This window comes from Magnolia sinica, chromosome 14 (genome assembly GCF_029962835.1).
Source record: "Magnolia sinica isolate HGM2019 chromosome 14, MsV1, whole genome shotgun sequence".
Lineage (NCBI taxonomy): Eukaryota > Viridiplantae > Streptophyta > Magnoliopsida > Magnoliales > Magnoliaceae > Magnolia > Magnolia sinica.
The window spans coordinates 38915765-38987853 of NC_080586.1; the positions used below are offsets into that span (position 1 = coordinate 38915765).

The 72089-nt window shown below is 41.0% G+C and overlaps 1 protein-coding gene across 1 annotated transcript; it reads right to left on the minus strand.

Annotated features, from left to right (window-relative positions):
• Positions 1-8956: 8956 nt before the first annotated feature.
• On the minus strand, positions 8957-51796 carry LOC131224861 (uncharacterized). The gene is made up of 6 exons (XM_058220291.1): positions 51252-51796; positions 50488-50603; positions 44462-44506; positions 32686-32711; positions 9991-10126; positions 8957-9450 (listed from the first exon to the last, which is right to left on the minus strand). The coding sequence occupies exons 1-6, from the start codon at positions 51779-51781 to the stop codon at positions 9329-9331; spliced, it is 975 nt and encodes a 324-aa protein (XP_058076274.1). The 5' UTR covers positions 51782-51796; the 3' UTR covers positions 8957-9328.
• Between the last annotated feature and the right edge of the window lie 20293 nt (positions 51797-72089).

Sequence of the window (72089 nt, forward strand, 5' to 3'; positions counted from 1 at the left end):
GAGCCCTGAGCAAAATGTGTAAGAAACACGAATATCTTTAGAAAAGGAACTCGAATTTAAGTAAATTAGACCATTTACTTGCGGGCAAAATTGAAGACTTTAGACCGTCAGATTCTGACCAAATTATACTCTTGGATCAAGAAAATTTTCCTACACATGTCAGTATACTTATGACCCTGATCGAGTGACGATGGCCATTGAATTGAAACAGGTCCTCCATGGTCGATCTACAAATCCGATTGGACCAAAACCTTAACCTAGCTTAGATCCATGGTCAGGAAACTTACTCCATACCATATGCGGGTAATGGACCTCCAAATGAGTCCTGTTTGCCCAAAACAGACATCTTTTGGCTATAACTTAAGTATACCATGGCCTTGGGGCCATTGACATCAGTTCTGGGCCTATATAATGCCCTTAACCCACCCCTCTCTCATTCCATACGAATTTTCTCTAACCCTAGGAGAGAGAATAGAGAAAAGAGGAGAAAAGAGTGGAGATCGAAGGGAAACCTTTGGGGTTTGATGCAGTACTCCTGTTTTGCTACTCCACTCATCGAATCGCCTTTACGTCTAGTTACTTAACTCGTTTCAACTCCATTTTTGGGTAAGAAATCCTAACCCTATTCTATTTTAGGAATCCAAATAGAGAAACTGGTGAAATAGCTACCCTATCTCAATGATTAGGTAGCCGTTGTGCCGTAGACAAAGACATGGTGTACGAACCGAGTTCGTAGCAAGCGTACTGACGAAAGGTGCGGACTATAAACGTTTAGGTTATGGTTTTCAAGGCTTTCAATGTCAGCAATGATTTATGTCTGACTTGATTGCTGTCATATGATCTTAGTTATGACTTTTTCGATATATGATGTATGTGTAAACTAGGTTGTATACTAAATGCATTTCATGTGTTTGTTGAAAGTTTGAATGAATAGGAAATTATGATTTATGCTTGCCATGACTATTAATCTAGAATTCATGTTTGTTGTACGTATGACAACTCCTTTGTGAAAGGATTTGCCATAATATATGTTATAACTATTTATTACATGTATGTTGAAATATGTAGTCTAAGTGTTTGATAAAATGTCTGAATGAGAAATTGTTTGTTGAAATGTATTTAATGAGGGTGTTGAGATATGATTCTCAATTACCTTATCTATAGTTACAGTTTCCTTCATGTAACCTATCTTACTACTACGTGATTTATGGATGAAACGCATAGGTATGATAACATGTGAAATATGGTTGTTAAAATGCTTGAATGAGAATTGTATCTGAATTGGTTGTTAAATGTTATTTTGGCTATCACATATAAATGCCTATTGTATTTGAGTATGATTGAGACTAATACGTAGTCCAAGCAATCGGTAACAGTTTCCGATCAAGTAGCCGAACTAGTTTTGCCACAACGAATACGTTCGATGAATCCGAGTCGAACGGAGATTATCGGCAGTGGTTAGGCCACGAGGAGTACGTATGCACTCCATGTCAATTAATTTAGCATGCACTCGTACCAATCGAACTTGCCAAGTAACCCGATTGGCCTAATGTGTGCTTACCATGTATAAACGTTACTACTTGAATTTAAGGTACTACTTACCATTGTAATGCCCATTTAACCTTGGTACCACGATCCGCTAAGATTCATAAGCCGGGCATGGTGGTATGGCACACCGTGGTCTAGCTGTCGGCCTACGCTGGGGTGACGAGCCTTCCCGTAGTGTCCAGTGAGCAACACAAACTCGTGAGCTGAATGCGGTGGTATAGGACATTGTATTCGAGCTGTCGGCCTACGGTAAGGTGACGAGCCTTCCTGTAGTGACCTCGAGTATAAAATAGGCCTACACTAAGGTGACAAGCCTTCCGTAGTGACCTCAAGTGTAAACTCGCAAACTTGCCTATCCACTGCTTTTCAAATCAGGGTTGATATTGCCCTATAACTTGCCTATCGTATGTGATTAACTAGGATTGACAACCCTAGATGGATCATCGTTTGGGTAAGTGATTTAAAGGGAGGTACCTTAGCTTCCCGAATATGCTGTATGAATAGGCCTAATCAAGTACTCGACTAACATGATCATGCACCGCACAACATATGCTTAGGCGATAAAGGCACAATGGGAGTAGCATGTATGACCGTGAGATGGTGTCGCTGAGGGAGTGTAGGCGAGGGCATGCATCATTACCACATATCATCCTTACATTCACCAGAGTAGTTAGGGAATGTTTGTTGTATTGCTTTATCATTACTGCTTGACTGAATTGATAACATGTTAACCTTTACCTTATAGTACCACTGAGTTGATCACTCACTCCCACTCTGGGACAATATTTTAAAACACCAACCAGACTCTATTATAGATGCAGGTGGCGATAATGTCTACGCTACGGATTGGGATTTCATAAACAAGGAGGAGGAATTCTCCTACGTCCAGCTATCAGGCGGGTCTATGTAGACCATGTACTGATCGATGGGATTACAGGGACTATAAGGATTAGTTAGACATTTACATTTCTGTATTTGTAAATTTTGGATCAACACATGTATATATTCAGCCTGGTAACATACTCATCATACTCTGGGGATTGAGAAACACTTCTATATATTATATACCTATCTCAGTCTTCCGCTTGCTTAACTTAATTATCTCTGGAGTATGATCTGCTATTTTAGCATAATCCCACTCATGTTTAATGCACTAATATGGATAACATTTAAACATCATTATCTATGTCACATAAGTGATGCGTTGGAACTCGGGAATTGAGCTTCTGCTCGGCCCCCCGATTTTCGGGGCATTCCAAGTTGGTATCAGAGCATGATTTGGATTAAACTGAACCTGGGTTATGGTAACACGATGCACACTGACGTACTTTAACTTAGGAGGAGGCGATGAAATGTAAAAACAGTCGTAGGATCCCAAGTTTCACTAACGGGTGAAAAGTGACCGTTGCATATAGCCCATACGTGACCGAGACCATGTAAAATGATCTCAATTCCTCCTTAAGCCGCCAAACGACGGGTTTAGAGTATTACCCGGTAAATCCCCAACTCGAAACACGCCAAAAGGCATGAATATGTGCGAGATGGGCGAGAAAACACACTTCACGACCATAGTGGCCCAAACCGCAAAATACGAGGGGAAGCAGAGTGCCCCCGCACATTTTCGGAACCCTGGGGGGGTGGGAGGCCACCGCCCCCAGGCGGAGGTGCTGCCCACGGTCCAACGGACAGCGGCGCCACCGCGCCGACCCCGATGCATCGCGGTCAGGTCTAGCAGGCCACGGCAACCTCGCGGGTCCGGCGGCCCGCCACCCCTCCCACACACATGTGGGGCGCGTTTGCATGTGGGTCCACCCTATTTAGGGTCCCTTTACCCTCTTTTGCTCATTTCAGCCCTCCCCTAGCTTTCAAACCCCTCCAAACTTGCAATTTCTCTTTCAAATCTCTCCTTCATACATCATAAACTTCATCTTCTTCCTTTTTTGCACCCACCCCCACCATTCTCTCAAACTCATCTCCTACTACCTTTAATCCCCTTTATTTCTTCTCATTTGAGTACACAAACCCACCTTTGTGTCTCATAAACCTCAAAATCCACCAACCCATCTTATCCTTCAATCTTGCTTCACTCTCATGGGTCTTTTTGAGCTACTGACTGCCATCTTTTCCCTTTCCACACTCCTTTCCCTTATGGGAAAGAAGAGGGCGCCTGCGGATGAAGCTGGGCCTAGCCGCCCTACCCGTCCAAGGAAGCAGAAAGGCGCTGAGGTTAGCACTTGCATTGAGCGGGAGTGAAGGACGAAGTGGGATCTCGATCCCTGAATTCCTCTCGAAAGAACTCTGCTGGCGGGCATCGGACATGAATCAGCTTAATGTTCTATTTTACTCATGTTTGTGTTGCAATGTGAATTTAAGAGCTTAGATTGAAAAGGGTGTTAAAAGCATGAATTTGATGCTCAAGAATCACCAAGGCAAGGGATGGATCTTAGAAGACCAAGATTGAAGAATTCACATGCCAAAGATCCAAGAAAACTAAGTGAGGAATGAAGAGAATCAAAGATTTGAAGTGAAGAATCCTGAAATCATCCTGAAAAAGCATATTCTGAAACTTTGGGTTATTTTGTGAAATTGCGTAAGGCAAAGTCTATTTTGGAAAACTGCATAGAGTGAAGCTTATTTTAGTAAACTGAGTAAATTTGAGGCAGTTTCTAGAGTTTTCCAACTAGGTACGAAAGTTGAAGTTCCCCACTTATAAATAGGGCTTCCCAGGGCATTCCTAAGCATCATTAAAAGCATTCAAGAGCAAGATTTAGGGTTTTTAGAGAGTTTTCAATTTTATTAAAGTTTTATAAATTATTATTTTTCTTTTAGATATTTTCTATTTACATTTATTTTTTCTTGTTGCTTTTCTATTTTGTAATTTAATTATGTTCTTCTAAGTTCCCTCTAGCCCAATACAGAAGGGAAGCACATTGGTTTAATGTTTTCATAGTTATGATAATTGATTGTTTTAATGATGAGAAGAATGGTGAATACATGTTATCAATTGTTTAGGTTTAGTTTTTTATCCTCATGTGAGATCCATATGTTTCCATCATATGAGATCCACATTGATAGATAGGTTAACCCTAAATCAATTAGATTTTCTAAATCTGAGAGGTTCTCAACCTGTTATAGTTCTTTAATATTCATTATCTTATAGATATGAATTCTTAAAATCACTGGTGCTTGAGAATATATATTAATGGTGCAAACCTATGATTTTCTAATATTTTATATCATTTATTTAAAATGTTTAAATTGTTTTATTTTCTGATTAGGCCGACCGTAGCGCTTGGATCATAGTTGTGTTATCCAAGTCATCATGATTTTGGAACATTAACCTATGTGTGGAACTTTGAAGCTTAGGTGTTGTTTTAATTCAGTTGAATTACATCCATTCAAAACTCTCAAAATCAAATCATCACTTTAGTTTTTATTACTTAGTTTGTTTTGCATTTGATTTTCTCCTTCTCGCAATTCATCTTCCTGTGGGATCGACCCTGTATTCACGGGATATTACTTACGAACCTCTGCACTTGGAGGCAAGTAATCATTGGTTCCCATGGGAAGTGACAATAATGGAGATGAACATTACCCCCCATGTCGCTTCACCTTTGGAAAAAGTGAAAGCGATGTGACCCCTCATTAATGCAATGGTACCCTTGTACACGTAGCGGTGTCAAGGTAACCATCTCTAGCCGATACATCCTCACACGTCAGCTGTAACCACTCGTTTTCGAAACAAGAGGTAAATCCCGCTACGACACGTGTATCTGCATCGTACCAAGCAAAGCCATAACAATGCCGTAATAAATTCTCCACTGCCTCGGCCGATATAAGCACCGTTTCGATTATTCTTTCATTCCACGCTTCCTATCTTCTCATAATATTCTGATTTTCTTCTCATTCTCATAATCCATCAATGGTTGCCTCATTATCTTCTGCTCCATTCCACTAGAACGATCTGGTAATGGTAATGGATGCACTTTTTGAAAAATATTCTAACAACATAATCATCTAATTTATTGGTCTTGCAGTTCGTATCAAGCAAGTCTTCCCGCCTACAACTCATGGTCCCCACCTAATACAGGCTCATTGCCCCTTTGTGCATGTGGACTATCTCAGCTCCTTGTGATTGGTAAGCTTATTTTAGTTATTTATTGATGCCAAGTACCCTTCCCCAGTTTATTTATATGGCATATGCTTCTATTTGTATGTTACCTTAGAATCAACGGTTATTTCCTCTGTAATATAATTAATGGCTTGTGATATGTTGCAGCCCAGTTTATAACAAGAACTTAGATAATGATACCCTTTCAATTGTGTATGCTTTTGTCTCTTTCGTGGATGTGGCAATGCTGTGAGAATATCTTGTGAATGACAATGAAAGTGACCTCGAAGCATATCTACACTTGATCCAAAATCATGTTAATAAAATAGCAACTTCAATGGGGATCGAAACCATAATATTTTGTTTTACATAAAAGTGATGTCAAATTTTTTAAAAGGCCCACACTCACAAACATTCTTACATTCTCAAACAGTTGTTGATATATGTAAGCGTACATAGTTGAAAGGCCTTTCGACGCTAAATTGATGACTCTCAATGGAAACATTCATTTCTTCATCTCTAAGGTAAAATATAAAAATGTTAACCTATAAGAATAACATATGAGTTCATTTTCTTTCTCATTCCGAAAGGACATTGAATGATTATTTTTATAGGTTGCAATTGCTTAGAATGTAACAAGAACTCAACTAATAATAGGCATTCGACCGTGTATGCCTGTCTTTTTTGTGGATATGGCAATGCTATGAGAATGTCTTCTGAATGGCAATGAAAGTGACCTTAAAGCATATCTACACTTGATTTAAAATCGGTTTAACATTAAGATTTGGACCATTGCTGAGATTCATAATCAAATCATCCCGCAAATCAAACATTCAACAAAGCAAAAGTGTGACATTTTCTTCATCGTCGATCTTCACACCGGTCATCACCAATCTATTAATTGGGGTGTTAAACTTATTTAAGTGTTCTTGCAAAGAGGATCCTTCCATCATCTTCAAGTTGTACAGTTGTCGTCGAAGAAAGTTTTTGTTTGACATTGATTTACCTTCACATAGGCTTCACGATTTATCCCGCAAACTTTTTTCAATGATTTGATTGGTCGCATTTTAAAAAAATAAAAATAAAAAATAAAAAATCCCTGAATCATCTAGTGTAAGAAGAAGATTTGTCATACTTAATTAATTTTCTCCTCAAATACATCATCTTTTATGTCTACAGGCTTCCTTTCTCTTCCTTGAATCACGATTACACATTATTTCTTCATCAGCACTACTTTCATCTTCAATTTCCATAACGCCTAATTAGATTCGTCAAATTTCGACACCTCTAATCTAGTGGAACTCAATTCAACTATCTGAAACACAATTACAACATGAACGCCAACACTAAACTTGTGCTAAAAGTCATTTTCAACCTTTGGCTCTGATACTAGTTGTTGTAAGAAAAACAAAATCACATATAATCGATGTAAGTCAATCCAAAACCATAAAAGAAAAAGGCCAAAAGACTAACATCCAAAAAATAAAGAAACAAAAATAAAAGACAATGATTTACATGGTTTGGCAATAAGCCTACTCCCTGGGGCAGCAATATAAAACTTTCTTCCTTAAAACATGAGAACTAAAAATGTAAGACTTCCTTCTCTGCCATTGGACAAAAACTTCCGATGAAAGAATACTTCAAAAGTTGAATACATGAAATACCCCTCTAATTATGGTTCTCCTTAAATAGAGCACACCAGAGAACATGTAACAAATCCTAAGGGAACTAGGCTTCATATCACATGTGCATATGCATATGCATGTGCACATACAAGTAAAGAGGCTACTTCCACTACCTCAGCACTATTGGCAATTTATTTATGGGTTAAGTTTCTTGCTATGTACTGAAAATAATAGGTAATAGCCAGAACATTAGAGGAAAAACTAATGTAAATCAACATGGTCATTAAGATATAATGGTGCTATTTAAAGGGGAACAATTACACGGTAATGGTACTACAACTAATGCAGTCCCAACCTGTTGAATAGATTCGCCTAGCTTCAAAACCAGGCCAATAATCCGCGATCATTGAGTGGGCTGATTGTTCACTGTTTTCAAAGTTATGGATAATCGGATGATTAGATTGGCCCGATTTTCAAATTGGGTAATCTTCATGGTTGGGTGAATTTGGTGGACGAGCTGGATGTTGTACACACCATGTGGATCCTTCAAATAGGTCTGTAGTGTGGTACCATGCAATCATTCCTGTACGTCGAGAAATGATCACCATACATCCCATATTTGAGTTTATACAGAGGCAGCCTTATCATCTAACCCATGCAAAAGATGGGTTACACAGTGATGAAGATCATGACGGTTCTCTCAATGGCCGGGACGTGCCACTGAAATCAATTTGACTCAATGGGTGCGGCCCAAAGAACTCTCACACAACACCAACACGAGAAATCTGGTAGCAGAGAGTTGTTCATTCATGCATAACGGAACTCAGAACTTTTGTTAGATATAAAAGAAATCTAAATATTCAAGGAGAAGATTTTCCATGCCTATCTGATGGATAGCACGAGGAAACCAAAAAACAAAAGCATGCTTTTATGTTGGGGCCGCCGCTGAAATCCAGTGGGGGAACATCCCAACGTAACAAATTAGATACCTCACTCAGATCACAAATAACGCACATTTCATTTGTAGAAGAGAAATATTAAATGAATGTTTTGGGGGTTGGACACCATGTTTTGCCCATCCAATGCCACATCAAATGGTTGGAGGCTAAGTTACCATCCACCCAGTGGATAACTTTTAGTACGTCATCCGGGGTACAACATCCAACCTGTCCAACTTACATAAAAATCGAACCCATCCACTCATCGGGGCACAAAAACATGTAAAATAGTTATAACCACTGATAACTAACAAAATCAACATTGTGTGGCCCAACCGATGAGTAGATGGGGCTAATTTTTTGATAACGTAATCTTCTTGGTGGGGCCAACCTATTGGTCGGGTTAGATGTCACATGCACATGACATATTAAAAGTTATGTACTGGGTGAACCGTAACTTTTGTCCAACGAGTTTGGTGTGAGCAAATTTCGATCTAATCTGATGGATACCCACTGAGAAATTTCCTACATTGAAGAGGATACTGAATTTTCCATACATGGCCCTCCTTATCTCATCACCAGCATTCGTTGTTTCTTTATTTTTATTCTTATCCCCAATATAGCAGTGGGTTCCAACTAGTATAAGAAGATAAAATAAAATAAAACAAACAGGAAAATGATTGGTTAAATAAAAATATATAGAAGATAAAAGAGGGGAGAGTAAGCTAAAGATAATGGAAAATACTGAGAAACTCCCTCAACAGAGAAAGAAAGGCAGGGTCGTGACGCTGCCCTTTCACTCTCAAGCTAAAACAATTCATTCAATTCTGTTGACTTGTACAGAGACTCAGCTCAGTCTTTCACAAATGAGCATCGACTGACCCACCAAACAGAGAGACTCTTAAGCTGAGTCGGCATCCTCCTCATACTAACTTCTTTCATATCAGAATTCAGAAGGAAAAAAAAATTTCAAATCAAATCCAGATGCTCCCATCCATCCGAGTACGTATTCATGAATGGCTTTCTGATTTTCCATCAAAGCAAAATTCTAGGTTAAAACATACAAGGTCAAATGAGAGTGGCAGTAGTAGCACAAAAAGGACTGTTTATGCATCAACACAGTGGCTTGTTGTTTGGTCGTCCTCAACCGAATCAGCCCTGTCTGACAAGCCTCTGATCTTAACATCGTAGTATACTTCTTCCACTCTTCTCAAGTCATATTTCATGCCTGTCCTCAATTTACAACATGTATGCTGATTAGAAGAAACCCCTAATCACAAAACCATGCTGTACATTCCCGAGCTCAACTGATGAATCAATGATCCTTGTGCTCTGAGTTCCCACAGTACAGCTATCCAGACTGTTGATATGATGGTTATCCACCATGGATGGACCATGACCTAGTACGCTCTTTGACAGGGAAAAAAAATCCTGACCACTCAATGGTGGCCAGCAATTGCAAATAGGTAGTTAGGAAGATATACTGGTCCACACAATGAGAAAAAGACCAAACACTACGTGCAAGGCTAGGGATCTGCCCATCTATAAAACATCTTCTGGGAGGAATGGGCATCAGGTCAAAGGTCTGGTCCATCGAACAGCTGGCTGCACTTGTAGGAACTCAGCACTTCAGGATACCATACGATATCCTTGAACCATAGATCTCTCACAATTCCTAATAGGAGCTTTGTTAACAACGAAGGTGATGAATTGAAGCATCCACAGAAGCTTAAAAGTGAGTGAGAGGAATAAGAGGAAAAGTCTATACCATCAAACTTCTTTCGTAAAAAGTCATTTCGAAGATTAAGCATGCGGAATGCAGCATGGAGATCTGTTAGGAACTTCAACACTTTTCTTGGACAGTCATAGTCCCCTGCTGTCACTCGGTTCACTACATATCTTGGCTGCAAGATAATTATATCACAAGATCTTTAGCCTTTTTTTTTGTCTTCAACTTAAAACATAAAAGGGCATGTAGATATCTCTCTCTCTCTCTCTCAACCAATCTTGGTCCAACAAGAGGTACTTAATGGAATAAAAAGGTACATAATTCTTGACAAAGATTTTCTTTTTCTTTTTTCTTTTTATGACAACAGGGTGTTCCCGCCCATTTTAGCCCACCTTCTAGTGTTCCATATCATTTTCACAGCATGTCTCATGGTCAGTGGGAGATGCCCTAGATCTCCTTAAGCAGATGATCACGGCCATCGGATTTGGAACAATTGTAACCCAGCCTTTTATATATATATATATATATATATATATATATATATATATATATATATATATATATATATATATATATATTGGACAGGTTTTGGAGCTTCCTAGGGTTTAGAACATAAAATCATCTTTATTAATTAGATTTTGAAGTTTGAACTTTCTGTTATTAATCTATTTACATTAGGTTTTCGAGATTTAAATTAATTAATTCACTCACTCCTATAAAAAGTAAAAACTGTATATAAAGTTAGAATAGCGAGTAGACTCACAATCTCACATAAAGATAGGTCATATCTAATCTACGTAAGGAAATGTCTGGGTCTGGCCAACAAGTGAGGATATTGGATGACAACATTGTCAGAGGGTTGGTGGTACTAGGCAGCAAATGAACTGCAACTATTATGATAGACTAGTAACTGGTGGAATTATGCGTCTCAAACAACATTTGCCACATCGAAAGGGTCAAGTTGCAAGATATACTAGAGTACCGAAAGAGATAATGATTTTAATGCAAGCCAGTCTGGATGAGTCGAAGGGTAAACGTGCTGCTGAATAAAAGAAGAAAGATGAGATTTTGGATGCGATCCGACAGGAGGTGTTTAGTCCTGAATATATGAGCGTTTATGATGAAGATATTATTTATTCTGACGAAGATTCAGATCGGGAATTAACTATAGCAAGGAGAGAAAGCTTGCATCTAGCTCATGAAGAGGAAGAACGTCGCCACATGTTTAGCGCGAGTGGGTCAATACGTGATACTGGGGGGTGGGAGTGTAGCTGGGAGTGCGACCGCTTCTGCAGGTGGGGGTGGAGGTAGGTTTGGTGGGTTACAACATATGTTTGAGAGCCGAAGAGAGGCATCTTCACGTGAAGCCTATATACATTTAGATCAAGAAGTAAATGAGCCTAATTGATCCAATCCTGTTTAGGAAAGAATCAACTAAACAAAAGAAGATAAAATAAATGTGGAGTAGAACTTCCGTTGAGAAGCTAGGTAGGGCAGCAGAAAAGTTATTTATACATGCCAACATACCTCATAACGCGGCCAATTCTCCATATTGACAGGTGGTAATTGATGCAGCAACAGAAGCAAGTAAAGGAATTAAAGCTCCCAAGACTAGGGATATTAAGGGGAAATGGACAGATGCAAAGTATGCGGATGTGAAAGCATACGTGGCTACCTTTAAACCTGTATGGCAGGCCAGAGGATGCACGATTATGTGTCATGGTTAGACTGGCCCAACCAGACGCAACATGATCAACTTCATGGTGTACTGCCACTTGGGAATTATATATCACAAGTCAATTGATGCCTCGGCCACAACAAAAAATTCTAATTATATTAATGGACTAATGAATACAGTTGTGGATGAGGTTGGAGAGGAGAATGTAGTGCAGATTGTGATAGATAATGAAGCATCATATAAGCTTGCAGGACATAAGTTGATGAGAAAAAGACCACATATTTTTTGGTCACCATGTGCTGCCCATTGTATTGACCATATATTGGAAGATATTGGGAAGAAGAAGAATGTTAAGGAAATGGTCGAAAGGGCAAGAGAAGTGATGACGTTTATTTACAACCATAATCAAGTAGCCACAATAATGAGGAAGTTCACGAAAGGACGAGAGTTATTGAGGCCTATGGCGACTAGATTCGCAACAAACTTTATAGCATTAGAGAGTTTATACCGGCATAGGGGAGAGTTGAGTGAGGTGTTCGCTTCCCGAGATTGGCTCAACATAAAACATGGGTAAAAGATATTAAGGACACCGGTTGATGTTGCGAACACCATACAGGACAACAAATATTAGAAGAGGGTCAAGTCAATCCTAAGGGTGATGGAGCTACTAATGAGGGCACTCCATCTTGTTGAAATCGATGAAGCGATGCCATGGATAAGGCAAAGTTGGCAATTCAACGTGATTTTAGAAGCTGAGTCTTATTAGAAGATGATCGACAAGAGATGGACAAGACAACTCCATTACGGTCTTCATGCAGCAGGTTACTACCTAAATCCTAGGTACAGATATGCCCAATCATTTGTTGCGGATAATGAAGTTTGTGTCAGGCTAAAGAATGTGATAAAGAGATTAGAGCCTGACTTAGATATGCAAATAAAGGCGTTGAATGAATTAGATACATTTGAAAATCGCCTAGGTAGCTTTGGAGATGCTCTTGCAAAACATGCAGTATCTAGGTTGCAACCGGCGGAATGGTGGATGAATTTCGGAGAGAGTATGAAGGCTCTCCAAAAAATTGCAGTAAAAGTTTTGAGACAGACAACATCTTCTTCTAGCTGCAAAAGGAATTGGAGTTGTTTTGCACTTATTCATTCAAAGAATAGGAATAGATTGCAGACTAGGACGTTGGATAGACTTGTCTTCATGAACTACAACATGAAGCTAAGAATGCGACAACATCATAGGAGCATTACAGTCGCCGATGACACAGACTACTGTCTAATAAACTTGGACAATATTTATGATGAGGATGACCCACTTCTACCTTGGTTGAAAACAAGGGAAAAGCAAATTAAAGAGGATAGTGAAGAATTGAAAATTGATGACCCATTAATACGCACAACGCAACAGGAGAGTAGTGCAGCTGTGTTAGACCCAGAATTATGCCAAGTACAGCTCAAGATCAACAAAAGAGTATGAGTAGTGGTAGCGTGACCGTGTCAGATGATGGTGATGATGACGCCCCTACCCCTGGTGTTGACACTTCTGGTGTTGCTCAGCACACCATATAGCCGTCTACAGATCGCGGAGTTGTCCTCCCGATCCATATCCATATGATTATGAGTGTACTGAGTCACGATACAACCAGCAAGAGGAGGGTAGGTCTAGTGGTGCACCGGGTTTGGAAGGTCCGGAACATCAGTAGGCCCATGGTCCTCGGCATTATGATGGGTATTTTTATGGCCAATTGGATTATGGTTATGGTTATACTGAGCCTGTTCCATCACATTCATGTTGGAGTAGTCCTCCCGATCCATATCCATATGATTATAGATATCCAGATCCAAATCCAAGTTACTCATCACAGACACACTCTCAATCTCAAGATTCTCATCAGCCTGAGTATGGGCACCAATATAGCTATTCAATGGGCACTGGTGGATATCCTTACTCGAGGTCGGAGTCGTTGCCTGGTCAGGATCGGTCATCCTCTGGTTTCGTTGACCTAGTATTTCCTTCTAGCACTGAATATTATAGATATGTAGCACCTCCACCTATTGGATAGCCTCAACCTGATGATGACGATGATAATGATGTGGAGGTCGAGCAACCACGAAAAAGCAGATTTTCATTTTGGTGGTGACTTGTGAATTTTATTATGGTAATTGTAAGTATATATTTGTATTAAGGTAAGTATTTGTAGCAGTACTATTGCAAGCACACACTGCCGAAGTTTGTATTTAAAATACCTCCCTTGACAACCAATCAAGTTGCAAGGGAGTATATCAGACACTACTAATTTTTATTTTTATTTTTATTTTATTTTTTTAATATTCTTGACTTGAGGATGACTGACAGGTCACAGGACAGGAATTACAGCCACAAGAACAAGGAGGAGAAGACTCTGACGTGTTAAAAATGAAGACTTTAAAATATAATGAATATTGTAATTTACGCAAGTCTGGACTCACTCTAGTCTAAACTCTAGAGTAGAGACCTCACTCCTCCTCAGGTATGTTAAATTGTTAATAACTTAATATAGAATAAATTACGAAAAATAATTGCAAACACCTACACACGTAAGATATTTTGATATTACATTCATTCTAATATATTTATCATTAATAGTAGATAATTAGAAAATTAATGAGTTTTGCAGTCAAATCCAAGTTGTCCGGTTCATAAATTCATCAGACTGTCCGATACAGCTTCTCACCAAAGAGTGGACCGTTACACCACCATAAACATGTTCCAAATTATAAATGAATGCATATTTGGAATATTTAGAATATTACAGATTTAATCCAGATTTTTTCATATTTTTTTGGCAAAAAATAAAAAATTGCACCGTTACGGGCCGTTATGCCCCCGTATCGGCCGATATGCCCCGTATCCGTATCGGTAACAGTAGGCACCATTATGCCCACCGATACCGATACCGAACACCTTGGATAAAGCAGATGTGAGTGTATGGATAGTTGTATGATGGAGCCAAGAAAATCAACAGCTTAGGTAAGCAAAGTGTAGGTCCAACACGTATCACTAATGAGGCAACGAAAATGCCAACTCTCTTTATCAAGCATAACATAACTCTCAAGGGGAAATACTAGAAACCATCGTTGTTGTTGTTGTTGTTTTTTATATAACTATGGTTGAATAGTTCCTAATGTCATTAATTCATCATTGTTTTTTTTTCTTTCTTTTTTAAATTATGGTTGAATAGTTCCTAATATCAGTAATTTATCTCTTTTTTTTTCCATTTTTAAACTATGGTCGAATGGTTCCTAATGTCATTAATTCGACCTACTTGATCTGAAAATCAACAAAACAAAGAGAAGTATACTTCGTGTTGAGATATAGTTTATAAGGGCCTCATTGTAATAAAAGAAATTCGTGAGGCTTATTTGTAATTTTGTTATAAGTTTTTCATAAAAGAAAGAACAGCTGATTATAAAATAGCTAGGAACATATGATAAGACAGATGTCAGGGTACGGATCGTCCCATGAATCATGATGGAGCTAACCAAATCAACAACTTCGTAAACCAAGTGTAAGTTCAACATGCATCACTAAAGAGGCAAACAAAATGCCAACTCTCTATCAAGCATCATATAATTCTCAAGGGGAATTACTAGAGACCATAGTTATTGTTGTTGGCTTAAAAAAAATAAATAAATAAATAAATAAAACTATTGTTGAATAGTTCCTATTGTCATTAATTCAACCTAGTTGATCTGAAAATCAACAAAACCAAAGAGAAGTATACTTCGCATTGAGAAATCTGACTGTTGGCACATTATTTTTTATTTTTTTGCAAAAATCAAACTTTTGCCATTTAAAACGGCATCCAATCCTCCTCCGTTTGCAACATTATCACTCCAAAACTCTCTTTTACTCTTACATTCTTACTTCCAAGTACAATTATAATCTCTCTCCCTTACATTGTTCCTACTTCCAACCAAGTTCCAACATCTAAGTTACTAGTTTCTACTTCTCTACAAAATTAAAGCAAGAAGATCATTCAAGAAGAGAAGTTTCCTTCTCTTGGAAGATCAAGATTCAAGCTTCAAGCAACGTTCAAGGATGATTCAAGATTCAAGCACTCTCATTCTACATATCTCCCTTGCTCTTGCATAAACTATAAATCATAATTCTTAATCAACTAATCCTATTTTTCTTCTTCTTCATTCATTCATTCCTATCTATATCTTTTCATTCATTCATTAATCATTCTATATCTCTTCATTCATTCAATGTATTTATCTTCGTTCATTCATTTTCTAGATTCTAGAATCTACAATTCTACATACATACAATCTACTTCTCACTTCTCACTAGTCACTACATTCTAATATTCTATATTTCCATTTCATCTTCAGTCATTCTAATTTCTAATCTACATTCTATATTCTCTCTCTCTCCACACTCTCTCTCTCTCTCTCTCTCTCTCTCTCTCTCTCTCTCTACCAATCTTGGTCTGACAAGATGTACTTAATGGAATAAAAAGATACATAATTATTGACAACACTTTTGCTCAGCCAACTAATTATACATATAGACGACCTTCTAGTGATCCATATCTCTCTCTCTCTCTCTACCAATCTTGGTCTGACAAGAGGTACTTAATGGAATAGAAAGGTACATAATTCTTGACAAAGCTTTTCTTCTTCTTCTTCTTCTTCTTCTTCTTTTCTTTTTTTTTTTCTTTTTTTTTTCTTTTTTTTTTTTTTTATGACGACAGGGTGTTCCCGCCCATTTTAGCCCACCTTCTATTGTTCCATATCATTTTTACGGTGTGTCTCATGGTTAGTCGAAGATGCCCTAGATCTCCTTAAGAAGATGATCACGGCCATTGGATTTGGACCATTTGTAACCCAGCCTTTCATAAAATGGCTACGATCATTTGATAAAGCAGATGTGAGGGTATGGATAGTTGAATGATGGAGACAAGCAAATCAACAGGTTGGGTGAACAAAGTGTAAGTCCAACATGCATGACTAATGAGGCAAACAAAATGCCAACTCTCTCTATCAAGCATCACATAACTCTCAAGGGGAAATACTAGAAACCATCATTGTTGTTGTTGTTGTTTTTTATATAACTATGGTTGAATAGTTCCTAATGTCAATAATTTATCATTGTTTTTTTTTTTTTTTTAAACTATGGTTGAATAATTCATAATATCATTAATTTATCATGTGTTTTTTTCCTTTTTTCTTTTTTCTTTTTTAAACTATGGTCAAATAGTTCCTGATCTCATTAATTCAACCTACTTGATCTGAAAATCAACAAAACCAAAGAGAAGTATACTTTTTGTTGAGATATAGTTTATAAGGGCCTCATTGTAATAAAAGAAATTTGTGAGGCTTATTTGTAATTTTGTTACAAGTTCTTCATAGAAGAAAGTGAACGGCTGATAATAAAATGGCTAGGAACATATGATAAGGCAGATGTCAGGGTATGGATCGTCCCATGAATCATGATGGAGCCAACCAAATCAACAGCTTAGGTAAACAAGGGGTAAGTCCAACATGTATCACTAATGAGGCAAACAAAATGACAACTCTCTCTATCAAACATCACATAATTCTCAAGGGGAATTACCAGAGACGATCGTTGTTGTTGTTGGATTTTTTTTTATTTTTTTATTTTTTTTAACTATGGTTGAATAGTTCCTAATGTCATTAATTCGACCTAGATGATCTGAAAATCAACAAAACCAAAGAGAAGTATACTTTGTGTTGAGAAATCTGACGGTTGGCAAATTATTATTATTTTTTATTTTTTGCAAAAATCGAACTTTTTCCTATAAAAAGGCATCCCGAGCTCCTCCATTTGTAACATTATCACTCCAAAACTCTCTTTTACTCTTATATTCTTACTTCCGAGTGCAATTATAATATCTCTCTCTTACATAGTTCCTACTTCCAACCAAGTTCCAACATCGAAGTTACTAGTTTCTACTTCTCTACTTCTCTACAAGATTAAGTTCCTAGTTTCTACTTCTCTACAAGATTAACGCAAGAAGATCATTCAAGAAGAGAAGTTTCCTTCTCTTGGAAGATCAAGATTCAAGGTTCAAGCAACATTCAAGGAAGATTCAAGATTCAAGCTCTCTCTCTCTCTCTCTCTCTCTCTCTCTCTCTCTCTCTCTCTCTCTCTCTCTCTCTCTCACATCTATATGTGTAACTCTTTAACACCCTAGTTTTCTGATACTAGAGCATTAATTATCCTGGGGTGTAACTACAATTTTTTTAAAAAAAACTATGTAAATATATTTGCATACACTTGATTAAAACTCAAGAAATTAGGGAAACGGTACACATAAAGACCCTAATCTTGGAAATCCAAACCTAACCACTTCTGTCTATCACCTAGACAGGCAAATCAGACCGCTCATTGTCAACATCGGGATTCCGATCATCAAATCCACCGTCCATCAGTCCATAAGGTATGGTCGGACAAATCCCTACTTGAATGTACCATATGGGGTATTTATTACAAGGCTAACTATCATATTCTATGTAAAACAACCTTAGGACCCTAGATCATCGAGAAATCCATTTCATGATATGATTCGACCGTTAGATATTCTAAATTTGGAGGATGATCACAATTTTGAGAATTATGGCCCACCAGAGCTTTGGACCTACCTGATAGTTGGACTGAGGTCCTAGTAGGTACAGTAGAACCGGTTGGACGGTGTAAATGTTTCGATGTGTCGTTGTGGACCCCACCCTGATTGAGCGCATGCATACAGCTTAGGCACAGCCATTGTGCATCGCACAGCTAACTCGGTCAACATCGGGTTGACCTGACTGAACTCGATTCGAAAAGCTTTCCTCTTATTTTCCCGCAGTAGCAAGGAACCCCACTATTGGAATTGTGGCCCACTTTGATCAGCCATCTAGCTGATCCGAGTCGTCCATCACGTGTGGATGACGAATTCAATCAGAACCCAACTTTCCCCGCCCATTGAAACATGTGTGTGTGTGTGTGCACGATCTCCAGCACAAGTAGGAGTTGCATGCAAATCATTTCGCCAAATCGGGAATCCTTGTTGGCGATCTGCGTGCCCTTTCCTCCTCTCATCCCAGCCTTCCATCACCAAGAACCCTTGGTTTTTCATCAGCAACTTTCACTTGGTGGAAGGAATCTTTCCATTGCAAGGTGGCTTGATCCCAGCCACTCGCGAGATTCTAGAAGCTCTTCCAGATCATCAGAAGCGTCAATCCTAAGGTGAGCAACAACTCATCCCATTAAGATGGGAAGTCCGCAAGAAATCCTCCTCACTTGAGATTTTTGTCCACAGTTGAAAATATTGGGACCCACTGATAAGTTGGGATAGTTGTGTTGATTGGTGGGTCCTGCTGTGATCAGTGAACCCATCTGGTCCATCCAGAAGCCATGGATCATCAGAAGGGACCAAAGATCAGAAATGGCCATGATCAGCCCCATCATCTTCTATGTCCAACCGAGGAACCCATCATCACAACATGGGCCCTATCCTTGAATCAAAGACGTTCTTTTGGTGGACCTTGCTATTAGAATCTCATTTATAATGTCAAGATGAGGCCATGCTTTTATAATTAAAAATTCGGAATAATTACAACTATGCCACTCACTTAAGTGAAATGGCCCATCATCCAAAATAAGAAAACTAAAACATTTATTATTAATCTCAACCATCAAAAAAATCCTAAAAATAACAAAAAACACAAAAAAAAGCAAGATCAAAGTCCAATGGGCCTGGATCTAAAAGATCAGGTGGCCCAATAGCCTGATCGACAAGATCTAACGGTCGAATCGACACAATAAAAATCTTATGACTAAAATGGTCTCCTAAGCAGCCCACATGCATCATCCCAAAGTGGGGTCTTCCTAATGCACGTCCAATGCATGTGGGGTCTTCAAAATGGCCCGGCAAGCCCCATCTAGAACTCGTCTCCTTTCTACAAAGAAAGTTGCGCTGATGTGGGTGGTCGTCTCTGTCTCTAAAACACCTGAGTACATCCTCTAATGTCCCCATCAATTCTCCCCAGCTAAGAAGAATTGGCCACTGCCGAAATAAAGCTATGATAACGCTCGAGGAAGTCAGGATCAATATGCTAGAACTTTGCCACTGTAATCCAAGTGTTGTCTGACTCCAACCTGTTCTTCCACTTTACAAGCTATTTCTAATATCCTCCATGGCGGGTAGAGACCGCTTGGTGGTCCAAAACATCCTCGATCACTTCTTTCCAACTAGGTAGCGATGGAAGATAAGGCAATGGGTGGGAAGAAAAGTCTGGTAAAGGCCATGCATGGGCTGGGGACGGGGTCAAGGACACCATCATCTGGGATAGGAGAAAGGTTTGCAAGAAGGCTAGAAGATAGATGTGTGGGTCCGTCACAAGGCACAAGCTCCTCCACATTGAATATTGCACTAATGCCCATGTCAGATGGAAAATCCACTACAAACGCATTAGGGCCCACTCTTGTCAAAATTTTATATGGACTTGCACTACGGGCATGCAATTTCCTCATGGCTCCCTATGGGAATCGTTCATCCACTTGAAACATCATTTGGTACTTCTTTAGGATTGTAAACATTTCCTTCATATCTGCCCTGTGGTCCCTTGCCTTAGAACTCTTAACGAGCATATCGTCGACGTAGACCTCCATTGTGTTCCCGATCTGCTTGGTGAACATTTTGTTAACCAGGTGGTGGTATGTTGCTCCAGCGTTCTTTAGCCCAAATGATATTACTCGATAGCAGTATAGCCCTTTGTCCATGACAAAGGTCATTTTTTGCTTGTCGTGTTTGTGCATGGCAATTTGATTATATCCCAAGTATGCATCCATGAAGCTGAGCACAGACCCGGCGGTACTATCCACTAACTAGTTAATCCTTGGGAGGGGAAAGTTGTCCTTTGGACATGCCTTATTTAGGTCAGTGTAATCTACGTAGACCCGCCATTTCCCACTGGCCTTTTTTACTAGCACGACATTGGCTAACCAGTCAAGGTAGTAAATCTCTTCAATGAACCCGACCTCAAGGAATTTGCTGACCTACTCGCCGATGGTCGCATATCTCTCGGGGTCGACCGCTCGTCTTTTCAACCTCACAAGTTTGTGGTCGGGATTCACATTCAGCAGATGGACCATAACCTCTGGATCCATTATGGGCATATCCCGGTGTGATCAGGCAAAGATATCAGCATGTTGTCTTAGTAGGTTGGTTATCTCCGCTTGAAGCCCTGGCTCGAGCAGTGATTCGACCTGAACAATGCGGGATGGGTCGGACTCGGAGAGTTGTATTGCAACGAGGCCTTCCACCAATGACCCTCTTTCGACAATCTCTTGCCATCGGTCTAAGGAGGAAATTTGCATTGCCAGTTTTCGTTGCGGCTTTGCTAAGAGTGTTGTTGAGTAGCATTTTCGGGCCTCATGTTGATTGCCTCTGAACCGGCAAACCCCATGCTCGTTTGAGAATTTCATGGCAAGGTGATAAGTGACACCACAACCCTCATGGTATTCAAAGATAGCATGCCCATAATCATATTATAAATTGAAGGACAGTATACCACAAAAAAATCAACCATGGTGGTGATCTGTTTAGCACCCTCACCAGCAGTTACAGGAAGCAGGATGCTTCGTTCAGAGGTTACCTTTTCCCCCACGAAGCCAAGCATGTGCGTTCGGATCGGTCACAATCTTGACCTTACAACCCCATCTTATCAAACGAGGCAGTGAACAGGATGTCAGTCGAGCTACCAACGTCGACTAGTATCCAATGTACCTTGTGATTGGCCACGACCATAGTGACCAACAAGGCATCGTCATGCGGATGGTGAAGTCCTCGAGCGTCCTCTTCAGTGAAGGTGAGACTGCACGAGTTTAGCATCGATTCCTTAAGGGATTGATTGGTGTTTCGATAAGAAACGAAAGCATTTTGCTTGGGGATCTTATTCAATAATAACAAAGAAAAGTGGAAGAACAATCATTATAGAATGTTTTGTTAATTCTGGAATTCGTTTACATCCTCATATTTCCCTTGATTCCAATACAAAGTACATATGATGAATGAAATGAAATTATATGGCATAATCCGGATAAGGATTTCGGCAGCATTCCAGCCCATGATGAGCCCTTTTTTATGGAAGATGCCTTGTGCGGATCTAGGAATCTCTCAAAGACCCTCTCTCTCCTAGTTGATTTATCTGGGGTGACAATCCTGAAGGAATGAGGGATTCCCATCATGAAAGACTGCAGTCGGGCCAGCATGGCGAAATGCATAGGCTCCTTGAAAAAGAGTTTTTGATTGGGAATCATTGCGCTATCGGATCCGCGCAATGATTTTCGGGTCTCGCTTGCCTATATAACCAGCACCCCTTCTTCTTCAAGGTGTCCCGTATCCGTTATGATACGGCCGTATCGGCCGATACGTAACGGTAACGGTTGACACCGTTACGCGATACGGGGTCGAAACGGCCGTTATAGAATTTTGTGACCGTAACAGCCGTTACGGGCCATAACGGCCAACACCGTTACGCGATACGGGGTCGAAACGACTTCTTCTTCTTCTTCTCCTTCTTCTTCTTCTTCTTCTTCTCGGACTGCAGCGGCTACAGCCTTGCTGCGGGCCTTCTTCTTCTTCTTCTTCTTCTTCTCTCTCTCTCTCTCTCTCTCTCTCTCTCTCTCTCTCTCTCTCTCTCTCTTCTTTCCCTCTTTTTTTCTTTTCGTTTCCCTCTCTCCCCTTTTTTTTTTTTAATTTGCAGCAGCTAGCTGCTGACTGCTGTAGGTACGTGTCACGCTAAGACGAGCGCTGACACCCCTCGAGCTTCGAGTTGTACGAATGGTTCGAAGGAGATCAAATTACATGGGCTCCACAGTGATGTATTTATTATATCTACACCGTTCATCTATTTTCAGATATCATTTTAGAGCACTACCAAAAAATTGAATTATATCCAAAGATCATCTGGACCACACCAAAAATAGCAGCGGCCCACCATAACGTTTATTTTCCATCCAATCTGATCAGACCCGAGTGGGCCCCACCATGATGTATATATTTTATCCATGTCGTCCATCCATTTTGCCACGTCATTTTAGGTCAAGATCCAAAAAATTACTAATATCCAAATCTCAGGTGGACCACACCATAGGAAACAGTGGTTATAGAATGCTCATCATTAAAAATTTCTTAAGGCCCACTGTAATGTTTATTTTCAATCTAACTAATTAATTGGGTCACACTGACGTGGATGAAGGGAAAACACACATGTCAGCTTGATCTAAAACTTTTGTAGCCCCCAATAAATTTTTAATGGTGAATATTTAATTATTATTGTTTCTTATGGTGCAGTCCACCTGAGCTTTGGATGTGCCTCATTTTTGGGCTCATGCCCTAAAATTATTTGGCAAAATGGATGGACAGTGTGGATATAACACATTCATCACGGGTGGGGCCCAAAAAACTTTGACACGTGTGCTACACTTCACAATCCGAGTCCCGCCTAATTCGGGCCTTAAAAAATTGTACACGAGACATATATTAACTTAAAATTTAGCAATTAAATTATGGACTGCAATTGCTAACTCACAATGCCAAAATCAAATTGTTTGAATAGTTTTAATTGTTAATTTGTGGACATTAATTTTTTAAAATAGGGCCTTTTGATTTTTTTCTTGATTCACTATCCAATAAATGTCCACCAATTCATAAGTAGGATAATGGCAATAAATTGCATGAATTTGAGGCTGATTTGGAGCATAGATTGGTCCTCCAAGTCAGCCCCAAATTGGCAACACCATCTACCTGAATTTAATTTCGTTTTTTTAAAGAACTATTGGGAGAAATGATATCAAGTTGTTAAGTATATAAATTAGATATTTAGAAAATTAAATATATGAATTTTGTAGTCAAATTTAGGTTACCTGGTTCAAAAATTAATCAGACAGTCCGATACAACTTCTCACCAAAGAGTGGACCATTACACCACCATAAACATGTTCCAATTTATAAATGAATGCATATTTGGAATGCTTAGAATATTCCGGATTTAATCCATATTTTTTTGGCAAAAAAAAAAAAAAAAAATTGCACCGTTACAGGCCATTACGCCCCCGTATCGCTGTTACGCCCCCGTATCCGTATCGGTTTCGGAGGGCACCGTTACGCCAACCAATACCGATACAGGACACCTTGCTCTTCTTTGATTCACTTTATTTATTCTCAGTGAAGCTCTCTCGCGCGCTACAGGTCTTCCGCACAACGATCCTCCATACGCAACAGGGCTATCGCACAACGACTCTGTCTTGGCAGAGAATTTCCTTAAGTACCAGAATTCTGTCTAATTTCATTCTTCTCCACATTCTTCTTTTATAACCAAATGGCTCGTCGTAAGGGCAAAAGTTCATCTGATAACCTCAGATGGTCTTCCCCTGGATTCCCTTATTCTCTTCGATCCGCAAACAAGCCCATGGAACGAACAGGGGCTACAACTAAAAAAGTCACATCTTCAAGGAGAAAAGGTTGGCGATTCCGATAAGAGACTAAGAGGACGTTTCAAAACGCTTGGGATTGTATAGAAGTCCACCAAGAAATATTTGAATTCCGTAGCCCATTTAAAGACGAAGTGATCATATTCCTATGAATTTACGTCATCACTGGTCTATTCTTCATAGCGAGCCAACTAACCAAGCAACTTAGAACAGACTTGTTTCCATAGATCACTGGATCATGACAGAACCGTGAATCTTAGAAGGGTATTTCGAAGAAAAAGGACCCCATCAGAAAATCGGTAGGGTGCATAGAATGCGATTCTTGAGCCCATGTTATAATCCTCATCACCTTTATCCCACTCATTACTTCGAAACCACCCAACAACGTTTCCGTGCCAGAGACTCATTAAGGGGTTCAGAGGAATTCATAACTAAGGGCCTTTTATCTTAGTGTAATTATTATAACGCATGGGCCAGAGCTATCATCAAGAGGCATACTAATGTTTTAAAACAAATTGATCTTCTGGATGCGATCAAGGCCACATCAGAGTATTTTTGCGGAGACACAACTAACTTTAAAAGTTTTCTTAATCATTGGCGCCGGACCACTAACTCATTTCATCTTCCTCTGGGAGAAGTATTACTCTATGGGACCTTTACTGCATAGCAGGCCTCCCTGTGATGGGCAATTTCTTCAACGAATACATGCCAAAGAACAAAGAATTTTCTTACATCTCTTTAGGAAATCGTCAACCCGGAATCTGAGAGACCACTATCGAACTCTTCGAAGAGATGGCTAAGTTCCAAAATGTCTACGAAATCTCTCCTCTCAACTGGCTGGCTCATTTTTCTCGCAACTTACTGTATGTTTCTTCCCTTTTCTCTTCTACTAGAACTTTCATTGTATTCCTGCCTTTGACATTCACTTAGTAATTGCATTTCTATTTCTTTTATTGTCTTCTCAGTTTTATAGGACAAGATTCTCAAGAACTTGAGACTCTTCGTCAAAAGATTAAATGTCCTGTCGAATATAGCAATTTGTGTGAATTAGCTGCTTTTTTGGTCTATTGGCTAGGCTCAATAGTTCTTCCGAGCACAGAATGGGTAGAAGCTATCAGACCAACACTCTTTGTAGTTGCAGGCGCAATGGCAAAAGGCCAAAAATACTCGTTAGCACCACCAGTCCTTTGCTCACTTTATTGTGCCTTTGGGAATATTGCTAGTCATCATGAAAGTCTGGCTGTTGGATCCTCTTCAGCATATACCCCTTGGCATTATTTTATAGGCTAGTTAGGAGTTTACTATCCATGGATATTTAATGAACTAGAAAGGGCCTACGTGCACTCGCATCGGCTTCCACTTCAGCATTATCAGAGACAAAAGACAATTGAGAGACCATATGCTTGGATCATAAATAAGATTGAAAACACCAGTTCTATCAACTTCTTTCAATTCCCGTCTACCAACGTTCTCGAGGACATGGAGGTTGTCGATAATGATCTTATCTAAGAGAGCGAACGCATATTTATTATCTGCACTAGATCTAGTACTCTTCCATTGAGAGAAGGTAATAGATTCTAGCGTGAACCATATTACCCTAGCAGGTTCGCTCGTCAATTTGGCTTTGACTAGACAGTACCAGAAACTTGTGACATTGTTACAAGAATGATGAGTAGCTATAGCGTCGGGCCGTATAACTGGGCATTAATATGGAGACAACTTCTGACTATATGTACTGGATCACATTTCATGATTCCTTGTTATAATTATCCGGTCCATACTTCATATTGCTTGATGCGTTGGTGGGCTCATCAATACTTTCTGGTGCGTAGTTGTCATCCAGTCGATTGTGCCATATGGATTCTCCCGCCGCGCGTGAAGAATTATAGGACAAATCAAAGCATAGGTTACATTGAAGAAAGGGACCATGCCCCCAATTCTGGCCAAGTTTACATAAAAATCTCTTCAGAATAGCCTATTGGCGAGGTGAAACCTGCCGACACTCTTGAAGGATAGCATTTGGTACTTTCCCGAATGATTTACGTTAGTCGAAAGGAAATCCAGATGCATCTTTTGCAACGCAATCATCACAAAGAAGTCCTTCATCGCCAACAACTAATCCACACGCGCAACTCTGTTCTCCTCCGCCATTGCAGGTTCTTCGAGACGACTCTACTTCGATGACAGGATCAAAGACATCAGAAAGAGATCCTTATGCTCTTCAAAAAAGTAAACAAGTGATAATTGAAGAGCCATTTGAAGAAGAGTATTCTGAAGAAGAGTAGATGATTACTCCAGATCAGAGAATCAGAGCATATGAGTGGATGGTGATTGGTTGAAGGATTAACTGCATATCAGCATCATCTATTCTGCTGGGCTCATGGAGATGCTGTGAACTCCTCTAATTCATGAAATTCACTCTCTGATCAACCCTTATCTTCATTCTTACTAGGGTGCCACTCATAATCTGCCTCTCATTGTGGCTTATAGTTGCATGAAGGATGAAGCAAAGCAGCAGCATATTCAGGTGTGGGAGTGGGGGAACATTTATTTCAAAACATAATAAAATATAAATAGGTAGGAAGTAAGAGCAGGGGTGAGAGTCCGAAGCACAATTCGAAGTTGGTGCCACACCTAGCTAAAAGGATCCTGCAACTAATGGCTTCGAGGTTCCCAGATTGACAAAGCCTGTCTTGTCCATCTGTTTCTTGGAAGAGACCTCCCCTAAGCCTCTTTGAAGTTTGCATTCTCTACCCTTCATGTAGATCCCCTTCTACAGGTCTTGATCCCTTCTTCAAGCATCACAATATTTGGTGACCTATTGTTATTTGAAGAACCCGTGACTAGAATACTGGAGCTATTCAAGTTGGTTTTCAGCTCTCGATATATCATTAGATTTACGCTTGAGAAGTCAACGATATCTCATCTTGTCATACAGATGATATCCTCCCTCGAATCCCGAAAAATAGGTCTTTGTTTAAAAGGGCTGTAAAATGCATTTAGTTGACTCATTCCTTCTCCAACTCCTATCTTGTGATACAGATGATATCCTCCCTCGAATCTCGAAAAATATGTCTTTGTTTATAAGGGCTGTAAAATGCATTTAATTGACTCATTCCTATTCAACTCTAGCTTTGACTTGATGCATATCTTTTTTTCCCCCCTTAGGATACACATTAGGAAGCTTCTGGAAAAAACTATCCTCTCTCGCCTCATAGATGCACCTATCGTCCTCCCCTTTGCAGCTAATCTACCTTGACCCCATCTTATTCCAATGAGCTTCTACCACATCTAGCTCATTTGTCCATCGGGCTTGTAGGTCATCATCTTCCTTGGATGGACCCAGTTTCCTCTTTTCCGATTCACGAATGACTTGTCCTCCATTATCGAGGCAAAGCACTGATGCTAAAGACACCATTGGAGTCCCTTGAGTTCTTGATGATTCACCATCTTCTTTTATTTTTAACGCATGAGCTTGCCTTTCGATAATTAGAGGAATAATAGTAGAAGCACTTTAGCCCTCCTTCCCTTTTAAGTTTTTCTTAGCCATCTAATTATTTTAATTTTATGCCTCACCCGACAAGTGGATTGGCCCGATTTCTAGGCTTGTCTTTACATGATGTGGTCATGTTATGGATGGGTTGGATGTCATATGCTTATTTGCCATGCTAGTACATATCTAAACAGAAGAATCAAACTAAATATGAGAAACCTAAACTAAAGAGTCCAAAAGAATTTGAACTCAATAGGTGACCTATCTACAATGTTATGGCCTTTATAGGTTGTATGTTTTGTGTAAGTTCGTTGTAAAAGAGAGAGAAGAGGCTAGAGAAGACACACAGCTTTGATTCACTCCAAGTCATAAACCAAAAATACCAAAAATACACCTCATTTTACAATTTACAGTATAAGCTGTTGAGAATATAAAACATGCATAAGGAGAGGAACTAAAGGATAAAAAAGGAGGATTAGGTGGGCCATAAAAACTAGGTTGTTTGCATATGAACTACTGCATTGACAAAATTACAGAAAAACCCATCTCTTATAACTTCTTTACCCATAGAAGCTTGCACGTGGTATGTGTCATGGCCCTATATTATGCTTCTACACTAGATCTTGTTACAACACTAAGCTTCTTAGTCTTTCACGTGACCAAATTTCTTCCCACAAATGTATAATATCCGTTTGTAGACTGCTTATCAGACGGGGAACCTATATAATCGGCATTAAAATATGGGTAATCTGGAGATGATTATAAAAGAGATTTCTAGGAACGAGGAAAAAGAAATTTGATGATGATTATTGTTGTGGGAAGAACTGAACTGACCAGCCATATGAGACATATTGCGAAGAATCTCGAAATCAGCTTCCCTAAGCCATTGATGTGTTGATCACCTCAACAGTCAAGCTGAACTTCACCTACCGAACCAACTGGTCAAGCTCATAACTCAGTAATGAGACTCACCATTTGACCTAACCATCTCAACCAAGCGATGTGAAGAACCAGACCTCGGAAACCGACCTCCACCTTGAAAACCGACCTCATAATAGAAATGTTCGGAGAGAATCTCACATCGTATCGGGTCAGGATTAATTCGTAAATAGAAAAAAAATATATAAAATGGCACCCCAAATCTGTAAAATGTTCATTAACATGTTCTACTATGATTAACACATCATATGGCATGATTAAATCAGCAAAACAATCATTAAAAAATGATTTTTTGAATTTAAAAAAAAAAAGGGCCATAATTAATGTGTAAATAGAAAAAAAATATTTAAAAAAATTAAAATGGCACCCCAAATCTGTAAAATGCATATTAACATGTTCTACTATGATTAACACATCACATGGCATGATTAAAACAGCAAAACAATCATTAAAAAATGATTTTTCGAATTTCAAAAAAAAAAAGGGGCCATAATTAATGCGTACATAGAAAAAAAATATAAAATGGCACCCCAAATTTGTAAAATGCACATTAACATGTTCTACTATATTAACACATCACATGGCATGATTAAATCAGCAAAACAATCATTAAAAAATGATTTTTTGAATTTAAAAAAAAAAAAGGGTCATAATTAATGCATAAATAGAAAAAATATAAAAATATATAAAATGGCACCCCAAATCTGTAAAATGCACATGAACATGTTCTACTATGATTAACACATCACATGGCATGATTAAAACAGCAAAACAATCATTAAAAAATAATTTTTTGAAATTAAAAAAAAGGGCCATAATTAATGCGTAAATAGAAAAAAATATAAAAAAATATAAAATGGCACCCCAAATCTGTAAAATGCACATTAACATGTTCTACTATGATTAACACATCACATGGCATGATTAAAACAGCAAAACATATTAAAAAAAAAGTATAAATACCTTTTTTGACGAATTTCTGAAAATGGCCCACCGAGCTTCGATTCAAGAAAATCCGTAATAAAATGTGTTTTTATCTCAAATACCAAGCCAAGATTGGTCGAAAATAGTAGTAGGAGGATCGAGTGAGAGTTTGCAAGCAAATGGTTTCAAAAAAAGTGAAAAACGGAGCTTAAAAAGGCAAAAAAAATGTGACCGTTATGGGCTAGCCGTTACGGGTCAGTAACAGCCGTTACGCGCGTAACGGGCCCGTATCAGCCGATACGAGTACAAAAAATGGAAACAGCCGATACAGCCCCATATCGCGTAACGGGTACCACCATTACCGATATGTATCGGCCGTTACGGCCGATACGTATCCGATTTGGGATACCTTGTTCAAGACATGATGCACAAACATGGAGAGTTAGGTCAAATGATCATGAAGAACATCGTGAGCATCTATCTTTAGTCTTCCGTCAGCTCAGAAAGAAACAGTTAAAAATGAATCTAGCAAAGTGTGCATTCGGCGTATCATCAAGCTTGCAAAATTATCTAAAGCTGCCAAAGCATCCTCAAGGAGAGACCACTATTCTTGATTCTGAAATATGTGAGCTATAGTCGACAAGGCATTCTTGACTATTTCTAGCGTATGCGAAGGAATTTCTTTAACAGGGATGTATATGATAATGGATCCACTATGCTAGAACTCGCTATATTACTCGAAGTTGAGATAGTTGCAAAGAAATAAAAGGAAGAACAAGAATATGGAAAAATCGGCATTGTGAGCGTTGCGCATAAAAGAACGCCCGCCATATATATAAAAGAAGGAAATGAACCTGCTACATGAGTGGAAGATACGGGAACTAATATAGGTGGATCCTCCACCTCAGAAGGAACAGATGCAGGAATATGGCCACTATGAGTCACGAAGGGAAATCTAAACTGACAGAACTCTTCGATTCTCTGGAAGATTTTGATTGCAAATGTATTTCAGGGAGGCTTTAATCGAATAATTGATCTTGCCTCCTCAGTTTAGCAAAGGCAGTGGGAGGAAAGGTAGCAGGATGAAAAGAGGGCTATTGTAAGAAGAAGATAATTTCTTAGAATGCCTGGGTTTGGGTAATTCTAATCAAAAGTCTTAATCTATAATGAATGGAAAGGAGAGTATTTCTATCATATGCATGCTAATTGGGGAAAGTTTAAGGGGGTAACCGTGGCTTATGGTCCAAACTATCCAAGGTGGAGTCTAAACTTTTTAGGCTGAGTTGATGATGCCCAATAGCAAGTGGAATTGCCCATGAAGAATAGGTGAGCATTTTAATACAGTTTGTTTCTCACATGAAAAACTTGGGGAAAGTCTTGTCACTGTATCAATTAGGAATTTCACTGGATTTGCTGAAGCAAATAATCTAATTGACCTTCCACTGATGGCAAGCACCATATGTGGACAAACAAGCAACTTCCCATGATGAGATATGTGAAGTGTCTTTGATGAAAAACAACCAACAACTTTCTTAGAGGTATGATGTCTTAAGAAATGCAAAGGAGAGATTTTTAATGGCTTTCACGGGGCCTTGTAGTGAGGTAGGATCAAACAATGCGAAGGATTTTGCTCTAAAAGAGGGGCTGCGCATTTTTTCTTTATTTGTGGGCAGTTATTCATCAAGGGTGCTCCAACACTTCAGTAGGTTGTTTGATAAGCCATGGCCAAGGAGGCCTGCTTTCTGATCCAAGATATTAAATATTTAATGGCTAAATTGGTAGCAGAGTGCTTTATCGTTCCATGAGATGCCAATGACATTGTGGCTATAGCTCGCTAAAGAGGAAGTGAGTAGAGGCTCAGTTGGTATCACACCATCTTTGGCTCTGTTGTATGCCCTGCTTTTCTTTTCAATAAAATTTGAGTTACCGTTAAAGAAAAAAGGATATAGAAAGAAGATAACTCAAGAAGAAAAACAAAAATCTAAATATTGATAACGTGCCCAAAGGCCAAGGAAAGATGTTCCTGTCCCAACACAACAAAACAAAAGGAAGAGTGCATGGGGATCCCTTGTACAAGACCAACTGTTTAGCAGTGTTTCAAATAGCGCCCGTACGTAGTGGTAGCGTACGCTACGTTGCGTAGCGTGGCTGTAGCGCTACGTAGCATCCCAAATAGCGTAAATTAGCATACGCTACAGCTACGTAGCGTGTAGCGTCCATAGCTTAAGCTACAATGTATTTTTTTACTATTTTAGTTTTTTATTATTTTTTCACGTTTTCTTTGTTTCTAATGTTGAGGAATGTGACACTTGTATTGTACTTGATACTTTTAACCTATGGGATTTTTATTTCTTTTCATAATTGTGACTTGTGGTTTCAATTAGACATTATTAATTAAAGTAGTTTGCTTAGAAAGTTGTTGATGTGATAATTATTTGATTTGGCTTATATACGTGTATTGGCTTTTGATAAATGATAACTAATAACTTTTTTGAACATGCTTATAATTGATCAAATGAATCATCTTTTAGGCATTTTTATATTTTTTTTCCTTTTTTTCACTATTTATTATATTTATCCTATTTTTAAATTAAAAAATAGAAGTATCGTGTAGCTTACGCTACACGCTATAGAGGGCTGAGCGCTACACATCACACTACTGCTATTTAAAACACTGCTGTTTAGTTTACCAAAGAAAAGTCAAAACCTCCTATGAAATCTCTAAAGTTGATTTACTTGCAGTCTATCCTTGATTTATCACGTGTTCCTATTTCTATTTCCAAATCTCCACTAATTAACCCCACAAACTTCCACCCTTCTGCACATGTTTATTTTATCACATCAAAGGAACAAGTGCAGCAACCCAACCACTAATTCATTCTCCAACTATTAAAATGGAACTTAACCTTTAAACCAAAAATCCATTCCATTTGGATGGGATGCCTATCATTTAGTGAGCTTTGGTTCACAAATTGACTTGCACCAAAGTTCGTATCTATGCAAGTGAATAAACTTGTATTAGAGCTTAGTTTCTTTATCGAGTAACAAATGCAAGTCATAGAAGTTGAGAAAATAGGAGAGAGAGCATCTAATCTCTGGGAATTTCTGAAAATGAGATGATAGATGAAGGAAATCAATGTATTTGTAATTTGTATAAAGCTAAAACAATAAGCATTTTTCTGTAGTTATGAAAAGCGAAATTGTGCTTACCAATTCATTGGACATGAAACATAATCCTACAAAAGAAAAAGAAAAAATCTTCGTTGTCTTCGAGTCAACTAGCACACATTCATCTACCAAGCTTCATTCATTCTAGACTAAATGGCAATAACCTGTCTTATTTTGCTATAGAAAGGTTAACAAGAAATTATAGAAACATTTACAAAAAGATACGAAGCAGTAGCAGAACATAAAAAATAAATAATTAGCATTAAACAAACATCATCATCAATGGATAACAAAATTAATGCAAAGATTATTTTGGCTAATAGGGAAAAGAGTTACATAGAGAATGATCATTTATTATTCCAAAATGCAAAGAGAAAAACGATATCATTCAAGATGTTTCGAATAGAAATGTTCACACATCTAACCTAAGGGACGACACATGGAGTAAATGTTTGAAAATAAGCCTCTTCAACCTAGGAAATAATATGTCTTCAAGTTTCATAAATTTTAAATAGAATCTTACTGTCCAAGAGTTACTAAAGTCAATCCATTGGTCATAGTGTAGTACAGTATGCAAAAACTGCGATCAGTGACTGTCATTGAAATAAGCTGCGACTATGATTGGGGTGTAGGTGACTTGATTGAAACAAGCTGCAACTATGATTTGGGTGTAGGTACAAGTTTCATTGAAACAATCACCCAATAAGCTTCCTATGCCTCTGGTAGCTTGGATTTCAGTATGCCACCGGAAAGTTCCTATTGCCAAAAGAACTCCAGGGAGAAGTTTGTCAAGGCAATGGAACTTCCTATGCTGTTTGTTGATAGTTTGTCAGAGGAATTGTTGGAGACAAATTTTCAGCAGGTCTAGGGAGTTGGGGAAAGCTCTGGAGGTGGTTATAACTAAGATGTGAGGTTCAGCAGTGATCCAGGGTTTGTGTTTGTGCACATGGAGCTTGTTGAAGTTGAAAGAGCAACAAGGCAAGTGAATGGAATAATGGTTCTCTGGCAAGGACATCCCTAAACAAAAGGCTAAAATATGGGCCATAGGTTATCAACAATATGAAGAAGGTGCAATCAGGAACTCAAATCTGAGTAGGAAGAACATGAGAAATGACAAGTCAGAAGGAGCAACCAATAAAGGGAAAGGGCCTCAGGGAAATCCAAATGCTCAACTAAATCTTATAGGGATGCTGTGTTACAGAAGCATAAGGTAATGTCCCCTAGAGGAGAATTCAATCCTGGGTCAGCAGTGAATAATCATAGCTCATTTCTGCAAGTAATCTATCATTAGCACACTATTCTGCCCCACTAGCCAAAGAAAGGATGCGACTTTGGGAGGAGTTCCATAAAACCAAAAGGCACGGAAATACTCCTGCTCCATTGAAGCGTCATGTATCGTTAGCATCTTGTAAAATGATTTAACTGAGAATTTGCCAGAAGGTGCGCCTTTCCATAGCAAGGAGTCCTCTAAAGACTAAGAAGGATGTATGTATTGCAGCCATGATAACAATTGGGTATACTCGACCGCCTCCTCATCTAATAAAGCTCTTCTACACGAGGGGCACCACACACATCTTCCACTTTTGAATGAATAGCAAGAAGATACAGGGATATTTTTCCATGTGGCCAATGTAGCTAATGACGAGAATGCAATGTTCAAAGGTGTGTCACCACACCAAGTGTCCTCCCCAAAACGTATACAGTTCCCATTTCCAAGGGTGAAGGCGATCCCACGATTGAAAAGAGGACGAACTGAGTTTATAGCTTTCCAAATGCCAAATGCCAAATGCCAGAAGCGCGATAATGTGATGTTCCCTTGACCTCCCATCCTCCTGAATAATGTATTTAGAAGCATCTGCTTCTCTCCATAACCTGCCTACTTCAGTGCTAAATCACCATTTCCATTTTCCTAGTAGCGCCATATTCATGAATTCCAAAGTTCTTATGCATGCACCCCCTTTTGATATAGGCCTAAAAACCTCCTCCCACTTCAGTAAATGGAATGTGTTTTCTTTAGCCCCTTGCCCTAAGTTGTCTTATCTTTTCGAGCTTGTGTAAAACAAACTTGGGGCATTCATACAAAGACATGAAGAATACCGGTAGATTGGACAGAGCCGCTTTGATTAGTGTGATTCTCCCTTCTAATGATAGGTGACAACACTTCCACCTCGATAACTTCCTCTCAAATCTCTCTATTACCTTAACCAACTGCGCACCCGAACACTTCTGCCAGTGATGAAAGCTCTTCATTCAAGGTTTCAATACCTAACATCCCACTTTTCCTAACATTTATTTTGAGTCCTAAGACAGCATGAAAGCAACCCAGAATTTTCCTTTAGGTTATCCACCTCTGAAATTTGTGCATCGCAAAATAAAACTATGTTGTCAGTGAACTACAGATGAGAGACCTTGTTGTTGTCATGAGATACTTAAAGCCAGAAATGAGACCTGCATCTTGACCTCTTGATAGCATTCTGATAAGAGCCTCCACTATGATCACGAACAGGAAATACATCGCCCTGTCTTAACCCTCTAGTTGATTTAGAGACTCTGTTATGATTACGAACAGGAATGATAGTATTATGCTTAGAGCCTTCGCCATGACCTCTCCGAATAGCATTTGATGGGTCGGTCAAAAAAATCATGTTCGCACCTGTGGTGAGCACCTCCGCGCCATAACAGCATCAAGACGAATACCAACCCTCTGATTTTGCATCTGTGAACAAGAAAGCTCCACCTGTTGACCCACCACCTGAGGCTACTCAAGAGGGCTCTAGTGCAAAGAACCTTTGTATGGTGCTCCGCCAGACCTCAGGGAATGTGCTCCTTCCCTACAATTTTCACCAGCCATGGGTCGTTGTCGGAGTTCTTCTCATCTCGTCCATGCCTCTTCCATCTGCATGGCCTTCCCCAACACACCTTGACTATTGTCAGTCGCAGACGTATCTCACCTACCGTGAGTGAAATGGTTTCCGGCTCCAACATTGCTCTCTTCCTTCTAATGCACAGACAGGCGACACTGACATCTTCCCCTATGTCTGATGCCTCATCTATGGCCTTGAGCTCTCCAATGCATTTGCTAACTACTAGAAAAACATCCCTATTCCTGAGTTCCAAGGGAATCCCTGAAATAAGATACCATATTGTCTCGCTTCCTAGTGTAGACCCATCTTCCCAACTACACACTGAGAGGATTGACCTGTCATTGAACATCACTCCCGCCATCACCATGTGGTCAATGTTTGAACCAGGTTTGTCCGAGATCCAGACTTCATTCTCCGTCAGTGGCTTGATCCTGTAATCGCAGTTGTCCAAGCCGCGACAGGCCTTAAGCCACACCCTTATTTGAATAGTCGGGCCCCTACCTTTGTTCCCGCCACAACCGACCACTGGAAAGATTCACTCACCATCTCCACCATTGCCAAATCGACACACACTTCCAAGCCGTCTTCTGTATCATTTTTCCACACCCACCACCCTTGAGGGGGATTGCTCTTTTATCCCCTTTTTTTATGCCCCCCTGTCTGACCAGTGGTGAGAATTTTCATCCCCGATTCCATCGAGAGCTTCCTTGAAGGATTTGGGTCTCTTGCCCGAATCTCCCTTATCAGGTCCACTATTCCTTCCACCGATGCCTTGATGCAGGACATGAAAATTAGATATGATGTTCAAGATTTCAGGCTTTAGATCATAGTAATTTAGAAACAATCACAATAATTCCACATCCCACATAAAGTCAAGCATTCAACAAAAGGAATCTACGAGGGTCCAAGCCTACACATGTTAGGGCTGAATTAATTAAAAATTATATACCAAACAATGCTCAAAGGATATTAGATTCATCCACACATGCAAATGATTATTTTCCAATCTAAGGGATTCTCACGTTTCAATTTGGGAAAACCTAGGGTTTTAAAAGTAGAATAGAACTTGGGAATTTGAGATGATCTAGGGTTAGGGTTATGGAAACAAGGCGAAAGAGGAGTGAAATAGAGACGAGAGGGAACCTGTGATCAGCCCGCACGTGTGGGCAGCAAATCGACCTGACGCACGTGCGTAAATGGCAGCCTGCACGTGTGCGGGGCCCACGAATCTGGAATCGGCCAGCTAGGGCCTGGTAGGCCAAGGATGGGCCACCTTCCTTCCAAATTTCAGGCCAAACGGATGATTGGTTTGAACACGGTGCTCCGCCGAAGTTTCAGCCCTCCTGCAGGGCCAGATTTTAGAAATCTGCTGTAAGGGAAAGATTAGCTGCAAACGTGGGTGGATTTGATGAGGGGATTGCTGTAGGAGATGGGGAATATGGAGGATAGGAGATGGGGGCGATTTGGGATGGGTGTGGCTTCGCACCACGGTAGTTAGCCCTTCAAAGAAGGGAGGGTTTCGCACCCAATTAGGTTTCCACAACTCAGAGAATTAGATAAGCAGGAAAACGCAGAATTTTATTAATCATCTTCAATCCAAAAAAAAAACCCTACAGGGGGTTGCCTATTTATAAGAAAAACATATACCTCAAAAGCCGCACCATGTGCGCATACTATTACTAAAAGACAAAGTAATCAAAAATAACAACTAATCAATGCAATCTAAACCGTTCATGATGTTCCTAATAACGGTAATAAGCAAAACTCAGAAGTCCTAGGTCACCTGGGGTAGTGGGCCACGATCATGAGATCCAATGATGGGATCCAAATGATGATCGGGTCCACCCCAAGGAACCAAAACACAGTCCTCTAACTAGGAGGCCCTCCATGGATTTCGTCCTCGATCCAGATTGAAGGTGGGCCCCTCCTTGCGTATGTGCGTAAGGGGGGCGTGCGTATGCGCGAGATGTCCCCATCAACTCTCTCTGGCTGCAAAGATTTCACCACTAGCGAAACGAAATTCCTAAACTGCTCTAAGATGTTAGGATCAAGCCTCTGAAGCTCCTCCTCAATGAGCCACGTACTATCTGAAGTTGAGCATGACTACCACTTGACCAGGAGCTTTTGAAATCCACCGTCTGACGTCGATATTATCTGATGGTCCAAAATATCCTCTATCTCCTCTCTGGGTGTGGGAAGGGTAAGTATGGAAGGTAGAGGCTGGGAAGATGGGTCGGGAAGGAGCCATAGATCAAGGGAAAGGTCTGGGGAATCAGAATGGTTAGGTGATAGGCTGGACAATATATCAGTGGTCCCCTGAAATGCAACTATATCCTCCACATTGAATGTGGAACTAATTTCAATGGAAGGTGAAAGATCTACCGCATACGCATTGAGACTGTTTCGTTTTATAATTTTGAATGGTCAAGCGCTACGCGCATGTAATTTAGGAATGGCTCCCTGAGGGTACTGCTCTGGCCTGATGCGGACCATCACGGAGTCCCCTACATTGAATTCCTTGAATCATTTATGTTGGTCAGCAGAAATTTTATAATGTTCATTACTAGTATTGATCTTTCGCCTGATTTCTTGATGCAATGAATGAATGTGATGTGCAAAAGACTCTGCAGACTCTGATGGCCTATGGGACAGGGACACAGGGATAAGATTAATAGGCTTCCTAGGTTTATAACCAGTAACGACTTCAAAATGACTTAAACCTGTGGATCTATTGACAGAACTATTAAATGCAAACTCGGCGATAAGTAGTGCAGTGTCCCATGTCCTGGTGTGCTCCCCCACTAAACACCCGAGCAAATTTCTCAGACCCCTATTGACCACCTCAGACAGGTTTGGTAGAGTCGCCCCAGGGACTAAATCAATGGCATGCTATATATCCCTCATTGGGGGAAACTCATCCAATAGATTATCGAGAAAGACATCACGAAACTCATCCACTACCGGAATGGTCTCAGTGAGTAACTCTGCACTAGCCTCCGGTGCACTTTCCCTAGCCACAAGGACGTATACCACCAAGTCTGACTCAAATCTCTCGCTCAAAGTCTTTAGTATTTAGAATATGAAGAGGCTTAGACTTGGACTTTGATTCTTCAAGGTATTTTTCTTTAAGAGTTTCTTTCATTTCTCCCCAATGGACTATTGGGGGTTCCCTCAACCTCTCTTTCTTTCGCTCCAAAGTAGTCCAAAACATCTTTGCTTGGCCCACAAGCTTCATCATGGAAAATCGGACTCGACGAGCATCCGACATATCATACCACTCAAAATAGTGATTCATATCTGCCAACCAATCTAGAAAAGTTTTAGGGCCCAAGTGGCCATTAAACGTAGGGGCCTCTACTCTAACTCCCTTGAGGAGTTGCACATCTGGGTCATAATGATCATGATGCCCCTCGCGGAGTGGGTGCACGGGTGCATGCCCATGTCTGTTTCTTTGGCCACCCCCATTCCCTTGTCTATATCCTTCTGACCACCTGCCTAAGATTGGGCATCTTCCCCAATGGCAGGGTTTACCCAGGCGGAGGTCTCTAATTGGGTAACGCGCACATTTAACTGATACCAGCATTGATCAATACGTTGTTCCAAGTGCCTACTTAAAGACTCAAACTGCCGGGTTATGTTGTCTATTGACCCTTGTAATTGCTCCATATTTAGTGTAAGGTGCAACCCAAAACCGCGACTAGTACGTGTGGGCATACAATTACCCACTTAACTCAAAGGTCCTCTAATGCAACTATATGCGTCTAAATGGGACTAAATGCTCCTATAGGACTCTATATGAGGGAAACTACACAACGCTCCTAAAATTCCAGCAACATGACTATCCAAACAGTTTGTTAACAGAAAATTCAGCAATGAAAATTAGGGAATTTCTAACAATAGAAAATTCAGCAATCCATGTTGTGAATGATGGGTCCTAAACAACCCTATGTGATGAAATTTAATGCAAAATAAATGCGAGTAGACGAAACCCTAAACATGCAATGCAATTCCCTATGAAAAACCTAAGCTCCGATACCAAATTTGACACAGGAGATGAAAATTAGATATGATGTTCAAGATTTCAGGCTTTAGATCATAATAACTTAGAAACAATCACAATAATTCTACATCCCACATAAAGTCAAGCATTCAACAAGGGGAATCTACGAGGGTCCAAGCCTACACATGTTAGGGCTGAATCAATTCAAAATTATAGACTAAACAATGCTCAAAGGATAGTAGATTCATCCACACATGCAAAGGATTATTTCCCAATCCAAGGGATTCTCACGTTTCAATTCGGGAAAACTTAGGGTTTCAAAAGTGGAATAGAAGTTGGGTATTTGAGATGATATAGAGTTAGGGTTATGGAAATAAGGCGAAAGAGGAGTGAAATAGAGATGAGAGGGAACCTGTGATTAGCCCGCACGTGTGGGCAACAAACCAGCCTGACGAACGTGCGTGGATGGCAGCCCGTACGTGTGTAGGGCCCACGAATCTGGAATCGGCCAGCTAAGGCCTGGTCAGCCAGGGATGGGCCACCTTCCCTTCAAATTTCAGGCCAAATGGATGATTGGTTTGAACACGGTGCTCTGCCGAAGTTTCAACCCTCCTGCGGAGCCAGATTCTGGAAATCTGTTGTAGGGAAAAGATTAGCTGCAAACGTGGGTGGATTTGATTAGGGGATGGCTATAGGAGATGAGAAATATGGAGGATAGGAGATGGGGGCGATTTGAGATGGGTGTAGCTTCGAACCACAGTAGTTAGCCCTTCAAAGAAGGGAGGGTTTCGCACCCAATTAGGTTTCCACAACTCAGAGAATTAGAGAAGCAAGAAAATGCAGAATTTTATTAATCATCTTCAATCCAAAAAAAAACCTACAAGGGGTTGCCTATTTATAAGAAAAACATATACCTCAAAAGCCGCACCATGTGCGCATACTATTACTAAAAGATGAAGTAATCAAAAATAACAACTAATCAATGCAATCTAAACCGTTCATGATGTTCCTAATAACGGTAATAAGCAAAACTCAAAAGTCCTAGGTCACCTGGGGTAGTGGGCCACGATCATGAGATCCAATGATGGTATCCAAATGATGATCGAGTCCACCCCAAGGAACCAAAACACAGTCCTCTAACTAGGAGGCCCTCCATAGATGTCGTCATCGATCCAAATCGAAGGTGGGGCCCTCCTCCTTGCGTACGTACGTAAGGGAGGGGTGCGTGTGCGGGAGATGTCCCCATCATGCCTTCATAAAGACTTCTCCCTCCCCATTCGGCCTCTCCTGTCGAGGTTTTCTCACCACTATTCTATCCCTTTTCCAACAACATTTTCCCTCCCCTCCAGTTCACCACCTCTGGGCTAAACTTTGCCCTTTGCACTAGCATTTTCTTCTCGACATAGCTCTCCCCATTTTAGAAGCTCTATCACTTCCTCTAGTTCCTCTGTTTTCATGAGAACGAAAGCAAATCCCCTAGGAGTTCTAGTCCCCTGAAAGCAATGGACAACCACCTCTGGGACTTCAACCGCCCTTCCAAATACTCCAGAAAAATTGATTGGCAACCATCCTTGAGAGTATCCTTTCACAAACAATGTCAGCATTTCCTGCAATATATTCGCAGAGGCACGTTGATTGCCCTCATCGTAGCCCCATCTCCTCCCTACCTGAATCCACCCATTTCTTCCTTCAGCATCTTCCTTCTCTCCTTCTAATACATTAAACCCACTTCCTTTGATTTCCTTACCCTTACCATTTCCTACCTACAAACACGCTTCCTTTTCCACATCTTCGTATTAAGGGTGCTTCTGTCCCAACGAAGTTTGGTGCTTTTACTTGGACCTTTGACTTGCATAAGAGCTTTCCTTTATCGTTACAGACCTTCTTCTCTGTTCGCTTTGTATGCCTCCCTCCGATCTGCTCCTCTACACCCCACTTTTACCTCATGAGTTCACTCACAAGCTTCGAGAAACGCTCATTCACAGCTCTGAAAAATGCTTCCTCGACGCCCCACTTTCACCTCACGAGTTCAAGTCATTGGACCTTACTATTATGAGCCAAAAAAATTGCAAATAGGTTTGAAAATCCCAAGAAACAAATTCCAATGCATTATCTGATCTTAGCATACACAACTTTAAAATACATAAATCATTTTCGACCTATGCTTTATTAAATATAACCACGTCATCCTAGAATAATCATCAATAAAAAGAACAAAGTAAACCTAACAAACTATGGACTCGAGTCGGTCCCCACATATCACAATGGACTAATTTAAATGGAACATCACTTCTTAAATCAGTTCTAAATGGAAAAATAGACTCTATGATGTTTACTTAGCTGGCATTCTTCACACTACAAATATGAAACCTTTGAAAGAGACGAAGTGAAAGACTATAGTTTTTGGGGAGACGGGTGGCCCAAACGACAATGCTATTGAAATGTCAAACCCTTAGGAAGTACTGTCATACCTACTAATTCTCTCTTCAAGTATTACAGACCATTCCTCTCACAACCTCCACCAATCATCATGCTCATCTGAGGTCTTGAAAGACAATAAGAATGGAAGGAGACAACAGTTTATAGACTTCGTTAGTTTAATTAAAGATAAAAGACAAATGAAATATGGGTGCGTATAAAACAGAAGACAAGGACATTAATGCATTAGGCTGAGCAGTATCAAGTCCAACAACAATGGAGGACGTACCATCACCTAATGTAATAGGCATATTTGATGAGACACAATCAAAGGAAGAAAAAGAATTGCAACTACCATAAAAATGATTTGTTTGCCCCAAACTCGATAATCCAAGAATGAGAATGAAATGATAAAAGGCACGCTTTATCTGACTGGGCTAAAGTGCTCATAGAGGTGGAAGGAGTATTATTGGATGTAGAGCTACTAGATGAGAGAAACCGTGCATATTCCTCCCATGATAGTGTAACACTAATCTGATCACCACCGGTATTAGATGAAGTAGTGGACCTACCATCTGTACAAGCATACTCAACCATAAGTGCTTGATTAATCCTTGGAGGTTTTCCATGAAGATCCCAACAAAACTCCATGGCATGATTAGTCAGGTCACAATGAGTATAGATATGATCTCCTCCACCACCTCTACATCTTCTTGGAAATCTACCTCCTCTACCACCACGGGGAGCACCACACCCAATACAACCACCACGGCCTCCACATAAAACAAAATAACTAGATGTAGTGGCCAATGCAGTTTTATCAAAGGCATTAACATGTGTATTGTCAGATTCATTTGCAAGAGAGACTCTTTGAAGCCTAGCAGAAACTTCAGTCACTGAAAGAATGGATACGCATCTCAAAATTCAATCTTTTATCGATTGTTATTCTTTTGGTAATTCAGAAAGGACTTTCACGACTTTCATATTTTCCCATTGCTCTTTCATAAGAATGACATTAGAGGTAATGGAGTGACATATGGAAAGCTCTTCCCAAATTCTAGCCAATTTTGCAAAATATTCACTAAGGGAGGTACCTTTTATAACGAAAAGATCTCGTATAACTGATATACTCAAGAAATATTTTGTTCCGAATAATACATCTTCCTCACAGTATCTCAAACATCTTTTGTCGTATTTAAGAACTCCAACTTGGAACTCACCTCAGGTTCCATGCTATCCCACAACCATGATCGAATATGAGCACTGTCACGCATCCATTGTGTATATTTAGAATCAGATTCCTAGGGCTTAGGTTCTGTGAGAAATTTATCCTTTTCACAAGCTAAGAGAAACACCTCAACTAACTTAGTCGACATAGGATAATTCTTCCCATTCAACTTGACAGATGTTATTGATACATTAAATGAAGATCTAGACATTTCTCCAAGTGATGTGGGTCCAACAACCACACCTTTGGGTTTCATAGTTACCCCACATCAACTTCAACTCATATAAAAAGAATACTAACTTAATAATGAGAAACACAATCAACTATACATCCAAAACAGCACCACATAAAAAAATCTAGCCCATCATCACTAGAATCCACATCATCATTCAAATAGCGCAGATAACCTTACTGATGGAAATAGTCTCCCAAAAATTGCTTCCGCACGGTGTACCAAACAGAAAATTAATTTTAAGCATCACCTTATGAGACAAATTAGCAAGCCTCCATTTTCCACCAAGGCTCATATGCCCCCTTTTGCGAGCAATTCCTTCTACTCAATGAACAACGCAAAAAAACATATTGTTTTCTACACAGAAACGACATAAAAGTTTCCCTAAGTTCTAATCAGTCCTCTACAGTTTTAGGAAACCCCAAATACTTGATCCAGCAAACAGGGTTGAAAAGAAGAAGGTTGTGGGATCCGAATCACTCCCAGGTATGCTCTGATACTATGTAAACTGGTATCGAACAGAAATATAGAAGAGAAAATAGAGAAAAGAAGAAATAAGAGAACGAAAGAGATGGGAGAAGAAAAGTAGAGAACTGCTGGACTTGCCTTAGCCCCCACACTTTCCAACTTCTTATTTTATTAGGGCCCGAAGCAATATGCTAAAAATTACATAAATGCCCCTCTTACTTAAGAGGTGACTTGAAGGAGTAGCTCATGGGCCCAAACTATGGTAAAAGCCAACCAACAAGCCCACTAAAAAAATAAACGATATATCCTAATGTTTTTACAGATTTAACAAACCATCACTGTAGATTGTGTATCCTTTTGTTCCCACTTCGGAGATCATATTGTAGTTCCAGGCTGAATAATATCACTACAAATTCTCAAAGACCTCAGTTACTTTTCATGCGTTGGCTAAACATAACACCAATGTAATGTGTAAGAAGCTATCGTGATTGTGAACACCGTAGCTAAAGGTGTAGTGAGATGTTCCCTTTGCATCTTATAAATCTACAGTTGTTTATTAGAAATACAATAAAATTATAAAAGAGCATGGAACAAAAGGGGGCACTCACCAATAAGATAGTCTTCAATGTCAAGACCAAATTCTGAAGCATCCACTACAGACACAAAAGACAAGTAAACACTATTCAATTATTTTCACAAATATAGAAGTCAAGATTAGCAATAGTGTGGAATGCCATAGAATAAGCATTTGACATGAAGAAAGAATAAAGAGAGAGAGCTAAGCAACTCGGCTAGATGATCAACATATTACAGCCAGTGTTCAAAATATCGCTATCGAATCATGTATCACATCCTTGGGCTACAAATACATATCGGTTATCACATGGTATATATCGTTTGTATTTGGGTAATTTATCACACTTTTGGAAAACATGGGAAAACATTGGGGAAATGGTTGAATTTTTCAATGAAACTTTAGGGATTGTTAAAAAAAGACCTTAATACACACTGTTAATTTTTAAATCATAACATCTCAAAAAAGAAGTACACATAATAGGTTTCCTTCGCATAGGGTGCTAAGCTATGTACTCTCTAGCTGAACTAATGCTACTATATTCAAATTGAATGCATAACATTTAGAGTGCATGTGATGATCATTTCATCAAACACTCTTAAATACTTTGAAACTAGTCCTCAATTGACAACTGGTTGAAGGGAAATTTGGAGAAAAAAAATAATTTTTTATTAATTTTTAATTAAAAAATGAATTTTATTTTCCAAAAATTGACAAGGACTTTGCAAATCAGATCAAACCTCATATATGCTTAATTTCATGTTTGGAGTGCTACATTGCAAGTAATTTGGAAGAAATTGGAAAATTTTCAAAATTTCCCCAATTTTTCACAAATCAAACCACCTAAACTCAAATTTCGAAATTAGAATGAATGTGATGATCATTTCATCAAATACTCCTAAATACTTCAAAATTAGTCTCAATTGATTGCTGGGTGAAGGAAAATTTCAAAAAACAAAAAAAAAAAAAAAAAACATGGAGAACATGAAGAACCAATGGATATCAAAATCAAAGCTCCAACCAGTGTTCGAATTGTCGACGAGAAATCGATAATATCGGCGATATTATCAGTGTCGCTGAACCGGCGATACCGAAACCCCAAGTTTTCGTTTCTCTTCCAAATGTCGACGAAATACCGGCGATATTTTCGATTTTATCAAAAAAATAGGTATCGTTCTCCTTATTATTGAAAAAAAAATATTTTGAAATAAATATAAATATATATATATATACAAAAAAGCTCTCTTACCTCTTTTTTTTCTCCAGATCCACCCGCGAAAGTGGATTTCGGCTAGATTTAGTGGGCCAATCGCTGTTGATAGCTTTGAATTTTCTGAGATAAGAAAACCCTTTTAAAAAACCCTTTTGTTTTCTTCAAAGAAAGAGATTTGAAAGAGAACTTGATTTCACCGAGATTTATGAAGATTTCGGTTCGGATTTGAAAAAGAAAACGATAAATTTCTGGAAAGATTTTTCACGGAAGATGAGATTGATTGCAGATTTTCCGGAAAAGAGGAGAGAATTTCGTAAAAACGAAAGCTCTCTCACATCCGCTCTGGGCGGAGATTAGCTACTGACAGGTTGAATAGCCAGACTAGCTACTAAAGTGAAGTCAGCAAGTTCCGTGAGCCCCACCATGATGTATGTTTTGTATCCACACCTTCCATCCATTTGAAGAGATCATTTTAGGGCAATATCCAAAGAACGAGTTAAAATCCAAAGCTCCAGTGGACCCCAGCATAGAAAATAGTGGGACAATGACGCCCACCATTAAAAACTTCTAAAGGCCACAAAAGTTTTAGATCAAGCTGATATTTGTGTTTTCCCTTATTTAATGTCTTTTTTAACTTTTGAATAGGTTGGATTTCAAATAAACATCATGATGGGCCTTAGGATAGTTTCAACGGTGGGAATCACTCTCCCCACTGTTTTCTTTGGTGGTGTCCACTACAGATTTTTATTTGCTTCATTCGTTGGTTCATACCCTGAAATGATATCTAAAAATGGATTGACAGTGTGGATATATCACATACATCATAGTGGGGCCAATGAACTTGGTGACGTCACTTCAGTAGCCGACTTGCTACACAACCTGTCAGTATCTATCTAATCTGCGTCCTCTCACACCAGCTGTATAGCTGTTGTATTGACGTCAGCAAGTTCTGTGGGTCTAATCACGAGGTATTTGTTATATCAAAACCGTCCATCAATTTGGCGAGCTCCTCTTAAGGCTTGAGACGAAAAATAAGACAGATCTAACTATCAAGTGGACCACACTCCAAAAAGCAGTGGGAGATTGAACGTCTACCATTAAAACCCTTTTTGGGGTCACAAAAGTTTTGGATCAATATGAAATTTGTTTTTCCTCTTCATTCAGGTCTTTGTGACCTTATGAACAGATTGGATGGAAAATAAATTATATGGTGGGCCCTACGAATTTTTTAACGGTGAAAATCATTATCTCCGCTGCTATTTGTGGTGTGGTCTAGATGATCTTTGGACATGATTCATTTTTTGGATAATGCTCTAAAATTATCTCTAAAAATAGATGAACGGTGTAGATATAATAAATACATCATTGTGGGGCCCATGTAACTTTGATCTACTTTGAACCGTTCGTACAACTCGGAGCTCGAGGAGCAGCAGTGCTCGTCTTCGCACGACACGTACCTACAGCAGCTATATAGTTGGTGTGTGGTACACTAGCCAATCCGCTTCCAGTTTTAAGGGAATGGAATCGGCTTCCAGTTTAATAGTAGGATTTAATCACTGCTCTTTCCTTTGGTGTGGTCCACTTGAGATTTGGAACTACCTCATTTTTGGGACCATGTACTAATATGATATGTGAAATAGATTAATGGGGTTGATTTCTTGCATATATCATGGTGGGCCCACGGAACAGTCCAGTAGCCACCTCGTTATTCACAGCATGATAAAACACATACCATACGGTGGGTACCACAAAGTCTTTACACCACCAGGAGGACTTGATTTGGCTAGTGACGTTGCCACTGTCAAGATGGCTAGTGGTTGGTGCTATGTGGGCCTAATCATGATGTATTTATTTGATCTACACCGTCCATCTATTTTTTTAGATCATTTTAGATCTTGATCCAAAACATCAGGCATATATAACTCTCAGGTGGACCACACCACAAGAAATAGTAGCAATTGAATGTCCACCATTAAAAACCTCCCAGGGTTCAATGTAATGTTTATTTGACATCCAACCTGTTGATTAGGTTATACAAACTAGTTTGATACAAAATTTGTGACCCTTGAGAAGTTTTTAATGGTGTGCATACAATCAACACTGTCCTGTGATGTGGTCCACTTGAGATTTGGATCTATCTATTTTTTGGGCTTATACCATAAAATGATCTGGAAAATTGCCATATCCAAGCCATCAATCACCAAGTATACCAATATATAGATTCCATGTCCCAAGAAAGGTGTACTTTTTTAGTTCATTAACTTTTACATGTCCTAATTATTATATGTTAGCTGCATTTGTATTATATGAACTCATTTTGATTACAATTGGAGCGATTTCTTATGGCAGCGTATGCTTTTTGGGCCCCATTAAATGAAAACTTATTATTTAATGCATTTTTTTGTAATTGTTTTATTCCTAAATATGCAAATATGTGTATTTAGGCATGCCTTGAAGTTTTACTGAAAAATTCCATCATTTTTCCCATTATTTGCCATTTTTTTTCGCATTTCCGGTTATCGGCGATAACGATATTATATCTTTATCTCCAATCAGCGAAACTCGTAGCGATACCGACAACTCGAACACTGGCTCCAACTACATAACTTTTCATGCAAAACATGAAGAACCAATGGATTTGTAACCATTTGACACTGATTTAACATAATTTCAATAAAAAAAAATGGATCGAAAATTGAAAATGTGCACCGGATCAAACATGTGGGATGAATTGACACTAACTATGTGTTTCGTATCGCACAGGTGGAATACAAGATATATTGTGGGATATATCAGCCGATATCATCGACATTTAAAACATTGATTGTAGCTGCATTGAAAGAGAGCAAAAACATCTTTCATTTTCACCTTATTGAGCATGCAAACCAACAACCTTCTCTACAAAGAAATGACATTTATACCACATTAAAAAATAATAATAATAATAATAAATAAATAAAAAATAATCAACATTAACCAAATGGTGAAGTAATGTGATCGATTCGGATCATTGATTTTGCTCAAGTGAAAATCATTCGATTAAAGATGATTCTTGAGAGATGTTGTTAAAGGTTAGAACCATTTGGTGTATGTCCTAGATCAATAATTGGGCCTTTTTGTTATAATCAATATGCATTGCCTGGTTTGCTTTCCATTGATTAGATGGTCGGAATCCTCTGAAAAAATTGATTCATGACCAGCATAAGTGATCCAAGGTGAGGCCCACATGATTGATGGTTTAGAGCAATAATTGACCTTATTATTGTAATTAAACTAGACCATCCATTTTCTTCATCAATGACCAGATTGTTAAGATCGTCCAATCAAGGTGATTCTTGATAAGCATAGCCAATCCAAGGTGGGGACTACTTGATGGATGGCCAACATTGATGACAAGACCTTGTCTCTATCTGGACATTGTTCTAGATCTTGAATGGACCGTTTTCCAATCATAGTGATCAGGGAACAACATGATTATCAAATGTAAGGCCTACAAGATTTATTGGACCTTTTTTACTTTAATCAATCCAAACCATCCATTTCAAACGTCATTAATCGAATGGGATACTTCAATCAAGGTCATTCTTAAGGAACATGCTAATAGAAGGGACCATTCGATGCTTCGGCTAGATCAATGATTGGACCTTTTTTATTATAATCAATCAGAGTGTCAACAGGCCGGACTAGGGTCAAGTGCATTGTTCAAAGTATCCTCGAGATATTACGATGATATATCCCCAATATTATCCGTATCTCCAACGCAAAGATACCGATAATATTGGAGAGGACTATGAGAAGTAGAAGTTGAAGTTGACTACTAGGATGTGGAGGGGACTATGAGAAATATCAAGAAAAAGATGGCATCATCAATGACGCCATCAAGGTATGCAAAGCCGATCCACCATGTAGGGCTTCACCATGCCACTAAAAATGAAGAAGAAATGCACATGCTATAAAGAAGGATCCTTGCAGTGGACTACTATCTTCCTTTACTCAAGGATGAGTTCTTTTAAAGGTTAGTAGGACAAGTTCTTGGATGATCCAACTTCATGGTCGATAGAGAATCGGGCTCTCACCTAATCAGACCCTTTGAATGTCCTCAAACAAAGATTTGGACACTCCAAGCGTCCATATTGGAGATTTGGACCTTCCCACCATCCAGATTGTAGATGTGGACCTTGTAAGGGTAGAGAATGGCCTGATTGATGATCAGAATGAGATCTCTAATCCAATTGTCTCCAAATGGTTCAGACAAGTCCACAATTCCAGATGACCGGCAACTACAATCATCCGTGATGCACATACACCCACTGCATTGCCCACTTACGTGTTTACCTATTATTGGATGTGTGAGCTAGACACAGTAAAGAGAATCAAATCCAGCATATATTTATCTTGTATCCTCAGTCTATAAAAGACCTCTAGTATGTATGAGGCATGTTATGATGAATTGCAATAGGAAGAGTTTTTCTTTTTCTATTAAGAAAGAATTACTTGTTCAGTAGAAGAGAGAATGACCATGAATGATTACAGAATAATGAGTTGCTGCAATCAACATTCTTCCCATAACCCGTTGCTCCACATCAGAATCACCTACGGTGATCTTCCACCCTTCCATCCCCACTTCTTCCAACATCTATATTGCTCCACATCAAAATCATCTAGCATGACTGATTTGGAGCAAAGCCGATTGACAGTATCTATCAATGAATGATTTAGATTTACTTAAAAGGCAGGCCTATGCATATGCCTGTAGCCCAAGCATTTATATTTCCTCTTAAAAGTATAACAACAAATGGCAAACCCATGATAACAACAACAGTGACCAAGAAAATAGAAGAACTCACATCCAAGTTTCTCCTCAGCTTCCGTATGCATAAGAAGATTCCCTGTTTCTAACCAATGCAGAAATGCAAGAAGCGACACCACTGTCTGTGTCTCACTTCTCCAATCCCCATGATACCTAACCCCAAAAAGAAAAATAAAAAATAAAAAAATAAAAAAAATTGGGTGGCTTAAAAGATGATAATATATAGTATAAACTGTGAAAGACAAGTGCTAAGCCGAGTTGAGGTATAGGATAACTTCCCCTAGTTGCATAATGGTCTGAGCCCATGTGCAGTGTTATGAAATGTGATTGTCTGGAATGTGCCCCAGGTAAGCGCTCCGCTAATCATCACGCAACTAGGTGGATGTTGAAGATACTTGTGAATCCTTCTGTGCGCAGTACATGTTCGACAAATTGCCTAGGAGATGAGATAGACGTCGTTAGGCTATGGATGGCCAGTAACAAAGGTCATTTTCTCCGTGAACAGAGTTAAGGAGATAATTTCGGTATTTTTCCCGTGCTTTTTCATCCTCCCAATATTGGGCACTGAAGAAAACCGCCCTCACTTTTTATTCAAACGTTGGCAACGCATACTATCTTGTGCTAACAGACAACAGTTTCGGGCTATAGAGAAACCATAGGGAGAGGGTTTCAGAAGCCATATTGGGCACACGTATACAGACACGTACCAACAGATATTTCCCTGGTTGAGTGCCTCGGCTTAGCATTCATCCACGAAGAAGAAACAAAATAAAGCAGCTAATCATTACTCCCTTTCCCAACCTATAATACTGTCCGGGGCATTCCCGAAGAATTTCAGCAATCCGCCCATAAAACTCCTTGAGCACTCCGATCTGAACCATAACCTTCTCCAAAACCTCTGCAACGGGAAGAGACTGATGGACGAGGAGGAGGCTGGAGTGCATGAGTCGGATGGCTGAGTCCATGTCCATCGCAACTGACCGAATCCGCTCCCGGAGGCTTCCAGATTCTTCCAGCTGAAGGCGCAGGTCCTCAAATTGCTTCTCCATAGAAGAAGAAGAAGAAGAAGTGAAGAAAATGGACAATGGATACTTGTTGTTGACGAAGGAATGAGGGAGAGAACGAGAGGTGAAGAAGAGAGACTTGGTTGGATGGGAGAAGAAGCTGCTGCAAATAGCTGACACCGGAATTAGGTGCCGATATTTCATTATGAGTGACCGGGTGATGGACGCAGTTTCTGCCTTCTCTTTTCCTAGACGTGGAAAACGGGCCCGCTTTGCGAAGGGATACATGGCCCTATCCCGCAAGACAGTGACCCATTTCGATGACATTTCAATAATGATTCTTTTAATAAATTTTCCTGGAAATGATCACTTTGAAAATCAGTTCGTGAAAAATAATTTTATCTAGAAATATTGTTTGGACCATGCTGTCTATTTTATCCTTTTTTTTAAATATTTTTTAGATGTCAATGTTTGAAAAAAAACATTTTAAGGCTAAGAAGATTATTGCTAAGAAGATTATTTTCAATGACTATAACCTAAAATATTTTTTTAGATGTCAATGTTTGAAAAAATCATTTTATGGCTAACAAAATTATTTTCAATGACTAAAACCTCCTTTAGAACGAGCATCACAAGTATACTTGGTGTTGGTGTGATTTTGGGCTATGCGAGATACATGTGTTGTCATGCGGGTGTATCACAATCAATTGGGTCCGATTCAAATCATGATGACCTCTATCGCTGAAATAGAGCAGTGCTTGGTCGAACAACCAACAGGTTAGCTATCTATTCTGTCAACAATGCGCTAGTTTACTAGGGGGTTAGGGCTCTTCCTCCAATGAGCTCTTTTTGCCTTAACAATCAAGGACTTCATGAAAGGTGTAGCAATTGTATGGTCGAACACAAAAGAAATCCGGAGGTGGATGCGGAAATGTGCGCGACTTACTATTGAAGTGGGATCACCAGCCTAGCTAAAAGCAGCAAGGTGCTTGGAGCAATGTGCTAATGACCAGAGGTATGACAATTCTGATGGTTACAACTATGAGTCAACCCAACATATGAGCATAGGCAGACAGATTATAGGATTAAGATCTTCCTTTAGATTTGGCGCTAGCACGGATAAAAGGGAATTACAACTATTGCATATAACTGTGAGTCGATCTAGTGTGAACATTGGGACAGACTAATTCTACTTCTAACGTAAGGGTCCACGACTGATAAGTGGTGGAGAGGCTAATCCTAAACTAAGATAAACAATATCACGCTAGATTGGTTGTTCTCCCTTACAGAATTTTGGGATTTTTTTATTTGGAGTTGATAGTCATATTCTTTGTATATGCCTCATCTTTATATAGCGTTCTCAAGCAGAGAGAGAATAATTGATTGTCCATGTGGCATTCTTTCATGTAACCAGCTAGGAAAGAGCAGTAACACTTTTTCTATCGTGGTATGTCTTCGTCAAACTCACTTCGTGCTAACGTGGCTTTAATGGCCATTCACCCTTATCCGAAGATTGCTTGAATGTCGAGGCTGCCCAAAGATGCAATCTGTTCTCCTAATATTTGGCACAAACCTTATAGATATCAAATGTGCCACATGTCACCATATACACCATGATCCAATTTACAAGATTTTGGTACAAACACTGCCTCCTCATGTTTTTTGTCATTGGGCAAAGAATGGTGAGAAACAAGATATACTTTGCTAAGTAATAAATGATTGACTACGTGTCAACTCTTTCATTTGCTTGATCTTTAGACGACGTTTTTGCCATATTATTCTTTCATTGTACCCCGCCACGCGTTGAATAGGGAAGATATCGTCGTATCTCCATGTCAGCTTTTGTCTCAAAATTCGTGTAAACCATCATACGATAATTAATGTGACACATGTGGTCTGCCTATATACATCTAATTGCATTCGTTTCCTTTTTTGTTTTGGCAACTCCAATCTTTTGAATCTAATATCTCTTCTTTTGTTAATTGCCATGGCTTCGAAGAGAACTTTTGGCATTAAGATGCCATCATTTTCTTCTCTTCTTCCTTTGGTGGAATCTCCCTGCGAATTGGCTTGCTTAGAAGTGATTTTCAAATCCAAGTTTGAATCTTCTAATTATTATTTCTATTTACGGCTTACATGTTCTCATCCTTGTACCCAAAATCTTGAAAACATTCTTCCCTATTTTCCTTCTGATAAGGAAGAAGTTTTTTATGCATACCGATGAATCCTTTAACTGAACTTATTGGGAACTTAATAAAACTTTTAGATCACTGCCAACATATCTTTAAAAAAATGGGAAGATTGGTATAAATGAGTTAAGGCTAGATATAAGGACATTTGGGACAGACTTTGTATTTCTCATTGTATTCTTCTATCCTAGCCCGTACCATTCTGTAAGCTTCTGCGGTCTTCCCGGTCGAATTCCGGCGACCTACGATGCGTAGATAGCATTTGAGCGCAACCTTGAGTCGTATCTCGTATTCCATAGTCAGCTCGACTCGAGACTTGTACCCTTACGACCGCATCATTGTCGCGGTTCCGAGGCCGTGTCTCCCGTGCCTATGCGATACCCGGGCCAAGAGATGTGGGCCCGCGTCCAGTTCTAGGAAAACGCCGCACATTTACAAACCCAAGATAAACTTGTCAAATCAATCACATCACTAGTTAAAGTACAATACCCATCCTCGAGTACAACCACCCTCTCCAAAGTCAACTCTTTCTCTTACAACCAAGTACACTCATCACTCACCCATCTCTCTCTTATAACTTCTCTCTCTCTCTCTCATCTCTCTCTCCCTCATTCTTCAAGCAACTCATGTCCAAGCTTCCATGAGAGAAGCTAGTGTGGCCCACCTTCCTACCTCCCATCTCCACTGTAACGTCTCAGAAAAAATCCGTATAAAGACCCGAGTACCACCTCAGGCAGAAATCGCAAAGGACCGAATCCTTTAGAAATTAGACAAAAATTAATTAAGTACTAAACTAAATTAATCGGCGAATTAGCTCGAATCACTTTCTATACGAACTGCAAGACCCGAAACCATTAGAATCGCTAACCTAACATTTCTTAAAAACTTAGGATCAATCTCAAAACCCAGTTGCTCTCGGTAGTACATTGAAACTCCGTATCGGACCTGGATCGCGCGTCGAAAGTCCGATTAACGCGAAACTATATGGTTATAACCACCTTACTGGGCTTGAAAACTATCTCAGAAATCAAGTCCCAATGTATCAAGAAACGCACAACTTGAGCCCGGAGCGAAGTGTGTGAGAAACGTGAATATCTTTAGAAAATAAACTCAAACTTAAGTGAATTAGGTCGTTCACTTACAGGTCAAATCTAAGGTTTTAGACTGTCAGATTCTGACCCAACTACACCCTTGGATCAGGAAAATTTCCCTACCCATGTCAGTGTACTTGTGGCCCTGATCAAGTAACGATGACTGTTGAACTAAAACTGGTTTTCCACGGTCGATCTGTAAATCTCATCAGACCAAAAACTTAACTTGACATAGATCCATTATCAGAGAACTTTCTCTGGACCGTATGTAAGAAATCGACCTCCAGATGAGCTTTGTTGGCCCAAAACAGCCACCCTTTGGCTATATCCCTAAGTATACCATGGCCCTGGGGCCATTGGCATCAGTTCTGGGCCTATATAAGAGCCTTAACTCATCCCTCTCTCATTCCATACGAATTTCCAAACCTTAGGAGAGAAGAGAGAAAATAGAATGAGAAAGTAAGGAGAAGTGAGAGAGAGTTAGGGTTTGGTCCTGGGATTCGATCACACCACTCCACGTACTGAATCGCCTCTCCCGTGTCGCTACACCGGCGATTCTGAATCCATTTTTGGGTAAGAAATCCTAACTCTAATCTGTTTTAGGTATCTAAGTAGAAGAATCAGCGAAATAGCTAACCTATTTCCTGATTCAAGTAGCCGTTGTACCGTAGACAAAGGCGTAGTGTTCAAACTGAGTACGATACGAGTTTACCAATAAAAGGTGCGGACTATAAATGTTTAGGTTATGGTTTTCAAGGCCTTCAATGTCAGTTAATGATTTATGACTGACTTCATTGCTATCACGTGTGCTTAGATACGATGTTTCCGTATATTACACATATATGTATACTATGTTGATTTTAATGCATTGCATGTGTTTGTTGAAATGTTTGAATGAATATGAAATTAGGATTTGTGTTTGCCATGATTTTTAATTGAGAATACATGATTGTTGTACATGTGGCGAATCCTTTGTGAAAGAATTTGCTACAATACCTGTTATAACTACTTTATTACATGTATGTTGATATGTGTAGTCTAAGTGTTTAATAAAATGCCTGAATGAGAAAATGCTTGCTGCAATGTAATTAATTAGGGTGTTGAGATATGATTCTCAATCCCCTTATCTATAGTTACAATTTCTTTCATATAACCTATCTTACTACTACGTGATTTATGGATGAAATGCTTATATACGATAACATGTGCACTACGTGTTTGTGGAAATGCTCAAAGGAGATTTATATTTGAATTGGCTGTCACATGCTATTTGACTATCACATATGAATGCATATTACCACATAGTCTAGGCAATCGATAATGATCCCCGAATCAGTGGCCGAGGTCGTTTCGCCACACAAGACACATTCGATGAATCCGAGTCATACACAGTTTGTCGACAGTGGTTAGGCCACACGGAGTGCTTATGTGCTCCATGTCGATTAAGTCAACGTGTGCTAGTACCAGTCAAGCTTGTCAAGTAACCCGATTGACCTAATGTATGTTCACCATGTATGGACGCTACTGCTTGAATCTAGGGTACCACTTATCAGTGAAAAACTCGTTTAACCTTAGTACCACGATCTGCCAAGACTCATGAGCCAGGCATGGTAGTATGGGACATTGTGGTCGAACTGTCGGCCTATGCTCGGGTGACGAGCCTCCCCGTAATATCCAGTGAGCAAACCAAACTTGTGAGTTGAATACGGTGGTATGGGACACTGTATTCGAGCTATCGGCCTACGATCAGGTGATGAGCCTCTCGTAGTGACCTCGAGTATACACTAGGACTACGTTAAGGTAACGAGCCTTTCCGTAGTGACCTCGAGTATAAATTAGGCCTGCGCTGAGGTGACGAGCCTTTTCGTAGCGACTTGGAACTGCATCGTATGCGACTAAATAGGATTGACGACCCTATATGGATCATTGTTTGAGTCAATGATATAAATGGAGGTACCTTAGCTTTCCAAACCTGTTGTATGAATAGGTCTAATTAAGAACTTGGTTAATCACGTACATGCACCGCATTGCATCTGCCTTTGGCATTGGAGTTGAGCACAGCGGAAGTGTTGCATGCGTGACCGTGAGATGACGTCGCAAAGGGAGTGCAGGCGAGGGCATACATTATTATTGCATCCCATCCTTACATTAACAAGAGTTCTTAGGTCATGAGTACGATCCTAAGCCAGGTCCCGCGCACCGACGTCGGCTTAGTCTGAAAGTTATATCAGAGCGACCGCGTCGTCGCCGCGGTTCCAACGCCGTGACTTGCGCATTGAACCGATACCCAGGCAAGAAGATGCCGATCAGCGTCTATTCCGAAGAAACACCGCGTTGCGGATTTCGAGGGAATCTCTACTATTAGTCCCATCAATCAACCATCAAAGCACCCCATACCTCAAGTACATCAACCCATCACCACCTTTTACAAAAGTCCACCATTCTTTCCACCTCACCACTCCTCTTTTCCAAATTTCAACAACAACCATACCTCTTTTTACCATTTTCAACCCAAACCATCCCCCATCACTCCATCACCCATCTCCTTCTCTCTCTCTCTCTCCCTTACAAGTCTCTCTCTCATTCAAACTCTCCCATAGCAAGTCCCATACGTATGGTCTTCCCATGGTGAGAAATTTTATTTGTGAGGTCCACCTTTCCCACCCCTTCATCTCTCATCTCAACCATCCATTTCCCATCTTCCACCATCAAAGGGTAGTTCAAGGAGCCAAGGAAGCCTAGGGAGCAAGAAGATCAAGTGGTGGGTGCCTAGATAGGGTAGATTTTCATATTTATAAGATGGGCCAAGTGAGGCCAACCGATCAATGGTTTGGATCTCACATTGGACCCTAAGGTGTGGCCGATGGCCCACTTGGATCATCATGATCATTCCATGATGGGGCCATTCTCCATGGACCCCATCATGATGTTTATTTCTTTGCATGCTTAGGGTCATCTAGACCATTTAATTTGGTGGAGAAGGGATCTCCACCGTTAGATCTAATTGTATAGACCCATGTGTAATGGGACCCACTTGATGTATGATTTAGTGCAAGGGAGGGCCCATAGTGCCGGGGTCCCTCCATCACACGGTCTCACTCTCTATCTCTCTCCCTTTTCTTTTATTTACCTTTTTTTTTATTATTTATTCTATTTTTCTTTGTGGTCATGATGGTGAAGCTGTGTGGCCCATCAGGTTGGACCCCACCATGAAGTAGGTATTTATTCGGCCCGTTTATAAGTGGGGCCCACCTTATATGTGTAGCACTCGTGCCATCCATCAACATCACTTGGTGGCCCACCTAAGCAGGGCCCACCTCTAATGTATTTACAAAGTCCAGCGTCCACTGACGCTGGACGTTTCTGTTGGAAGTGCAAATGGTTCCTTGGTTTCAAGCCAATGAGGTGGTGCACTTGTGTAGACCCCACCTTGATGCATGTATTAAATCCACACCATCCATTCCCTTCCCTAGCTCTTTTTAGCCGTTGACCTGGAAGATGGGATCCATCAGACTTTCAGGCGGGCCATACCATAACAAAAGGTGGTTTTCACCATTGAAACCTCCCCTGATGGGTTGTACACTGGAATATGTCCAATATTGGACTTGTTTTGCTCGTAGTGAGCCATAGAAGAACAATGGACGGAGTGGATTCACTTGATGCGGACCCCACCTGCAAATTTCTTAAGAACCCAAAAATCAAAAAAAAAAATATAAGGGACGCAGCAGAGCCGCAGCAGGCGCTGCCTGCGCTCAACGGGCGGGCGGACTGGCCGCCGTACAGCCACCCACGGCTGCAGCCGTGGGCCCCACGTTGATGTTTACATGTCATCTAATCCGTTCAGCAGGTGGCCCACTCTCTGAAGAGGGCCCATCTCAAAAATCAGCCTGCTCCAAGACTCAGGTGGCCCACACCGCGTGAAACAGTAGAATTGAACATTTACCTTTGAGATCCTTTTTGGGCCCACAGAAGTTTTGGATCGGGATGAAATTTGTTTTCACCGTTCATCTTGGCTCATGTGACCTTATCAACGGGTTGGATGAAATATAAACCTTACGGTGGGCCCCACACGGAGCCCACATTGATGTATGTGTTTCAATCCCACCGTCCGCCTGGACGGTGGATGTAGACCCACTGTGATGAGTGTGTGGGTCCACTGTGATGAGTGTGTGGGTCCACTGTGATGTGTGTGTGTGTATATATATATATATACATATATATATATATATATATATATATAAAATATTATATTTCATATAATATTATATGTATATATATATGTTATATACTATATATATATTATATACTATATTATATATATATATATATAAATATTGTACTTATTTAGGTGAGGCCCATTTCAATTACTTATGGCCCATAATTGAGGCCCACTTTGATGTATTATGGGCCCATGGGTCAAGGCCCATTTGAGGTATTAAGGGCCCATGGTTTAAGGCCCATTAAGACATATTGGGGCCTATGTGTTAAGGCCCATTTGATGTGCATTTGGGGCCCATTAGTGTGGCCCATTTGATACACATAAGGCCCATAAGATTAGGCCCATTCGATACGTTCTAAAGCCCACAGTTTATAGTCCATTGCAATGCACATAAGGCCCATTGGTGCGGCCCAGTGATGTGACCCACTTGATGAATACAAGGCCCATATGATATGGCCCATTTGACGTATTTAAGGCCCGATGGGACGTGCCTAAGGTCCATTGCAATGTACAATCCCAGCATGATTTATGTAATGATGTTTACGTCAGGACTATGCCTTGGGAGCAATGGTGGTTTGACGTCCACATTGCAAGTATAGTGTGGTTAAATGTCCGCATTCTGACATTCCCTAAGGCCCATTGATAGGCTCGTGCGTAGGCCGTCTAGGCCCACCTTCGTTATGTATATCATCCATCCTATATAGCATGTTCAATTTCATAATTCATGATCATATGCATCATACGTATGCTTGATATGAGAAATGATGATCATAGCATAGCCTTCGGGCAAATTGATTAGGGGCTCCCGTCGGTGTTGCCTACATGAGCGCACGATACGCGCGAGATTGCTGAATGCAAAGATGATTCATGCATTTGCATTGTGTGATATTGTCACTATACGCCCTAGCGACATCGGGCCATAGCCTCCACAAGACGCATCGTGGTTGGCGGGATTGGATACTGGAAATCTTTGTTCTACATGGGGTGCGATAGATATCCTCGGGTGAAAGTCCCTAAACCCTTATGGTACCGGGAGGTTGCTCCAACGTCTAGACCGAGTGGATGCATGAGCGCCGAGTGCCGATTACCAGACGGTTGCGCTTTCCACCGTGTCGTGGTCGGTTGGAAGGGGGTGCGGCCTTACCCGCCCGAGAGTAGGGGGCAATGCTAGGTTGAGTCTGACCAGCTCGAGGAATGGGTCCGCTATTGACGAGCCGAGCCCGATATTGGCGGGCGGATAGTGAGGTCTTTTCCACTCACCTTATTGCGCGCGATGGGGCGGCAATCGGCTTGGAGTGTACTAGACCCCGATATTCCCGATTTGAGCCGTATTGACATGTGGACTTAGATGAGGATTTGTATGCTTGACTTGCATTTCGCATTGCATGGCCTTGGTATGGCCGACATCCTTCTTTTCACCGCATGGCCTTTGAACGGCTAATGGGATTCTTAGCATTCATCAGCATGTTCCGCATTACTCTGATAATGCATAACTACATTATCACCTTGATCATACACTTTCACCACCCTCTAAGCTTTCATAAGCTTATGCACGACCGTTGCGTGCGGGTGACGTTGCAGCAGCGCCGAGGCTTGGACGCGTGGCTGATATTCTTTTGGAGTTTTGGTCTATATTCATTGTATTTCCCTTATGCTCATTGTACTTGTAAAGTTTTTGATTATAGTGGAAATGTGATGGAGTTTTTGGTTGTTGTTTGTGGGTTATGCCTTTGGTTATGCTTATTATGAATCAAACGGATGTTAAAAATCCTCCTTGTAGCATCCCAGGATCGGAACCTGGCGAATGGGCGCTGGGAGCCGCATTGCATGTGCCTTTGGCATTGGAGTTGAGCACAGCGGAAGTGTTGCATGCGTGACCGTGAGATGACGTCGCAAAGGGAGTGCAGGCGAGGGCATACATTATTATTGCATCCCATCCTTACATTAACAAGAGTTCTTAGGTCATGATTGTTGTACTGCTTTATCATTACTGTTTGACTGAATTGATAACATGTTAACCTTTGCCTTATAGCTCCACTGAGTTGATCAGTCACTCCCACTCTTGGACAGTATTTTAAAACACTAACCAGACTTTGTTGTAGTTTCAGATGACGGCGAGGCTTACAAGTTAGAGCCTATCTTCTACAACCTCGAGGAGTTCTCCTACTTGCAACTCTCTGATGGGTCTATGTAGACCTAGAGTTGCGTCACCGGGGTTACAGGGATATGGATTAGACGACATTACACTTCATCATTTTGTACATTTTGGAACTAAACATGTAATTATTTAACCTGGTATCATGTTCATACTCTGGCGACCTACAATCACTTATATGCTTTATATACTTATCACAGTCTTCCACTTGCGTAATCCAATTGTCTCTGGAGTATGATATGCTGATTTGATATAAGCTCATTCATTTTTAATGCACTAATACGGACTACATTTAATTATCATTATCTATATTGCATAAGTGATGTGTTGAAACTTGGGAGTTGGGCATTTACTCGACCCTCAATTTTTAGGGCGTTACAAGTTAGTATCAAAACATGATTTGGATTAAACTAGACCTGGGTTATGGTAACATGATGGACACTGACGTACTTTGTCATACCCCAAACCCAGAAATCAGATTCACGAGAATCTCGATCGCCGAATCCAGTGCCAACAGCCTCCATAGTACTCCATTCTCGGCTCCCAGCGCCCATATGCCAGGTTCCGATTCTGGAATCCTACAAGGAGAATTTTCCAATGTACACATTTTTTTCTCGTAAGAAGCATAACCACAAGTTTACCCAAATTACAAAGGCAACATTATCATCACATATCCACTAATATAATCATTTGAATACAATACTGAAAGGGAAATACATATATCGAAAATCAAAGCTCCAGAGGTCCGCTGCAAGCTCCAAGCTTAACGCTGCTGCAACCTAACGCCACCTGCACGCATCTATCGTGCATAAGCTTATAGAAAGCTTAGTGGGTGGTGAAAGTGTGTGCATAAGGTAAGTGCCAAGTAAGTAATATTAGAGTATTTAGAGTAAGCGGAAATACTGACAAGTCTATAAACCATACAATATCAGAGTATGCAATACAGATCAGCTATGCAGATGAGGAGTCATAGAGAGCCAAATATCAGATGCCAAAGATACAATGCAATATATAAATCCTGCTGAGTCCGTTTAGGCCATATAAGTGTAGAAACATAATAACCCGAAATGCCATATGCCTGTAAATGTAATGCAATATGTGATGCAAATGAAATGACTAAACTGGAGTGTGAAGTCGGGATGATAGTATGTAGTATTGTAGGCTACGGGGTCCACCACAAGGGACTTATCCAAACCGGTCCCATACCTAAATTTGGATATTCAGACTCAATGTGATAAACTCCTGATCTCAAGTCAGTCGCGCACCCAACCGAAATCCTGGTCATGCGAAGGTATACGTAATAAATAGTTACGCACCACCAGCCCGAGTGGATAGTAAAGGAATGAATGAATGAGTATGCAATTTCTACTTAATAAGTCCATAAATCAATACAGTTCATCTCTGGGATCATCACCAGGGTCTATTACACTCTACGCCAGCTTGCCACCCCTATCCAAGCACACAATTGGGTAAGTGGAAGAGACCTCACTATCCGCCTGCCAATATCGGGCCCGGCTCGTCGATAGCAGACTCATTCCTCATGCTGGTCAAACTCAACCTAGATATTGCCCCCTCAATCAGGCGAGTAAGGTCACACCCCCTCCCAACCGACCACGACACAGTGGGAGACGCGGCCTACTGGTATACGGCCCTCATGTGCTCATATATATCCACTCGGTTTAGATGTTGGGGCATCCTTTGGTACCAAGAGGGTTTAGGGATTTTCACCCAGGGCCATCCATGGCAGCCCGATGCTAAAACAGATTTTCGGTGTTCCATCTGGCCATCCACGATATGCCTGCGAAGGCTACGACCCTGATGTCACTAGGGTGTACAGTAATCACAATGTAAGATGCATGAGTCATATAATCCAGTCATGCATCAAACCTACGCATACCGCGTGCTCATGTGAGGCAACTCCACCTATCAAGGAGTCTCATAAACAACCGGCATTATGGCATATGCAATAGTCAATCATATCTCATAACAAACATGCAAATGATGCGTATGGGCATGTATCATGATGTTATGCTGTCACATACTCATAATTGGTATCAATAACCGGCATCAGCAATCGGCTTCGATAATGTGGACATTTAACCAACATTGCCTCTAAGGAATGGCCCACATAGAGCCAAACATATAATGGGCCCATGGCCTTACACAAGGGCCAAATATACAACACCATGGGCCTCACTCAAGAGCTTAATACATCACGATGGGCCTTTCACATGGGCCTAACATACATCACAATGGGCTACATCACCTGGCCCTCAAATGCATCACAATGGGCCTCATCACATATGCCTCGCATACATCACATTGGGCCTTAAACACGGGCTAAATACACATCACAATGGGCCTCAAATACGGGCCGTATATACATCACATTAGGCCTCAAACATGGGCCGAATGCACATCACAATGGGCCTCAAATACGGGTCGCATCACATTGGGCCTCGTCAATTGGCCTTGATATCCGGCCTCGACAATCGGAATCGGCCTCGATCGCTAATCGGCAATCGTCCATGACAATCGGAATCGATCGATAATTAGAATCGGCAAATCGGTCATGTCAATCGAAATCAGCAATCGGTCATGATAATCGGCCTTGATCGCTAATCAGCAATCACCCACGACAATCGAAGTCGATCGATAATTGGAATCGTCAATCGACCACGACAATCAAAATCGATCAATAATCGAAATCGGCAAATCGGTCACGTCAATAATAATTAGCCTTGATCGCTAATCGGCAATCGACCATAACAATCGGAATCGGCAAATCGGTCACGACAATTGGAATAGGCAAATCGGTCACGACAATCGGAATCGATCGATAATCAGAATCGACATATCGGTCACGTCAATCGGAGTCAGTAATCGGTCATGATAATCGGCCTCGATCGTTAATAAGAAATCGGCCACGATAATTGGAATCAATCGATAATCGGAATCAATAAGAATGGGCCTAACAAGGCCTAATGGAAGGTTACAATGTGGACATTCAACCATCATTGCCCATCAATGTGGACATCTAACCAACATTGCTCCCAAGGAGTAGCCTATATTAGGGATTCATACATAACGTTTCGGCCACACATACATCAAGTTGGGCCCCATTTATGGGCCTCTCATATATCGCGTTGGGCTTCATACAAGGGCCTCAAGCGAATCACAATGGGCCACTCCCATGGGCCTCGAATACATCACAATGGGCCTCGAATACATCAGAATGGGCCTCAACCCATGGGCTTCAAATACACAATAGGTGGGCCTTACACATGGGCCTAATTTACATCACAGGTTGGCCCTGCACATGAGCCTCAAATACATCACCATACACATTGCAATGGGCCGCATCTCATGGGCCACATAAACGTCGCATCGGGCCTTATCATATAACCACAATTACATCATAGTGGGCTGCATCAATGGGCCTCCTATAAATCAAGTGGGCCTCACACACAACCAATGGGCCTCACACACAACCAATGGGCCTCACATACTTCCGATGGGCCTCACATACTACACTGGGCATCACACACAACAAGTGGGCCTCACACATACATAGTGGGCCTCATAAACATCAAAATGGGCCTGCCAACGGCCTAGACTGTGTGCATACAAAACATAAATCAAAGGTGGGGTCCCACGGATCTGGACGATGTAGATAAAATGCATCACGGTGGGGTCCACATCTATTGGGCAGCATGGATAAAATACATCATAGCGGGCTTGCTGTCACTGGACCACATGGATGACACACATCGGGTGGATCCCCACTACCACCGGATGACACAGGTAGAATACATACAAATAAGGTGGGACCCATCTGCCATGGACAGAGCGGATACACAACACATCATCAGGGTGGGTCCCATCCCACACGTGCAGCACGTGTGGAGTGGGCCCCACATAAGCTAAAATGGATGGAAGTGGGATCCATCCCACCGTCCAAGACAAATGGACGTAGTGGATATAGAATAAATGCATCAAGGTGGGTCCCACGTACCCACACGTGTCACACGTGTGGGGTGGGCCCACGTCCAGTATAAATGGACGCTATGAATATGACATAAATATATCATGCTGGAGTCCATGTGGTGACCCATCTGAGATTTGAATCTACCTCAGTTTAGGTGATGTGGATCCCATGTGGACAGTGTGGACGAAGGCTTACATCAGGGTGGCTTGCACACGGAGCACCGTCCAGATGGACGATGCAAATCACAGTCATCATGATGGCCCTGCACATAGTGTGTGTGTGTGTATATATATATATGTATATATATATTTTTAAAAAGACAAACATCTGGTGGGTCCCACGTGGGGCCACCTCACATGCATGATACATATATATTATATTATACTATATTACATTACATATTATTATTATTATTATTATTTTTTAAAAAACCAACTAACGTCCCTGGACGTATGCAGGTGGGCCCTGCACCAATGGACGACTCAAATAAAACACCTATATCATGGTGGGTCACTCTGCCCCACGTGTCACGTGCAACATGCCTAGCATGCTCCGCACATGCAGCACCGTCCCAACTGGACGGTGCAGGTGAAGCAAGTACATCAAGGTGTACCCCACGTGCGCTGGGTGGATGGTGTTGGATCAAACATACAGCATGGTGGCCCCACACGTGAGGACGGTGTGAATAAAATACATACGTCCGGGTGGTGCCCCAAGTGACGTGTTCCACCTCCACCGTCCAAATGATGGACAGTCTGGATGGCGCGAATATAAAACATGCCTCATGATCGGCACCCACAGAATTTGCTGACGATGGAGGAGCAATAACTGGTGAGACCCACTGACGTCCAAACAACAGTTACCTGGAGTGAGGTATACCGGCCATCCTGCCCCATCACACTGTCCATAGATGGATGGTGAGGATAAAATACAAATATCAGAGTGGGTCCACTTTAGCGTGGCCCACCAGAATTATGAATTAAGCTGGTATTTACACTGCACCAGCGTCCAGGCCCGCTGGACGGTTTGGACGTCAGTCCATTCCAGCAGGTCCTGGCCCAACTGGGATTGAATCAAGGCGGTGTGGTTGTACCACACGTGTATATCAGATCAGGGTGGGGTCTACATCAGTGTGGCCCACCAGATCTGATTAATCAAGCTGAAGTTGTGTTTTCCTACATCCAGGCGGTCAGCAGGGGACAGTGTTGCTGCTGCTGCAAAGCAACCCACAACCTGCTGAGATCTGGACCGTTGAATCTGAATGGTGGGGGTAAAAGCCATACATCACAGTGGAGTCCACCAGGGCAGGCCTCACAGTCTTAAATCAAGCCAATATTTATGTTTACCCTTCATATGGGACTACCACAGCGGGATAGCAGGTTGTCCCACCTGCTGGACGGCCTAGATCATCATACCCACGTCACATGGGCCACAAATCAGGAAAAAGAGAGAGAGAGAGAGAGAGAGAGAGAGAGAGAGAGAGAGAGAGAGATTGGTGTGAAGGGGTGGGACCCCGCCACTATGGGCCCTCCCTATATAATGCATACATCAAGTGGGTCCCAAATCATGTGGACCCTACATCAAAATCAAATGAAATGAACACCCACCTATGATCTTCTCCTCCTTCCACCAAAGCATGCTAGAGCTCCAATGGATGGACTTGAACGGTTGAGATGGGCTTAGGATGGTAGGAAGGTGGGCCACACTAGCTCTCTCCCATGGAGTGTGGACGTGGGTTCTCCCATGGGATTTGCTTGAAATGAGGAAATGAGAGAGAGGGGTGGTGAGATGGAGTGATGGGATGAAAGGGCATGGGTTGATGTAAGGAAGGTTGACTTTGGGGATGGGAGAGAGAGGGGTGCCATGCCTTGTTGGTAAGAGAGGTATGGGTGTAGTACTTGTTGTACTTGACTTGATTGATTGATTGATTTGATAAATTCCCTCGGGATTACAAATCCGTGGCGTATTCCTCGAACTGAACGCGGCCCACATCTCTTGGCCTCGATATCGCCTCGGCGCGCGGGACGCAGCGTCAGAACCGCGGCGACGGCGCGGTCGCACTGGTACAAGCCTCGGGTCGAGCCGACTCTAGAATACGGGATACAACTTGGGGTCACGCGCAACTGCCGATAAAAGATCGCGGGTCGCTAGAATTCGACCGGGAGGATCGTGGAAGCCTTTGGAATAGTACAGGCTAGGATACGGGTCTTACAGCTTTCTCCACCTAATAAAAATTTCATCCTCGAAATTTACAGAACAGACAAGGGAAGATGAAACATCATGAAGTATATATGTGAAGGTATAATCCATCTATAAAAGGATGAAGATAGCGCTCTCTAATCTCAACCTCGCTTTCCCAAGATGCATCATTAACACTATGATGACCCCACTGATCCTCGGATCCTGGATCAGAAACGATCAAAACTAGAATACTATATAGCCTCACAATCTCAATGGTAGGGAGCTATATTAGAAAATCTCTAAGTTATTTGAACTTGGGGATCTAATCATTCTAAGTTCTTAACAATCATAAAGTAAAGGGTAACTATCACCAGATATGTGATGTTATCTTCAGGCATTCCCAAGTTATGCTCTGATACCAACTTCTGTCACGCTCCAAACCTGGAAAACGGATTCACGAGAATCCTGATCGCTGAATCCGGTGTCGACAGCCTCCATAGTACTTCATTCTCTGCTCCCAGCGCCTATATGCCAAGTTTCAATTCTGAGATCCTACAAGGAGGATTTTCCAACTTACACATTTTTTTTCTCGTAAGAAGCATAACCACAAGTTTACCCAAATCACAAAGGCAACATCATCATCACATATCCACTAATATAATCATTTGAATACAATGCTGAAAGGGAAATACATATATCGAAAATCAAAGCTCCAGAGGTCCACTGCAAGCTCCAAGCTTAACGCCACCTGCATGCATCTATCGTGCATAAGCTTATAGAAAGCTTAGTGGGTGGTGAAAGTGTGTGCACAAGGTAAGTGCCAAGTAAGCAATATCAGAGTATTTAGAGTAAGCGAAAATAGTGACAAGTCTATAAACCATACAATATCAGAGTATGCAATATAGATCAGCTATGCAGATGAGGAGTCATAGAGAGTCAAATATCAGATGCCGAAGATACAATGCAATATGTAAATCCTGCTGAGTCCGTCTAGGTCATATAAGTGTAGAAACATAACAACCCGAAATGCCATATGCCTGCAGATGTAATGCAATATGCGATGCGAATGAAATGACCAAGCTGGAGTGTGAAGTCGGGATGATAATACGTAGTATTGCAGGCTACGGGGTCCACCACAAGGGACTTCTATCCAAACCGGTCTCATACCTAAATTTGGATAGTCAGACTCAATGTGGTAAACTCCTGATCTCAAGTCAGTCACGCTTCTAATCGAAATCCTGGCCATGCGAAGGTACACATAACAAATAGTTGCGTACCACCAGCCCGAGTGGATAGTGAAGGAATGAATAAATGAGTATGCAATTCCTGCTCAATAAGTCCACAAATCAGTACAGTTCATCTCTGGGATCATCACCGGGGTCTATTACACTCCACTCCAGCTTGCCACCCCTATCAAAGTGCACAACTAGGTAAGTGGAAGAGACCTCACTATTTACCTACCAATATCGGACCCAACTCGTCGATAGCAGACCCATTCCTCAAGCTGGTCAAACTCAACCTAGACATTGCCCCCTCACTCAGGCGGGTAAGGTCACACCCCCTCCCAACCGACCACGATACAGTGGGAGATGCGACCTACTGGTATACGACCCTCATGTGTTCATATATATCCACTCGGTCTCGATGTTGGGCCATCTTCTGGTACTAAGAGGGTTTAGGGATTTTCACCCAGGGCCATCTATGGCAACCCGATGCTAGAATAGATTTCTGGTGTCCCATCTGGCCATCCACGATATGCGTGTGGAGGCTACCGCCCTGATGTCGCTAGGGCGTACAATAATCACAATACAAGATGCATGAGTCATACAATCCAGTCACGCATCAAACTTGCGCGTACCACACGCTCATGTGGGGCAACTCCGCCTATCAAGGAGTCCCATAAACAACCGGCGCTATGGCATATGTAATAGTCAATCATATATTATAACAAACATGCAGATGATGCGTATGGGCATGTATCATGATCCTATGTTGTCACATACTCATAATCGGTATCAATAACTGGTATCAGTAATCGGCTTCGACAATGTGAACATTTAACCAACATTACCCTCAAGGAATGACCCACATAGAGCCAAACATATAATGGGCCCAGGCCTCACACAAGGGCCAAATATACAACACCATGGGCCTCACTCAAGAGCTTAACACATCATGATGGGCCTTTCACATGGGCCTAACATACATCACAATAGGCTACATCGCCTGGCCCTCAAATGCATCACAATGGGCCTCATCACATAGGCCTCACATACATCACATTGGGCCTTAAACACGAGCTGAATACACATCACAACAGGCCTCAAATACTGGCTGCATATACATCACATTGGGCCTTAAACATGGGTCGAATGCACATCACAATGGGCCTCAAATACGGGCCGCATCACATTGGGCCTTGTCAATCGGCCTTGATATCCGGCCTCGACAATCGGAATCGGCCTCGATCGCTAATCGGTAATCGGCCACGACAATCGGAATCGATCGTTAATCAAAATCGGCAAATCAGTTACGTCAATCGAAATCGGCAATCGGTCATGATAATCGGCATAGATCGCTAATCAGCAATCGCCCACAACAATCGGAGTCGATCGATAATTGGAATCGTCAAACAACCACGACAATCAGAATCGATCGATAATCGGAATCTGTAAATCGGTCATGTGAATGATAATCAGCCTCGATCACTAATCGGCAATCGACCACGACAATCGGAATCGATCGATAATCAGAATCGGCAAATCGGTCACGACAATCAGAATCAATCGATAATCGAAATCGGCAAATCGGTCATGACAATCGGAATCGATCGATAATCAGAATCGGCATATCGGTCACGCCAATCAGTCATGATAATCGGCCTCGATCGCTAGTCAGTAATCGACCACGACAATCGAAATCAATCGGTAATCGGAATCGATAAGAATGGGCCTAACAAGGCCTAATGGAAGGTCAAAATGTGGACATTTAACCATCATTGCCCATTAATGTGGACTCTAACCAACATTGCTCCCAAGGAGTGGCCCACATCAGGGATTCATTTACAACATTTTGGCCACACATACATCACGTTGGGCCCCATTCATGGGCCTCTTGTATATCGCATTGGGCTTCATACAAGGGCCTCAAGCGAATCACAATGGGCCACGCCCATGGGCCTTGAATACATCAGAATAAGCCTCACCCATGGGCCTCGAATACATCAGAATGGGCCTCAACCCATGGGCTTCAAATACATAATAGGTGGGCCCTACACATGGGCCTAATTTACATCACAGGTTGGCCCTGCACATGGGCCTCAAATACATCACCATACACATCGCAATGGGCCGCATCTCATGGGCCACATAAACATCACATTGGGCCTTATCATATAGCCACAATTACATCATAGTGGGTTGCATCAATGGGCCTCCTATAAATCAAGTGGGCCTCACACAACCAATGGGCCTCACATACTTCCGATGGGCCTCACATACTACACTGGGCATCACACACAACAAGTGGGCCTCATACATACATAGTGGGCCTCATAAACATCAAAATGGGCCTGCCAACGGCCTAAACTGTGTGCATACAAAACATACATCAAGGTGGGGTCCCACGGATCTGGACGATGTAGATAAAATGCATCACAGTGGGGTCCACATCTATTGGGCAGCATGGATAAAATACATCATAGCGGGCTTGTTGTCACTGGACCACATGGATGACACACATCGAGTGGATCCCCACTGCCACTGGATGGCGCAGGTAGAATACATACAAATAAGGTGGGACCCATCTTCCATGGACGGAGTGGATACACAACACATCATCAAGGTGGGTCCCATCCCACATGTGCAGCATGTGTGGAGTGGGCCCCACATAAGCTAAAATGGATGGACGGTGTGAATAAGCACATACATTACAGTGGGATTCATCCCACCGTCCAAGACAGATGGACGCAGTGGATATAGAATAAATGCATCAAGGTGGGTCCCACGTACCCACACATGTCACACATGTGGGGTGGGCCCACGTCCAATACAAATGGATGATATGAATATGACATATATATCATGCTAGAGTCCACGTGGTGACCCATCTGAGATTTGAATCTACCTCAGTTTAGGTGAGGTGGGTCCCACCGTGGAAGGTGTGGACAAAGGCTTACCTCAGGGTGGCTTGCACACGGAGCACCGTCCAGATGGACGGTGCAAATCACATTCATCATGGTGGCTCCGCACATAGTACACATATATGTATATATATATATATTTAAAAAGACAAACATCTGGTGGGTCCCACGTGGGGCCACCTCACATGTATGATATATATATATATATATATTATATTATACTATATTACATTACATATTATTATTATTATTATTATAAAAAAACCAACTAACGTCCCTGGATGTATGCAGGTGGGCCATGCACCTATAGATGGCTTTGATAAAACACCTATATCATGGTGGGTCACTCTGCCCCACGTGTCACGTGCAGCATGCCCAGCATGCTCAGCACGTGCAGCACCGTCCCAGCTGGACAGTGCAGGTGAAGCAAGTACATCAAGGTGTACCCCAAGTGCGCTGGGTGGATGGTGCTGGATCCAACATACAGCATGGTGGCCCCACATGTGAGGACGGTGTGAATAAAATACATACGTCCGGGTGGTGCCCCACGTGAGGTGTTCCACCTCCACTGTCTAGATGATGGACTGTCTGGATGGCGTGGATATAAAACATGCCTCATGATCGGCACCCACAAAATTTGCTGACGTTGGAGCAGTAGTAGCTGGTGGGAC

Coding starts and splice junctions, on each gene's coding strand:
- LOC131224861 (XM_058220291.1), bottom strand. CDS start 51,781: ATGTCATCGAAATGGGTCACTGTCTTGCGGGATAGGGCCATGTATCCC. Junction 32,712..44,461: donor CATTGAAGACTATCTTATTG/GTGAGTGCCCCC, acceptor TTTCTTTTGTAG/GATTATGTTTCATGTCCAAT. Junction 10,127..32,685: donor GTTTCATGTCCAATGAATTG/GTAAGCACAATT, acceptor ATTATCTTGCAG/CCAAGATATGTAGTGAACCG.